We start from the raw sequence: 72,089 nt of genomic DNA, 5'->3' as shown, positions 1-72,089 counted from the left end.
AGCTACATTCTGTCACATTCAAAAAGCGTTTCTAAACTCTTAATTCATAATAAATATACAAGTTTTGTATTATTATTGCAAAACTAAAAGTTATTTGTATTTACTGTACTTAAACAAATGATTTAAAGAGTTATGTTTATTGAAAATCTAGTCTGAAACACTCGAGTCAAGTCGAGTCGGCCTTATGTCTCGTGACCTATATTTTTGGTCAGTGACCAAAAATATAGAGATTTATCTAGTCATCATATCTTGCCAATAGTCCAGTCAAATAGCTTAAAAAAAAAGTGGTCAACCCACAAGTAATTGCAACAGAATTAATTTTAATGTTTTTTAAATCTGAAATACCTCATCTACAACGTATTAAAAATATCAAGGCGTACTCGAGGGGGAAAATGCATAAAATTGTATGTATATGACCCATATGAGAAATATTAGCGTGTGTGTTTTATTAGAGGGTAGGGATACATTTTCCACCATAACTTTCTTATTAATTGATATATTTTCTTAAATTATCTATGATCTTAAAGATAACATAACAGACTGCTTTTTTTTTGTAAAATATAATTTTGTAAAAAAAAAAAATCTATGACGTCACAATATCGCCATAATTATCTCACCTTCGGCAAATCCAAAAAATTTCATATCTTTACATTAAAATGTTTGTTCTAAAACTATTTTTTGGAAAAATTATGAACTAAAAGTGATTTAAATTGTAATAATATGCATGAATAAATTATTTTAGAGCTATTGATGGCATGTTGTTTGTTATTCAGGTGATTTATATACATATTTGTGAGCTTTTAAATTCGAACATTGTGAACATATACTTTTTTAAATCATTGTCAACTGTGTTCTGTGTGTATCTGTTTTTGCGTTGTCCCTCTTTGTGCAATCTATAATATAATAATGCAAGGCCGTTTTAACAGTTTCTGACCGTTCTGATAGCTTCTTATACTTTGATTTCTACTAATGACCTCTTTTTTTGTACTTGATCGAAGCTGCACTTCGCAAGGATCTTTTTACGCTCAGGATTAGTCTACTACTTTATACACATCATGCTAAACATTGCATACAGATATGAATTCCATAAGTACAACGACATTGGAAGCCGCCATCTATGTCATTTAACGTAGAGGTGACTATATACACGATGGCCGTGCACATAGCCTCGGCTAATGAGAGCTGGCTATCTACACGGCGATTTTATTTTGGGGGAAATCCCGGCGTAAGACCATCACACCCCATCGAAACCTTCCTGCTTTGTTTGGGATCACTGTCAAGTTCATTATATATATATAGGTAAATTTTTTAAATCACTGTAATTTCACTCTATTCATTGCTACTTTTAGTGTATTTGATACATCACTGTGACTGTATTTTTGAGTTTATACACGGCTACTTTCAGTGTATTTTATACGTCACCGTCATTGTATTTTTGGGTTTATTCGCGGCTACTTTCAGTCTATTGTTATGTTACTGTCACTTTATTTTTGAATTTATTCATGGATACTTTACGTTAAGTCTATTTCCTTTACTATCCACAGTAGTCGACTTCACTCTCTGTTGAAATCGGAGAATTGGAACCACTCATACAGCGTCATTCTCCGCAACCGACAGTACATTCCATCCCGTGCATCTACAGCAAATTATCTCAAGCAGCTTTCCAGGCGCTGGGTGGCATAGTTGTTTTTGGTGTATACCGTGTTTCTCCATTTCTGTGGATCTAACTCAGCATCGTGATCATCTACACTAATCCAGTGTCGATATAGCAAAAATACTCGTTTTCTTGACGGGCTACAGCATTTGATTTGGAGGGCACGGTTTGAACTTGTACACAGATAACTTCTGAAATTGTTTTCTGCATCAGCTGTGTAAATCATACTTAACTGCAATGTCTGCTTATATCTTCTTTCAGAAAATATCCAACAAAAGTCTTGTAATTTGGTGGATAAAAATAGTTTTGAGGACTTCTCCTTTTTCAATACAAACTTCTTCGCTTGTTGACTACACGTTGTGGCCAGCAGTGACTATTGACGATACTGTTCTCTGTAGATCATTTCTTGTGCTGTACAGCTTTTTCTGGGGAGTTGTTGTAGTTGTCCAGGTAGTTTACCTCAGCTGCTGTAGGTTTATGCAGTCTTGGATGATATGTTCGGTCATCTGTTCTGCTTCTCCACAGGAGCACATGGAAGAAGGTACCAGCCGGAACCTCTTATGCATATGCTGGTTCAGCCTGTTCTGTCCAGTCCTTAGTCGGAAAATGATGACCTGTTCCTGACGGGACAGCAGCTAATAACCATTGATTTGTTTGGGAGGTCTATAGAGAGATTTAATATGGAATTTCATCTCTTCGTATGTCACCCAGTTATCCTCCTATTCTTTAGCTGCACTCAGTTTTGCTAGTCTGTCTGCATTTTCATTTCCTGGTATGCCACATTATGACTACATTTCAATACAAACAAGCTTTGATGTTTTATCACAAACTGTAAATGTGGATATTAGTAAGCAAGACATTGTTTGCCCAAGCATTATCTTCATTTTCTAGATATCCCACATTTTGGTTTATATTGTTAGTCTAAAAAGTATAGTTTGCTTGATTTAATAGCAGCATAGCGGTACAAGACGATAAGAAGGTTTGTATCTTCACTGATAAGTGACCAGCTGCATGTATGCACCAGCTGCTTTGGAAATCACCTTATCGGCATCACCGGCAGCATGCATTGTTGAACATTGGTTATCATGGGAGGAAAATCCAGACCAGAAGCGATCACGTCTTCGTAGAACATCATGACCAATCCTGAACATAAAGTATACTCCAAGGTTGTCTTTTTCCACATGTTGCATCTTGTGAGTAAGACGGAACTGACCGCTCTGCCTTCTTGAAAATAGTTCATCTTTGGTATCCTTTTCCTCATCTACCCTCACATCTTCTACCTGGGCGTGTGTTTCAATATCAACGTTTGAAATGTCAAATGTGTAATCAGCTATGGTTTCATCGTCACTACTTTGAGTACTACACTCATCAGCCAGTTCAGTATAGGGCAAGGTATTTTTAAATGTTCGAGAGACAAGCAAATCTTGTATGGCAGTATGAAGAACAAATTGTACTTTTACTGTCTTTCCTCAAAGTACACTATTGACAGTAATAAATGCATACATTTTCTGTATAATCTGCTGGAGACCCAAACCACTCATTATATGGCCAATGCAGCCAATAAAACTCATTTCTATATGCAAGCCTCCCAGTCACAAGGCATTAGAGCAGAGGGGACTTTTTGGAGGTTCATTACTGATGATAGTGTTTGCTTCCCAGAACAATGGCTGATCAAAGGTTACTATACTGATGTTGATCCCTATCGCCAGGAATGATTAGATACAAAGACCATTGTTGAGTAAATACAGGAAGGATCGCTAGCATTCATGTCGATCGTCGGTACGAACGTCACAGATGATTGTCCTGGGTGTAAACCATTCTGGCACATATGTGTACGTCCAGATCATCTTGGCATGTGTAACCTGGGTGGCCAACTCACCGAAGACAAGATATGATCTAATGTTGTAAGATGCTTCAGTTTATGAAATTTCATAGTTGACATGCTATTTGACGTTGGCGTGTACCCAGGCATTTCAGTTTTCTCCAAGTGTTATTAATTCGTTTTGAGACACAAGTCTTCGTCTTGTGGATCCGGGTGTAACACCTGTTATTATTCGAATTCTGTCGAAGGTGTGGTCTGCCACACATTGTACAGAGCTGCTAGGCACAAAACCAAGTATATCAGTTCCTTGGGAGACAGAAGCACTAGTTTCAAGGCTATTGAGTATATTGATAAAACATTTGGACACAAACTGATGGTGAAGTTGAATGACAAATCAAATCAGTATGGGTGCTAAATGTAAACAAGGACGAGATACCTATATTATTGCTTGACCAACAGACAATACTGACAGTTAAGGATCCTTTACATGGAATATTCTTTTCAGAAGCACACGTAAATGTTGTGTAGAGAAGATATTTACTATAATAAATAATAAATACCCTGTGCTATATCCAGTGTATAATCAAGCAAAACAAACTTTGAAGAATGTGAAGGCAAGGTTTAATATTATAATAAATTAAATTAAACGGTGAAAAGTGTAAGTTGTGGAATCAAATAAAAATTAAAATGGAACAAGCCGAGGTAAGTAGAATTATACGCAGAATAAAAATATTTCCAGAAATTAATATGAAAAAGAAACGAGTTAAAAAACAGAAGAAAAGTCAATGACCCAAAATTAACACTAACAATAAAAATGTAATAAACAAAACATGCGTCAAAGCCACAAAAGAAATTTGTCTGACAAAATATACACAAATATAAATAATATAGTTGCACACATTTGCAACATTATATTATTGACAGTATATATATATATATATATATATATATATGTATGTATGTATGTATGTATGTATGTATATGTATATGTATATGTATATATATATATATGTGTGTGTGTATGTATATATATATATAATCTTTTTATAGCAAATTTTATTGAGCTATTTATCTATTTCACATATCGATGGAAAAAAACATTCGTAATTTTGTCTCTAACGAATAAATTGTAAACAAATATACTCAATTTGCAATGGATCCATATGGGCTTCCATAGTTTAAAAAAAAAAATGTGAATGAGCAATTTTACAATATTTTTTAAACAGCAGAAGAAAATAGCGTTTTTCGTAATATTTTTATTAAATATTTGCTATCAGTACACAATTGTTGATGTCAGAATTGAATACTTCGATCGATTATTCAGAATTATCATAAATAGAAAGTTTTTAGAATGTAAACAAACCGCAGTGACACGCAAACGAATTTGAAAGCATGCTCCATGAAACTTTATTTTCTGATATAAAATAAACACATTTGGACTTTCACTTTGCACTGCATATCGGCCACCAGCTTAAATGACTCACTTTTCAACACAAATATTACAGATTCCCAATAAAATACAGTGATATTAAATACATGTACATACACAGCGTTTTATCGTCTTTCCAGCTGATATAATTATTTAATTTGTAATTCGGTTAAAACTATACCAATAACGATTTTCAAGAGAGCTCTGTCAATGACGTCGCGTAAAAAGTATGACGTCGCGGCTATTTTTACAGCTGATAGGGTCACATGATAATTTTGTCTTAACGCGGCGTCTGACGTCAATGGCTTCTTTTAGATGTGTTTTGAGGTATTTAAGACGTGGCTAATTATAGAGAAAGGTCGAATTTGTCACTCATAACGAAATGTGATATTTTAAATGTACTTTGAAAAACACTGAACTTCAAATGGATTTTGAATATATTTCTATACTTCGGCACATCGAGTTCACAGTTGTTAAATTGAACCTATTTCTATGTTTTCTTTGAAGTTTTAAGTCATTTCACCCTAGCGCATTTGAGCGCAAGGCGTCCTAACTGGGGTTGTCTCAGCAGTCATGGCGGCAGCCATTTTATCAATCCCATAATGCATCGCTTCAAGGTGGCACTGCCTAGTGTGTTACATGTGTTTTAGTTTTTAAAAATAAATATCAGGGCCTAAGTTGCTGAAATTGCATTTTGTTAAAACTGACCATGTGTCAAATATCGGAGGTGAATCTAGCCCAAATACATTATGGCTAGCGAGCTCTCACCCACAATTACATTGTTTTGGTTGTTTCTTGCATGGAAATTGTCTTCCTTTTTTAAAAGCTGCAATCTCGCCTCACATTAATTAGCATAACTTTATAGAAACACACCTACAGTTTTTATAAAGAATTGTGTGTGACAGTAACACAATTTTAATAGTTAAATAATTTTTTTTTTAGATATTTTAGGTAATATTCCGATCAGCACACAGTACCCTCCCCCACATGCTATATTGCATGTTCTTTTTTAATATATTTTCCAGGGAAACATGACCCCACCCCCACCCCCATCCCAACACACACACAAAAACCTTTGCTAGCCACAGTCTTGACCTCTACACAATTTCCTGCATAGGCGCCTGTTTTACAAAATATTTCGTTTCAATGCTTCAAATTAATTTTATATGTGCATTAAATTGTATTATAAACATGCTAAATTGCAAATTTTGCTGTAATAACAGCAAAAATAATTTATCCTAAAAATATCGACCTAGTAACTGTAACATTAGTATTTGTATAAACATGTTTATAATGTTGATCTTGCATGTCGATTTTTCAAGATAGGTAGGGCCTAGATGTCCAACATGTTAGATGAAGACAATGTTGTACACATGGTTGTAAGCATAACTGGCAGGCAAATCAAAATAAATAACCATAAATAAAACAAAAACAAATAGCCCAATCCACCACCACCCCCAAACCACCCCAGTAACAACACCAACCCACCCGAAAATTAAATACAAAATACCCCTCCCCATCGGCAAACACACACACACACACACACACACGCCCCCCCCCCCAAAAAAAAAAAAAAAAAACCCAAAACAAAACAAAACAAACAACAACAACAACAACAACAAAAACAAAAAAAACAAGAACAAAAACAAACATATAACCCAGACGAACACGCACATTTTCTATCTATATTTACAGTGGCATGCAATAATCACATTTGTATTATTATTATTATTATTATTATTATTATCAAGACCTCCCCCACCAAACCACCACCCCCCAAAAAGAAGACACGTCACCCACCCACTCCCAACAACATTTATTTTTCTTCGAAATATTTTCACTATCATTAATCACATTTGTATTATTATCATTTAAAAATATATATTTTTCAGCCTTTTATATTTTTTTTCCAAATGTATTTTTGGTTACTCAACTTAAATCAATACCCCCCCCCACCAAAAAAACAAAACAAAACCCACCACCCCCACCCCCAAAAGACCCGTCACCCCCTCCCCCCACCACCAACTTTATTTTTCTTCAAAATATTTTCACTATCATTAAATAGACTGTTTTAACCTATTGTATTACAATGGACTAGTCCCTGCCACTAGCTTTCGTCACGTGCTCATTGAATCGCCCATGTGCACTGCCTTTATTTTTTATGTAACATTGTTTCACTATTTATGCATAATAGAAGTTGGAAAAGAATGGGGTATCGTTGCATTGTCCTGATAGGTTAAAACAACAACGTCACTTTGTATTGCTTATTTTCCGATTTTACGTTTATAACGACGTTAGGGTTAATGGTTACATTGTAACATTATAATGGTATTAGTTACCATTTTCCAGTGGCTTCAAGAACACTATTACATATTCCAGAATAATATTTGGCGTGTTTCAGATCGATTTTAAAGTGAAATATACACATGGTGATTAGTAGTTGAGTTTAACCGGCAAGTTTAGAAAAGCGATTCAAATTTGGCAGACATATTTCACAGCACGACAAACTTCAAAGGGCTATAACTTTCTAACCACTAAATATTTTTTCGTCCGGTTTTCATTAATTTACATTTTTTGGTACATATTTTTGCTTGAAATAAAAAGTTTGACCACATATTTATTTCTTAATTTTTCGTTGTTCTACCTACTTAATTTATCACATTAAAGTTTTATATTCTCAACAAAAGCTTTCAGAAGATTAAGTTAGTAAAATTATCTTTTATAGCACTAAAAATGTCAACAATTTAATGTGAAGGACAATACTTTAGGGACAAAGTTTAGTCACAAAATTAAGCATGTTCCTCCACCGATATTTTTTTATATGTTGTTTCTAAACACTTTTTGAGTAATTTCTCGTAAAAATTGTTACTGTTGCAATTAGTTGTGGGTCAAACCTTAATTTAACTGGACTACAATGTATACAGTGATTACGGGATAAATGACGTTTCCGTTTTAAGAATGGTGGAAAAAATCCAATGCAAAATTGCTATTGATTGTTGTTTGTTTTTGGGGTTTTTTTTAACATTAATATGCACCTGAATATGCTTGAAGAAAATCTTGTGATTAAAACATTGTACCTTTTACGAAATATAGATTTCAAGTGAAATTACGGTGAGATATGCTATATTTATTGTGTACGAAGTCAAAACAAGGGTGCGAAAAGTGACAGACGTCGACATTTATTAATTTCAAGGTGTATATATTAAGCAATGTGGAATAATAGTAATAATTATTATTTTGATGTTTATAGAAGAAAGTATATCTAAATATATGAACGCAGTTAATTATATTGATATTACAATACGTAGCAGTTAGAAACCCAGACGTCAAAATGCACTAGACATGGCGTCTTAGCCCGAGTACTCTGACTGTAAGAGAGCTAGACGGACATTTGGACATAAACACGCTCTCATTACAGTCAGAGACCAACCTATGTCTTTTTTTGGCAATTCCTGACTACCAAACGGTAGGCAACGAGTCCCGCTCTAATACCACAACAATCCTATGTTTGACGTCAAATACCTTTACATCAATCATTTTCGAGTTAAGTGATACAAAAAAATCCACATATTAATCACTAATACACTTACTACAGAAAGAAACCCGACAGCACCCACATTCAGCTACGCTTCGTGACACTCCGTCGCAACAATTGCAAAGCTCGGCGATCTATTTCGAGACGTAGACCACGTGATCGCGCACTGGGCGATTCCGCCTTGTGCAGCAGTTACAGGGGCCGTCTCATATCAAGCGAAGTTACAACATGGAAGAGTTGGCTAATGCCGTTTTGGATGAATTTGGATTTCATTACGTCATTAAACCAAAACAATTACACATTATTGATTCCATTTTGAATTTGAAGGATACATTTGGGTGTTATCGACAGGATACGGCAAAAGTATGTGCTACGTACTGCCTCCTCTTATGAAAGATAAAGTAAGTAGTAATTTAATTTGATTATTTTATGTTTTATGAATTAGTCATTAGTACAGTAGTAGAGTGTGTGTGGGGTTTTTTTTTTTTTTTTTCCAACAATTACGTAACGCTCTTGAGGGGATGGGGTATCATAAGATGTATTCCGAGGCGTTAAGGGGAAGGATGGCAATGCTTGTTACTGCAAAATCAAAATTGAATCGGTGCATAGCTCATTCGATCTTTAAAACTTATCTTATAGTTGTTTTGCTATTCAGATCAAACTAAAAAATATTGAAATTTGTTTTGTTCAACGACACCACTAGAGCACATTGATTAATTAATCACTAGCTATTGGATGTCAAACATTTGGTAACTCTGATATGAGTATTGGAGAAGAAACCCGCTACATTAGCAATGGATCTTTTATATGTACTTTCCCACAGGCCACTGACCAGTTCTGGTGCATTAGTTGGAACGACAAAGAAATCAATTGGTTGAATGGATCCATCGAGGTTGTTCGATCCTGCGACGCGAACACTCAAACGACTGAGCTGAAACCCACTCCCTAAGAAATATGCGGAAATGACTCAAATGTGAAACTGTGGTGTAATATCTCATTAAAAAGCAAAAAGAAAAATAAAGAAGAAAAAGGCGGTAGGATACTAGTAAATTAAGTAATAAAAATAGTTCAAATTTTTTTTGGGTTGGTTGTAAGTATTCTGTTTGCTTAATAACTAATTTCATATGAACGATCGTTTTATCCAAGCAAATGTAAATCACATATATGTATGGTAGTTAATAATTATTGACAATGAATTAACCTACGTAGAACACAGCCCAATTGTTTTCAACAACTGAACAAAGACCGATTCTGTAACACAATACTCAATGATCAGTTGTAGACAGGAGTTCCGTCATAGTAGACAAGCTGACGCCTAGGGACCGATGGCGATGAGTTTCGCCGTATGCATGTATGGCCACAAATGACTGCCAGGTCCGATGTCGGGAATTAACCTGCTTATATCAGTTTGATGTTCAAGTACGCTACCACGATTTCTGATCAGGGCCACAAACTGTACTCAGAACGAGAGGGTGTGTGGGAGTTTTAAAAAAAGGTTTAGAACTTTTTTCAGCGTAGAATGTAGCCACAATTAATGAGATTACCCATCGATACGCATTGGCAGTTAACAGTACGACAATGATATTTGTCGCTGATTTACAAGTTCTTTTTTTGACTGACGATTTGTTTATGAAAATAATAACCGCTTGATATGAGACGGCCCCTGTAACTGCTGCACAAGGCGGAATCGCCCAGTGCGCGATCACGTGGTCTACGTCTCGAAATAGATCGCCGAGCTTTGCAATTGTTGCGACGGAGTGTCACGAAGCGTAGCTGAATGTGGGTGCTGTCGGGTTTCTTTCTGTAGTAAGTGTATTAGTGATTAATATGTGGATTTTTTTGTATCACTTAACTCGAAAATGATTGATGTAAAGGTATTTGACGTCAAACATAGGATTGTTGTGGTATTAGAGCGGGACTCGTTGCCTACCGTCTGGTAGTCAGGAATTGCCAAAAAAAGACATAGGTTGGTCTCTGACTGTAATGAGAGCGTGTTTATGTCCAAATGTCCGTCTAGCTCTCTTACAGTCAGAGTACTCGGGCTAATGGCGTCTGTGCAACATTCTCCAGACCCAGAACCAGACCAGGCTTCGGTGTGTTTTGGGCCTTAGTGTGACGACTACAAATATGAGGTATGACGTCATTATTTTCTGCGTATCAGTGACGTTTCAGACGCAATCACTGATTGTACACGTGTCATTTTGACATAATTATTATGTCGGTCTTGCTACAGGTAAGAAAAATAAAGATAGGTAATCACGAAAAGAAAAGTGCAGTTTTCTAAAATTTGGCGTAACTTATGATAAAGTGAGTAAGCTTAGGCTTTCATCATTCTCGTGGTGTTAATAATGTACGTATTTAGTCTGTTTTGATGGCTATTATGGCTTTCAAATTGTGATTTGCTGACAACTTCGAAGTGTGGTTACGCTTAGCATTAGGCTTAGCAAAATTCTATCAATTTAGGTTTGGGGTTTTCTTGTTTTATTTATTTATTTATTTATTTTGTGGAGAGGGTGCGGTTTTGTTTGGTGGTGGGGGTTTTGAGTTTTCCTGTCGTCTAGAACCTAAAAACTTATATTTTAAACAAGGAGTTTGACTATTAATTTTTGTAGATTGTATTTTCCTTATTAAGGTATTTTTTTATGTTATTATTATTTTTAATAATGAAATTCTAGAACAAAACAGGAGTTAAGGGTATTGACCCAAGGTATATGCAGTGTTTCTGCCAGAAAGAATATTTCGGGTATCATTGGCGTTATGGAATTGAATGCATAATAATAATAATAATAATAATAATAATAATACAATCTAATTAAAATTAGCTCCACTATTACATGTGAATCAAACACCAGCCAGTTGGAGGTCATGTCCACCAATCAAAACCTTACTTGCAGAATCCTGCCAGTGATTTAAAAATAATTTGAAAACATTCCGAATTATCCTGAGGGTACACGACATGTTTCGTGTGAATTACGAATGCCTTAAAACATGTTTTATTTTATAAAATAAATAATTTGTAATGTAAAACTGAAGACTGATTTAGTTTTTAGTTTTTTTATAAATAAATAAATAATTTTTAATGTAAAATTGAAGACTGATAACCCACCCCATACATATTGGTATGGTTCGCTGTACTGCAGCCACTAAAATAGACTCGCCCGATATTTTTAGAATTTGTATGCTCCCAAATAACGTTATAAAAGGCGAAATGTGATTGGTCAATATTTAAATTATTATTTACAGACGAAATGTTACCTGGACATTGGGGACTACGCAGTGTTGTTAGTTTTAAATCACTGGCAGGATTCTGCAAGTACGGTTTTGATTGGTGGACATGAGCTCCAACTGGCTGGTGTTAGATCCACATGTAATAGTGGAGCTAATTTTAATTAGATTGATAATAATAATAACAACAATAGCAATAATATTATTATTATAAATAATAATAATATTAATATTAATAATAAATAAAAAATGCAAAGTAGGGTATAGAATCAAACATGTTTTTAGTCAGTGAAGCATATTTGTAAAAAACCCAAAAACATTATTAAATAATAATAATAATAATAATAATAAAACTAAAAAAGCCTATAAATGTTTCCATAAAACATCAGGAATCTTTGAATATTATAAACCTGGTAAAACAACCCCCATACCAGAATGGTATGCAGTCTTAAATTGACATCTAATTAAGGAACATGCACTAATCGTTGTAAACACAAGACTTCGGAGTAGAAATAATATAATACTGCTCAACATAATTGGAAAATTGACTTCTGGAAAGTTGAAGTCAATTGTTTTGATCAAACATCTTAGTTTTGAATCTCCTTGATCGAGGTATGAAACTGATGCTTTTGTTTCCAATTCTGGTGGATAAATCAATGGAACGCAATCTGTTATTTTACTATTTTTTAATGGTACAATGTCATTAATGTAGCAGAAAGTGAAACTGAACTATTTACAAATTCCTATTCATATACTTAGAGAAACAAAGCGACAAGAAATGGGGTACATGCCAATGGGGATACCAATTTCTTGCCCATTTGTCTTATAGTTCTATATATTCTGTAAAAAAAATACAAAAAAATACAATGAATTGCATTAAACTACCATTTTATTACAAGTTTAACACCAAAACCAGAAAGACAAAGTCTCACTACACAGATCACTTTAGTTCCTAATTGTGACACTTGTTATGGTTCACATATTCACTTCTAGGAAATGGTGAAGAAGTAAAACAATATGTATATTTAATGGTAAGTCTTCTGGCTGTATTTTGACCATGTTATTTTGTAATATTGTGCATCGACCTTTTGGGACCTGGATGTATAGCGCAAGAGACAGCCGGAGTGAATCGGTTAATGAACCACCTGTTCGGACCGGTACTACAGCCAGATGCAGTCATATAGCACAAAACTGAGACGGAAATGTTCGCAATTTTGGAGTGAAAATAAATGCTTATATAATGTATGTTTGCAATGGTGTATGTTGTTAGTGTCAACGAGAACCCGTTATATTGGCAATCTTCGTTTGAAGTTGGGCAATTTAACATAGCTTTCAATGGCAGATGACATCTGTGTAGTGAGACCATAATGTAAAACATGAAATTACTGTTTATCCCAAAATATATACCATTAGCAAGCCAAAATGAAAATGTACTACTGTAGCATCCTTATAAAAGGTAATTCCATCGATGTGGATTTGATCCAAGCTTATGGGGGCCCTATTTGGGTAAATATTGGAAACGTCAATTTTATTTATTTTTATTATTTTTATTTTTATTTTTATTTTTTAGGGCTATGTGTGTCAAAATGTATATTCTAGTGTTCTTACATGTAATATATAAATTGATCTGGGTGTCTAACACTGAGTTTCTCATTGTAAAAGGTCAAAATTCAAGGTCACAAGGTCAATATCCAAATTCACCTTAATTTCTGTGATTTTGTGCATAATGATTTTTTTTTAACATACAGTCATAGTGACAAACAGTTTTGGTGGTATTGTGAATATATAACATAGTATTCTACTATAAAAGTAGAATTTGTATGTGCCATCAATAATGTGTGGATCTTCATGCTGAAATATACAGACGAAAAAAGCAGGATTTCAACACTTCATTATGAAACAATTGTTGCCCATAGCAACAATTGATGAAAACTAATATTTTTAATGAACTAACTAGATAATTAGCTTCTTTGTATGTACCGGCCTCGGTGGCGTCGTGGCAGGCCATCGGTCTACAGGCTGGTAGGTACTGGGTTCGGATCCCAGTCGAGGCATGGGATTTTTAATCGAGATATCGACTCCAAACCCTGAGTGAGTGCTCCGCAAGGCTCAATGGGTAGGTGTATACCACTTGCATCGACCAGTGATCCATAACTGGTTCAACAAAGGCCATGGTTTGTGCTATCCTGCCTGTGGGAAGCGCAAATAAAATATCCCTTGCTGCCTGTTGTAAAAAGAGTAGCCTATGTGGCGAAAGCGGGTTTCCTTTAAAAACAGTGTCAGAATGACCATATGTTTGACGTCCAATAGCCGATGATAAGAGAAAAAATCCATGTGCTCCAGCGGCGTCGTTAAATAAAACAAACTTTACTTTTCTTTGTATGTTCCCCATATCAGAACTACCAACAAGGTCATACATTACCATATAGTGGCTGTTTGTTTGATGGCCATCTATTGTGTGGATGACCAAGGAGTAACAATGTGATATGAAGTTTTATTGGATAGTATGGTGCATCTATCTTTCCAATGTATTGTTTAGAGTTCATAAGTTACACTGGTCTAGTATAGCTTTTCATGGTGTAAATGACCTAAATTATCAAATTGACTTCAAACCAAGTTTGACAAAATCTGTCACTAGACTTGTTATGGTTCACATATTCACTTCTAGGAAATGGTGAAGAAGTAAAACAATATACCGTATATGTTTAATGGTAAGCCTTCTGGCTGTATTTTGTCCATGTTATTTTGTAATATTGTGCATCGACCTTCCTTTTGGGACATGGATGTATAGCGCAAGAGACAGCCGGAGTGAATTGGTTAATGAACCACCTGTTCGGACCAGTACTACAGCCAGATGCGGTCATATAGCACAAAACTGAGAAGGAAATGTTCTCAATTTTGGAGTGAAAATAAATGCGTATATAATGTATGTTCGCAATGGTGTATGTTGTTAGTGCCAACGAGAACCCGTTATATTGGCAATCTTCGTTTGAAGTTGGACAATTTAACATGGGTTTCAATGGCAGATGACATCTGTGTAGTGAGACCTAAACGCAAAGCTTTAAACTACGTGACACCATTGTGTGTGCTTTGGCAAATCGTGATGACGTCATATTTAGTACCTACAAGGTGATTGGTTTGTTGACGTCAAATCGTCCAATAGTAGGGTACGTTAAACCATAGCCCGAGTACTCTGATTGTAAGAGAGCTAGACGGACATTTGGACATAAACACGCTCTCATTACAGTCGGAGACCAACCTATGTCTTTTTTTGGCAATTCCTGACTACCTAACGGTAGGCAACGAGTCCCGCTCTAATACCACAACAATCCTATGTTTGACGTCAAATACCTTTACATCAATAATTTTCGAGTTAAGTGATACAAAAAAATCCACATATTAATCACTAATACACTTACTACAGAAAGAAACCCGACAGCACCCACATTCAGCTACGTTTCGTGACACACCGTCGCAACAATTGCAAAGCTCGGCGATCTATTTCGAGACGTAGACCACGTGATCGCGCACTGGGCGATTCCGCCTTGTGCAGCAGTTACAGGGGCCGTCTCATATCAAGCGAAGTTACAACATGGAAGAGTTGGCTAATGCCGTTTTGGATGAATTTGGATTTCATTACGTCATTAAACCAAAACAATTACACATTATTGATTCCATTTTGAATTTGAAGGATACATTTGGGGTGTTATCGACAGGATACGGCAAAAGTATGTGCTACGTACTGCCTCCTCTTATGAGACGACCCCTGTAACTGCTGCACAAGGCGGAATCGCCCAGTCTCGAAATAGATCGCCGAGCTTTGCAATTGTTGCGACGGAGTGTCACGAAGCGTAGCTGAATGTGGGTGCTGTCGGGTTTCTTTCTGTAGTATGTGTATTAGTGATTAATATGTGGATTTTTTTGTATCACTTAACTCGAAAATGATTGATGTAAAGGTATTTGACGTCAAACATAGGATTGTTGTGGTATTAGAGCGGGACTCGTTGCCTACCGTTTGGTAGTCAGGAATTGCCAAAAAAAGACATAGGTTGGTCTCTGACTGTAATGAGAGCGTGTTTATGTCCAAATGTCCGTCTAGCTCTCTTACAGTCAGAGTACTGGGGCTAGTTAAACCAGTGCATGATAATTTCTCAGTGAGAAAATTTTCCCCGGAGACAATAAAAATCAAATTATCATGCATTGGTTTAACGTACACTACTATTTGACGATCACAAACCAATCACCTTGTCGGTACTAAATATGACGTCATCACCATTTGGCAAAGCACACACAATGACGTCACGAAGTTTAAAGCGTTTGTGTTTACGTCTTTTTGGTTTCAGTGTTAAACTTGTAATAAAATGCTAGTTTAATGCAATACATTATATATTTTGTTTTACAGAATATATAGAACTTTGGGTTTTGAAAATTGTATGTGAATCGTGAATAAAATACAAAGTTAAAGCAATACCCAGAACATTAAAGTAGTTTTCGTTGTTTCTGTATACATGGACATGTAGCCGATGTAGACTATATCGAAAATAAAGACTTAAAAAAAAAAAAAACCCAAATAGTTGGGTAATAAATAGAAAGAAAGAAAGGAAGAAATTTTTATTTAACGACACACTCAACACATTTTATTTACGGTTATATAACGTCAGACATATGGTTAAGGACCACACAGATTCTAAGAGGAAACCCGCTGTCGCCACTACATGGGCTACTCTTCCGATTAGCAGCAAGGGATCTTTTATTTGCGCTTCCCACAGGCAGGATAGCACAAACCATGGCCTTTGTTGAACCAGTTATGGATCACTGGTCGGTGCAAGTGGTTTACATCTACCCATTGAGCCTTGCGGAGCACTCACTCAGCGTTTGGAATCGGTATCTGGATTAAAAATCCCATGCCTCGACTGGGATCCGAACCCAGTACCTACCAGCCTGTAGACCGATGGCCTGCCACGACGCCACCGAGGCCGGTAGGGTAATAAATAGAATAACAAACTCGGTACCAGTTATTATCAAATTTATGTCCCTCGTTAAATAATTTTCTCTCGGGACATAAATCTGATAATAACAGGTAACTCGTTTATTATCCTCTATTTATTGCATATCTATTCAATCTTATTATAGTCATAAAGACATTTTGAAACCGTGTGATAAACTTATTTTTGTATCGCACATATGTGCGATCTGGACCGGAACTTTTTAAAGGGGAATTCCCTTTTTCTTTTTACTGCAGTTAGCGCCTTTTATTTACTGACGTCATATATGATTTACAAATGGCGTCACATCGTATTTGAAACATTACACAAGATTGCCGAAAAGTATGATTCTTAACGTAAATCCATGAAAGGAGTTTTGATCATAGATTTAACAATATGTTTTTATGACGTTAAATTAAAAAAGGATGGTGTCGAACATATGGTTAAGGACCACATAGATATTGAGAGAGGAAACCCGCTGTCGCCACTTCATGGGCTACTCTTTTTCGATTAGCAGCAAGGAATCTTTTATATGCACCATTCCACATACAGGATAACACATAACACTGCCCTTGATATACCAGTCGTGGTGCACTGGCTGGAGCGAGGAATAGCTCTGTGGGCACACCGACGGGGATCGATCCCAGACCGACCGCGCATCAAGCGAACGTTTTACCACTGGGCTACGTCTCGTCCCTCTTAAAGGGACACACCCTAGTTACGTTTATTTGTTAACCATTACGGCGTTGTTTTTCGCTATTAAACCCCATTTTTCACAAATAAAATTGCATTTTACTTACATTTTATTATTTAGAATACACATTTCCATTCACCTGAAGTGCTTTTTAGTAATCCTGATATTTGTAAAACCACGAAATGCATTTTTTGCATTTTTTCACAAAACGTGTTGTCGAGAAAAAACCGTTAAGCAAGCGAGGTCCAATCTATTTTTAATGTCACAGACGTTGGTATATCACGTGACCGTTATCATTTTGGTTCGGTTTGTTTTCTCGTGCACGGTTCGCGCAATCAACATCCGATTTGTTGTTGTTCATTTGTGAGATTTTTCTTCATTGTTCGTGAACATTTTCAGTAACAATAAAGTTCAGACAAGTAAGTGTCTCAATACAAAACGTTACAAACCCTTAAAACCAATAATTTTGCTAAGTCTTACGATATCTGGAGAGGGGATACAACCAGGACAGAACAGTTGGAATATGTCCAGGAGAGGTGAAAGGAACGCACCCCAAGTCTGTGAAATTTGTCGTGACGTAGGCATTGTTGTGCTTCTACCGGTGACATCAGAATACTAACTTTCAAAATTATTTCAAGCAATTGGGACATGGGGATTCCCATGGTATTTATCGATATAAAACCTGCTTTTTTACTCCATTTGATAAAAACGTGATCTAAGTGTGTTACAGGTTTGTAGATTAACCAAATTATAATTTATTTTCGCTGGATGGAACTAGGGTGTGCGGCTTTAAATTAAAAAACGTTTTTGTAAAAGAAAAGAAGATATGTAATAAATACAGAACTTCACATACGTTGTTTTCGCTTCCTATTCAATGCACTCGTTTAGTATGCGAAAGAACATGGTACATATTTTTGCGCAAAGTAAACTTGTGCAATAAATAGGAAGCGAAAACAACGTATGTGAAGTTCTGTATATTTATTATCCATATGGTTTAACATAATCGAGTTAATAATAATCATACGAAGCACACGTGTAATAAAAAGTGTAATGACGTAATTGTGGAAAGCGACGTCATAACATGACGTTGCTTCTCCAGTCCTAGATCAGACTCTGCATTTGAAATATGACATCATTTTGTCATCTCCTAGTTGTGGCTGAAACATTTTGAGTTGGGTCTTGTTGTTCATAAAGAAAACAACAATAATAATATGGATAATAAAGAAATTATTACACTCGCGTCGTGTGTGAGTCGTACTGATTTTACGAAACTCGTTTCAGGATTCAAGCATTACCCGCGCTCTTCCTCGGGCAATACAAAAATCCTGACACTCGTTTCGTAAAATCAGTACGACATACAAGCTCGTATAATAATATCTATTTATGTGTATGGCGTGTCATGATATTTAGTAACCCAATATGCCTACAGGAGAAAAAATTTGCGTTGTCGCTTAGTCGTGATAATTTTGTAACATTTTCGTATTGTCACGTCCATACATGTAGGCCTATTTCGTATTGTTTAGATAGCAACAGGGCAAAAACGCGACATGGCACAAATCAGCCACCATAGTCAGGACTGTTTAAAATGTTGCTTGTTAACTTGACCTATATATCTGGGCAGCATGACAAAATGTCCTGTAACGTCATGTCATGTTGATTTTTTTTTTTTGGGGGGGGGGTATGTTTTTCAATTACTGAAGGCTTTGAAATTTACAACGGAATGATTTATTATTAAAGCATTTGACAACATAACTTCAGATGCATTGATTTTCATTGTTCAACACAAAGCATTGTCTGGCGTGTTGCCACGGTGAAAACCCGCTGGAACGGGGAACTTTGTTATTATAATTAGATGTAGTATTCAAGCCCCGCCCACTGAATGTTTAGCTGTTGATGCCGAAAACAGTTTTTTCCTTCTGACGTCACGTCCGCCGTGTATGAACTGTCAATAACACCGCCATGGAGGACAGACGAAGTGCTGGTTGAGAATAAGTTTACACATATCGAAGACTAGATCAACACTAGTTGACATTCTTACAAAATGACTAGAAAGGTAGGTTTTAATCGATCGTTAGTAGTGGACATCACAGTATCAGCCGTACCGTTATTGAGCGAAATGGCTAAGTTACGAACAAAGGTGCGACTACCGAGTCCCGTAAACCCGCCGAAACTTAATCGGCTTTGAACGTATACACCGTAACGACCGCTTCGTTGTCAGTCGCCGATGTTTACGTACTGGGTGTTATCGCGACTGTTACTGCGACTGATGTTTAACAGAATCTTTTAAAATATATACGTCGTTTTTTCCGTAGCAGTAACAATGTGATGGTTTTAATTAATATTTAATGTGTAGTTTACGAGTTTCGTTATTTTTTACTTTGTAAATGTAATGGACCCTCGGCTGGTGAGGTTAGTTTTAAATTTAGTTATTTTATTATAGCGATGGATCCAGGAAAAAAATGGGGAGGGGGGTAAAAGGGCACCAGCAACTAGTCAAAGGGGTACTTGTAAACAAAGAGGAACTTGAATATATTTTTCAAGGGGGATGGTACACCCCTTCCATTTACCTGTGTATTATTAATGTTTAAATAACACTTTCATTGGCATGGTATATAAGTGAATGTTTAACAACACCCCAGCACAAAATGTAGGCGATTGGATAAGAACCTTTAACCCTTTCTGAATTACCACCTGGGATGGCTGTGCATGGGGTGGGGTTGGATGCGCATGGGGTGGGGTTGGATGCGCATGGGGTGGGGTTGGATGCACCCAACACTTAAACTACCATGAAGTCTGTACCAGACAGTTCTCCACCAGCTGGTCATTACTGTGCTGAAACGACTTGAGTGCTCAGGAGACACGTATACAAAGAAACACAAACAAACAAACAAAAAACTGTTGAATCCAAATTATTGATATCTAAAGCCTACCAGAATTAATAACATTGGGTGCGGAATGAAGGCAATTTGTTTCTGTGGTAAACAAAAGAAGAAGGTTTAAAGTATAATATGCATTGGCCATAAAACAGAAATTAATATTAATAGCACTGGTGGGGAGGATGTGGGAGCAGCGATGTTTTTTAAAATATATTTATATGTGTGTGGGGGGCCCTCACCCCCATTTTTGGCACCTTCCTATGCCCATGAATAGTATATGCATACACATGTATAATAAATTTACCCCCCCCCCCCCCCCCCCCCCCCCCCCCCCCCCCCCCACACACACACACACACACACACAAACCAACCCTAACAACAGTGTTCGAGATTAACGGTATCCCGATATCCCGGGGATACCAGAATTTAATTTTGATTACCAGACTTCAAGAACCCAGTATCCCACCAGGATGCCATATAATATTAAATTCTCAGGTGGGATACCAGATTTTGAAATGTTAGTATCCAACTGGGATACTGTTAATCTTGAACACTCATAAAGTAGACCCACTAGGCATCAAGTAATACTTATGGTATCACCCACCTCCCCAGTGTGATCAGTTCTGGGGAAGCTGTAATTTAAGATTAATTTCACAAGTCTCAGTACACATAACGAATACAAATGGTTAATACTGGAAAGTTGAAGAAACGTCTGGTAGGATATATATATACTCTTCAAAAGAAGAAACGCAAAACCACATTGTCGTAACATTTGGAGAATTGATTTAATTATTGAATGGTGAGTCCGATAATTACCAAATGTTGCAGGATTGTTCACAATTCACTCTAGTCCATTGTGAGTAAGTGATAGGACACACCACCAAGGTCAAGGTCATCTGGAGTCAATACCGGGTGTGGCCTCCGCGTGTGTTGACAACTGCCTGGCACCGCCTGCCCATTGAAGCAACCAGAGTACGGATGGCGTCCCGGGGGATGGTGGCCCACTCGGCCTGCAAGGCTGCTGCCAGCTCGGGCAGGGTCTGGGGCTGTGGTTGTCGCTGTCGGAGGCGTCGGTCCAACTCGTCCCATAGATGCTCAATTGGGTTCAAATCCGGTGATATCGATGGCCAAGGAAGGACATTAATGTTGTTGTTCTGTAGGGAAAGCCGTTGTGAGACGTGCTGTGTGAGGCCTGGCGTTGTCATGTTGGAACACTGCGTTGGCGTTGGCCATAACTGGAACGATGTGTGGCCGGAGGATCTGGTCAATGTAGCCCTGTGCATTCAGGTTGCCCTGCACGTGGACCAGGTCAGTTCTGCCCAGTGTGTGAGATGGCTGCCCACACCATGACACTATCCCCGCCGAATCTGTCCACTTCCTGCACGCAGTTTGCCGCATAACGTTCACCACGACGCCTATACACGCGACATCTTCCATCATGACGTCGGAGCAGAAATCGGGACTCGTCACTGAACCACACCTGTCTCCATCGCAGTTGAGGCCATTGTCGATGAATCTGGCACCACTGCAGTCGGAGTCGACGGTGTTGTGGTGTTAAGATGACACCTCGAACTGGACGTCTGGCACGAATTCCTACCTCACGTAGGCGTTCCGTATGGTCTGGTCGGATATCCTGCGCAAAACCTGGTATTGCTGCGGCTGTGGAGGTGGCAGTAGTCAATCGTTCCCCGGAAGGTGGCGTACCCGGATGTATCGGTCCTGCCCGGGGGTAGTGACCCGTGGTCGACCGGATCTAGGGAGGTCACGTGTTGATCCATGTTGCTGGTAACGGTCCCACAGTCTGGAGATGGTGCTTGGGGACACATGGAATGCCCTGGCAACGGCCGTTCTGGATTCGCCTGCGTCTAGTCGGCCGATGGCATTGTTTCTCTGCGGTTCACTGAGACGTGGCATGTCCTGGATTGTCAACTGTCGGCCAGATACAGAGGCCAGGCAAGCGAACACCCTGCACTTTTATACTGTCGGTGTTCATGTTGCACGTGCAGACAACGCACGTGCAGTGGTGACATGGTTTGCACGTGGCTGCGTTTTTGCGAATATTCACATTTTGGAACTTTATTGTACAGTAGCTGCATTTTATCGAATGTAACCGTGGGAATGTGTTTGGGACATGCAATGACCTTATATTCACAAAGCATGAACCGGTAGGAAACATAAAATCGGAGTTATAACCCATTTGTACCCTTTTGCGTTTCTTTTTTTGAAGAGTATATATATAAGCATCTGTGTGTTGGGACATGAGAATGTTTAGGACTTGGTGTTACTGTATATTGATATAGTCTATGCAGACTGATTGAAGAATATTTGTACAAACAAGTATATACTCCCAACCCCATTCCTTGGAAAGTTCCTAATTTAATAAAGAATTTTCACCTCTCTGTTTTTGTTGTTGATATGTGTTAGCAATGTTTTATGTCCTTCGTTGTTTACATCTCAGGGTTGAACATTAATGCTGGCTAATTTTTATATAATACAGTACTTAGGTTGTCATAATATACCATTCTTACGATATGATATGTATTACGATACATCGCCCACAATACCTGATTCGCTGTGTTTTCACTGTAAAAAAACCTAAAATCTGAAGCTTAAGAAAAATTATTTTAAAATACGAAATAAACATTTTAAAAGTGAATCACTGATTAAGCAGTTTCAATGCCACACCATGGACATACTGACATTGTAGAAATAAAATAAATACTCCTCCGTACAAATTTGTGTTGGCAAGTCGATACAAAATTAAAATAGGAATCAATACATGGTCAAAATATAAATTGATACACAAGCAATGGTATCGTGTATCGAATCATCAGCAGTAGTATTGTGACACGTACCTGAATGGGCCACCGAATCCAATATTAAACTTCAAACCATAAATAAACATATTTGGTGGAATTTACAAAGCCTGTTTTTCTTAAATAAACACAGGTGTTAAAGCATTATAAATGTAGGTAATTGCAGGTATGTGAGACCAAAACAGTACGTATGCTTCTGAGAATTATAAATGTGCATAACCCATTTACACAAATTCCACGTTACGTGTGTTACACACTTCAGACTCACTTTGGGTGAAAATGTGTGTAAATTAGAAATCTATGAAAGGGCTCCTGTTATAGCCTACTGATTAGTAATAATCCTACTTTAGTACTTCACAAAATAAAACAGGAAACATTGTCTAAATTTCAATCATATTTGTAATGGTTTAGATTTGCTTGTGTTACGTGTGTTACATTCGCATGACAGACATTTTTCTATCAGAATTTGGAAATTGCCAAAGTTGTGTGAGTTTACAAGTGATAATAAAATTTTGTATGTTGCTTTTAATCACCAAAATGTAAGTTAATATTTATCAGGAAAAAAAAAATCTTATTCCTCAGATATTTGTTTTCCAAATCATTAAAATGTAGTGTTACGCGTTTGATTTCAGAAACTGAACATTAGCTTGGGTGCTATCGCAAACAAATTTTATTTATTTTACTGCCTTTTGTGTTTAGTGACTGTTAGTAATGTTTTTAGCAGAAAAGTTAAGTATTCTTTTTTCAGGGGTGGATTTAGAGGGGGTTAGCACCACCCACCTTTTTTCAGTGGCAAATATCACTCAAGGAGTATTGCCTGTTTACTCTCACTCATACTTGTAGTACTAATATTCCAGTCGGTGCATCCTGAACCCCCTTTTACAGAATCGTACATCAGATGTGTCGAAATAAGAAGGCAACTGGTAAATTTCATTGGCTATTGCAGCCTTTGCATAAAATGTTATGTTTTATATGTTTAATAGTAATCTGATCATTATATATTAAAGATGAATTACATTGTTTAGGAAGACATATATATAAAGAAGATACATTTATAGAGGTGCTACCTATATTGAAAAATTAGTTACTGGTAGGATAGGGGTAGTGTTTCTGCTAGAAATACATTTTGGAGTATGGCACTATGGAGTTAAATGCAACCAGTCAACAAGGAATATGGGGGTGGGGGTGGGGGTGGGGGGGTTCTCCAGAAATAAAATGGGTTACATTTAGGGTTACAGGTAGTACTAAACCAAATAACTTCCGGCTGGGTCAAAGTTCGAGGTGCACCGAACTTTTGATAGAGAAGTGAACACCACAAGTCCTGTGATTGGTTATAAATGTGAGTGTGTTGGTTGTAAAAAATAATAGTTTCATCTGGGTAAAAAAAATGTTCAATTTTATTTCATCTAGTACCAATGTGTCAAGTAGCCTTGTGCTTGAAACATGTATGGGGTACATGTAAAAAAAAGTACTCGAATTTTGTGCGAAACTAGGGTAGTCATAGATGCTACCAGTTATCTCAGAAACGAGCAGCTTGACCCCCATTTTTTTCTGATTCACTTTAAGTGTAAGGGGTGGTAGTATTTATATCCGTGGCGTTTATGTTGGTTGATATGTTGCAGGTAGGAGTTTTAGTCACATATGTTACTATTGTTGTCTGGGATTTGATTTGGTAGTATACACCCTATAGGGTTAAGAAAAGCATACAGTAATGATAAGAGTATATATTTTGTCAAAAAGTTAACTTAAAATTATAAAATCTGCAAAAAAGTTTGGGTATGGCTCCATACCTGTTTTACCCTCTGGTAGAAACCCTGGCAGGGTGGGGGTGGCAGAAGTCACTTGTAAGAATTTAAAGGAAGAGATCAATATATCATATGGATGTTGAACTGCCACATTTTGATGAATCTGTGTCCCTTATGATAAAACACTTCACTGTAGTGATTGGTAATTACATATAGATGTTGCAGGGCTGGAAGATTCCTAAGAGGGGGGCTCTCACGTTAGTAGTCGATTCATCAATTACAAAAGGGTAAATGAAAGTGGCCAGTACCAGTAGATACATGTACCATTAATTAAGTTATTTTTTTGTATGCACATTTAATCATATTTCTTCAATTTATGTCAATAAACAATAATTTATTATGAATGGAATCATGGACCAGTAGCATAAGCTAACATTTAACGGAACATGGTGTTTCTGAGACGAGGGGCGGGACGTAGCCCAGTAGTAAAGTGCTCGCTTGATGTGGTCTGGGATCCATCCCTGTCGGTGATTGGGCTATTTCTCGTTCCAGCCAGTGCACCACTACTGGTATATCAAAGGCCGTGTTATGTACTACCCTGTCTGTGGGATGGTGCATATAAAAGATCCCTTGCTGCTAATCAGAAAGAGTAGCCCATGTAGTGGTGACGGCGGGTTTCCTCTCAAAATCTGTGTGGTCCGTAACCATATGTCTGACGCCATATAACCGTAAATAAAATGTGTTGAGTTAGTCATTAAATAAAACTTCTTTTTTCTTATGGTGATCTTAGCACTAAAATCGCTTCATGGAATGGGGCCCAGCTCACCATAATTTTGCTCATGGTGAAGACTGAAAAACATGTTTGCAACCAGTTTTGTTCGATTGTAACACCTCAGCTATACATGTACATGTAGCTGTGTTCTCACTGAGTGAAAATTAACAGGTGTGTGACCCCCTGCCCCCCCCCCCCTCCTCCCCCCCCCAAAAAAAAAAAAATCCACACAAAATTTGAAAGTTTGGTTACCATAATATTGTATATTACAGGCCTCTGAGAATTGAACATGTGCGTAACTCATTCATCAGTTACGTAAAAACAAATTCAGTTAACCCATTTCCTTTTTGCCTAACCCATTATGGTGTTCTTCAATGCACCAGTGAAGAATAGGTTGTGCAAAATTAGATCTGTACGAACAAAATTATAATTCTCGCAGTTTTCATGGGTCTGTATTAGCCGACCCATTGGAAAGGCTGACCCCTTATTTTGCCCCTCACTATTTGGTACTAGTTATGTATAAGCTGACTCAAGTTTTCAACTTTACCTAGACTCGTAAGATAATGTCGGTTGTGAATTTGTTTTAGTGAACTGATCAAAGTACGAATATTACATTATTATAAAGATTTCAAGATGTATAAAAAGAACACTATTTTTTAAGTGACCCACTAATATACGATAACACTGCTGTTTTTTATTGTTATTCTGTTTTAATCTTCAAATGAATCGGTTCACATTGATACCACTAGGTGATCAAATATTTTAAGTAGTTTAGTTATTATAAAGGTGATGTAAATATTATTTAGCACCGAAGATAGATAATTATTCTGATTAACACTACCACTTCCATTGTTTTTGACAGTGGTGATATCCCTAATAAACTTAAATTTGTAATCTTATGTTAGAAGTGCAGAATAAACAAGAAAGTTTGTTTTGTTTAATGACACCACTAGAGCACATTAATTTATTAATCATCGGCTTTTGTAATTTTGACATATAATCTTAGTTAGAGATGATACTTGCTACATTGTTCGAGGCTAGAATGAGAAATGAGAGCGCTATACCTCTGGGCTGTGTTCCGTCTCAATAAGTGGTTTACTTGCACCGACCAGTGATCCATAACTGGTTCAACAAAGGCCATGGTTTGTGCTATCCTGCCTGTGGAAAGCGCAAATAAAAGATCCCTTGCTGCTAATCGGAAAGAGTAGCCCATGTAGTGGCGACAGCAGGTTTCCTCTCAAAATCTATGTGGTCCTTAACCATATGTCTGACGCCATATAGCCGTAAATAAAATGTGTTGAGTGCGTCATTAAATAAAACATTTCTTTCTTTCTTTCAATAAGTAGTTTCTGCTGGAGATTGCTGATACGTCAAAAAGTTAAATATTATTTGTTTTCATTGCTCAGATAAAATAAAAGGTTTATCAAAGAGACGAATGCATACAGTATGGGAAATAATAGAGGCTGTTGAAAATACTGGTTAGATTATGTAATCGTAAGCTATTGAAAATTGAAATATGGCAGATGTTTATTCCCAAGTGATGTGTTTTCGTACATGTATACTGTTATTTTGTTTATTTTCTCAGATATTTTTTTGTTGACTGTAGGCCTATTGACCGACCCCTCTTTTCAGGATGGTATTTAAAAACGTGGAAAGCTGGCTATTTGAGAACCAGGTGAAAAGATACTTGTTTCTTTTGATGTAGTGTAAAAAATAAAGGGGTAGGCAGTGGGGAAATTGTGAAAGGGCGTGTGGGATAATGCAAAAGTTGGACTTCGTGCATTGGAGAGGACTTTGTGCATTGGAGAACAGTTGTTTTATCTAGAGGCTTGACTCTTTAATGAAGTGTGGGTGTGGGATTAAAGAATACAGGTGTGCAATTCCATTTTGGTATTTGAATACCATTGTACTGATTCAGGGATTGCTCAGAGAGTGCTATTAAAACTTCTTTTTGTCAATATGTGCAAGCTTTATTCAAGATTTTGAAAATTACAAGTTTTCTTTAATTTAACCTGACTATTGGATTGAGTTGGACAAAAATCCTATACTTTTACTCACATGTATTCACCACACGTTTCAGAGATTGCAACGCAAATTTAAAACATTAAACAGTAGTTGCTAATAAATTTTCAGTTGACTAGAAATATCTCTATAATCAAGATTTTAAAGACAAAATTTCCCCTTTTAATGAATTTTTAGAGCAATTAATGTTTAAAATTATGCAAAAATTTGTTTATGGATTTACTTAAATGTGCATTTGTGGCCGGATGTCCTTATTATTACAGCCATTAATTAACTATTCACAATTACTGTTTTATTGTCCACAATTGTTTTGTTTTTTTTGTTGTTGTGTTTTGGGGTTTTTTATTTTTGTTTTCAGTGGGGGTGGGATGTAGCCCAGTGGTAAAGTGTTCGCTTGATGTGCGGTCGGTCCAGGATCCCCGTTGGTGGACTCATTGGGCTATTTCTCGTTCCAGCCAGTGCTCCACAACTGGTGTAACAAAGGCCATGGTATGTACTATCCTGTCTGTGGGATGGTGCATATAAAAGATCCCTTGCTGCTAATTGAAAATAGCCCATGAAGTGGCGACAGCGGGTTTCCTCTCTCAGTATCTGTGTGGTCATTAACCATATGTCTGACGCCATATAACCGTAAATAAAAAGTGTTTAGTGCATCGTTAAGTAAAACATTTCCTTCCTGTTTTTTAGTGAACTACAATTTATATCTTAATATTTAGTATTTTCACTTGTTGGTGCAACAGTCATATTTATTATCAAATTGCCTGTCACAATCGGCTATCATTTCCTCAAAATTACCACAACGTTCCACAATTGTTGTCAAGCAAAAATACTTGCTAACACTCACTTCTTCAACTCAAAATTCTCAGGTATTTCTCACACAAAAACACAGGAGTAAAGTAGCTATTTTAGTCTTATTTCCTGTTGTCTTATTATTTCCAGCCATGTAAAACCAAGGAACATTTTGTTTCAGAAATAGCTATAAATATTGCTAATCAAGGTTATGAAACCCCAGTAGTCTACACGTAGTATATATCTTATAGTTAATTGAAATTAGTTTGTCTGAAGTTTTCAGTGATTGTGCAGAAATATATTTCACAAAATGTCAACATATAGAAGTCGAAGCTGTCTTTACTGTTATTCAACGTACATGATGTAAATAATAGAAACTTTAAACAATCATAACATTAACTGTACATAAACACACTGCATGGTATTTGTGCAGTCTACTATTTAAATGTACTTCATGCAGTAAAGCAATCATGCAAACGTCAAGAAAAACAACAACTAATAGTTAAAAGTAAAATATGGGAGGTTTTTTTGTGTGTGTTTCTAGGATACTTTACATGTGTTAAACTAATGGTACGATAGCAAGTGTATCATTGGGGTAAATACAATAAATATTTAGATATCAAGCTTGTATTCATACAGTTAACTTTTAGATCTACATGTAAGCTTGAACTTGATGTGACAGTGCCATCTATTTGATAATTAAATTTATGGTCCTTTTCATAGATTCATTGCATTGTGATGGTAAAGGCAATGAAAATATGCCACTTGCAGTTGTATGCATTGCAGGTTTATAGTATTTCCAATTTTATTTTAAAAAATTATATATTGGTGAGTGATTTAGTGATATTTTTAAGTTTAAAGGCAAATAATTTTTATTTTAGGCCGTTTTGTCACTGCATGTGCTTTTTAAAAAATTGTTTGGTTATTGTTCAGAGTGGATATATTTTGGGTGTAAAAATTTAATCCACAAAGGTTTACTAACACATCTGCATGGCCAAATAATCCAGTAAATCCAGTGATAATGTTCCTCTGTCTGTCTGTCCCACATATATACATTTAGTTTGTGGACTTGCTTGAAGATACTGTTTTGTATTGCTTGAAGATACTGTTATGTATAGATTTATCATGTACTGTTACAGATCAAGTTTTACTTTCTTGACGATGTAGTATCATGTATCCATTTTAGACAGTACCAGTATAATGACCTTTGAATTTAAGAGATCATTACAGATATTTGTTTTCTGGACATTGCTTTTACAATGCCTTAAGATGCATGTATACATGTATTGAAGTGTTATTTTGTGTATAGCTTTATCGTGTACTGTTACAGATAAAGTTTGACTTCATGGTAATTTACCCATTTTTCAAGTTATGGACCTTGAACTTAGGAGATAATTAAGAACATTTGTTGCACCCGGTAGCTTGTGTATGTGTTGCTTTAGCAGTACTCTCGGAATGCTTGTTTACATTCAAAGCTGTTCTGTGGGAAATATTGCACCTCTAATGTAATGCCATTATTTGCCCATTTTGGGTTAAAATTGTCCATGTGCAGATTAAAAATCTTAGTGTATGCCTGTGCATCATTTTATAAAAAAAACCCTGTAAAATTCAAGCAATAGTTTGAGAACTGGAATCTGACTTAATTTTTAACATGAGTTCATAAATAAAACTGGATTTTTGTTAAACACGCTCTGTCACGGATGGTTGACCTAATTATTGACCCAACAAAGTATTATATGACTCTATACATTTGATTTGTACCTAAAAGTACTTTATAACCACCATATCACACTTATTATTGATATTTTATAAAAAATAATTGAATTATGGGTACGGTCCATAATTCTGAGAAAAATAACGGCTATTTGGAGAGCAGAGGTGTGACATATTATTTTGAGTCATGTGACAGGCATTTCCTGAATAACCGCAGTGCTAAAACGATTTACCAAGCTCGTGTAACGAGAACACTTGACCGTCCTCTGCGACGTAGGGTAAATAGAAAAAAAAACCCAATGAAAATAAGTTATTAATAAAAACATGTACTGAATGATATTAAGCTTATACATTAATTTATTTTAGTAACAGAAGCATGTTAAACATCGACAATCCTGACTAGTTAGGCCTTTGTTAGGTAAATTTATCTTTAGTCTTTTTTTTTAATAGTTCCATCTATGGATGTTTATTACAGAGCATGTGAAAATAATTTTAAATTATTTAATTAAACATCAAGCAAAATACCACATTTGAAAAAATAAATTCAGTAACTTAGTGTGGTATGACCAGAAAGCTATTTATGTCTAGTTTCCAAAACTGTTTACAATTTGTAGATATATACAAAGTCATTCAAAAGTTAGCCTATTTTAGCAGATTGTATTTTAGACACATCAAAACTAACTTTTTGTCAAAATATATGTTTTTCAATGTACAAATACATGTATCATATATGTCAGGGTTGAAAATTAGCAGTCGTCAGGTCGCCCATGGCGACCTTTATTGGCTATGGGCGACTAAGAATTTTATAAAGGTAGTCTGTTGGGCAACCATTGATTTTAGAGTCTGGCGTGTATGGCACTACCATTTAAAAAAGAAACGTACTGAAACTGAATCTAATGACCAATGTGACAAAACACACCACGTCTCTGCTGGCGCAAACAACAGATCTGGCAGGAGACGATATTATAGAACATGTTCTATATTTTGACAGTGCCAGACTGACCAGACTAGTGTCAGCTTCTATAATTTTGGTCTGCATGGAGCTGTAAACAAATATAACTCAAAATGTATTGCAGACACTTTAATTGTAGTTTTTTTAAAGAAACATTTTTATTTATAATGGATTTCCTTTTTCAAAAATGTTATTTGGGTTGGTATGGGTTTAAAATAAATTAATAATATGTTTTTTAATATGAAATTACATGCTAATTCATCGTTTTCCTTTTGACGCAAATGGACTATATATATGGTTATTATTATACATGGTTGTTATTCAACAAAGAAATTTCTAGTTTTGATTTTCGCTGTGCAGTTAAATTGGAGGGCTAGTTGAATTTGAGAAGGGCCAGTAAGATTTTTCTTCAACTGGCCCTGCTGGCGATCATGATTTTTATGTTAATTTTCAACCCTGATATATATATGTACTTTGATATACTGTGTTCAAGATCCAAAACAATATAACAATGAACCATAAATTTATTTTTATTAAAAATTTAATTACTGAGTAAAGGATTTCAGATTTATATTACTGATTTATACATGTAGTTATCTTAGCTTCATTTGAGTTAACTGAATTATACTGGTTCCAATGCTGAATGTCTAGCACAGCAGATATAACCCACACAAAATGGAGTCATTTTATGTCCCGTCCCGAATTTTAAAGGCCCATTTGAGACAATTAAAACAGTTGCCTTCAATATTTTTATGCAGCAGTGCACCTGACACCTACAAAACCAACCCAAAACCCCTGCAGTTTTGCCCAGTGGTAAAGCACCTTCTTGATGCGAGGTCAGTTTGGGATCAATCCCAGTCGGATGGCCCATTGGGTTATTTCTCATTCCATCCAGTGCACCACGACTGGTATATCAAAGGCCGTGGTATGTGCTATCCTGTCTGTGGGATGGTTCATACAAAAGATCCCTTGGTACTAATGGAAAAACTAAGCAGGTTTCCTCTCTAAAACTATACGTCAAAATTAATAAATGTTTGATATATATTCAGTTTTATTTTCAATGGCATATGACAAGATCTTAATCAATATAAACAATTTTATGTATGAAAGTAGCTAAAATGTCCCTCCATGAATGCTAGTCAACACAAAACCAACTCAACCCGTACCAACTCGCCCCAGTGTTTGGTCAACTCACCCCAGTGTTTGGACAACTCGCTCCAAACTTTACTCAATTAATTGTGACAAAATCAAAAATGGACATCTACAACTTTGGTATAATTTAATTTATTAATATTAGTGAAACTCTGCTGTTACGGCCACTTATTAAATGGTTTTATATTGGGGAGATCCTAATATCGGATAATGAACTGTCAAGCCTGAGAGTTTGTCCCTTATTTCTTTAAAGGAATGATCAGGCAAGGCTTTTGGACTCCGACTGGTGTGCATATTCAACAGTATTTAATGCACATTATTGCTTAAAATATATTGGTATACTAATTAATAAAATGGTAACTAAACAGTGGGGGGCGAGTCGACCAACCAGTGGGGTGAGTTGACCTGCTCCCCCCTCCATTACTGTTTGATTTTTTAAGTAAACTGATTCAATGTAACAAATTACTTTCAAGAACTGTAACACTAAAAATAAAACATTAATCATTATTCTTCGAGTTAGTTCCTAAGAGCCATTTGTTACTCTGGATCAGCTTGTAACAAAACAGTTTTTTCACCTGAAAAATATTTAAACAGTAGAGGTTTATATAGTTCAGCAATGTTTTGGTTTTCACTCAACATTAAGTTTCGTATTTAGATCCGTTTCGCAAACAATAACTCCCAGATCAAACACTTTGACAAACTTGGGTTTGTAGTTGCATCTATGTTCATTACAGAGCATGTGAAAATAATTTTAAATTATTCAGTTAATGTGGACAAAACAATATACATGTACCATTGAACCAAAGATGTTAAATTACACTGTTACTGACTATTGACATAATTATAAATCCATTTGCACTCATGTGATAGGCAGTTTAAGAATAAATCAGTCTTGTGCAGCGATCCTACTTTTCCTACGTTTTCGTACTTTTTTTGTTTTAAAATGCCGCGACTTGCTGTTACAGTCTGCATATTGCTTGTGTTATAAAAGTCAACAGTTATATACTCTCAACATTAAATTTACACCCTGAAATTTCTTGCACTCAAATGTTACTTTTGTCAATATTAATTTAAGTAGTACTTATATATGTGCTTCAATACTCAGAAAGAAAGAAAGAAATGTTTTATTTAACGACACACTCAACACATTTTATTTACGGTTATATGGTTAAGGACCACACAGATTTTGAGAGGAAACCAGCTGTCACCACATAGGCTACTCTTTTACGACAGGCAGCAAGGGATCTTTTATTTGCGCTTCCCACAGGCAGGATAGCACAAACCATGGCCTTTGTTGAACCAGTTATGGATCACTGGTCGGTGCAAGTGGTTTACACCTACCCATTGAGCCTTGCAGAGCACTCACTCAGGGTTTGGAGTCTGTATCTGGATTAAAAACCCCATGTCTCGACTGGGATCCGAACCCAGTACCTACCAGCCTGTAGACCGATGGCTAACCACGACGCCACTGAGGCCGGTCAATACTCAGATGAAGCTGTCTGCTGAGTACTGTAGTTGTAGCACTACTACATTGCATCTGTGCATGGGTTTTGATTTTTTTTTCTTTCTTTCTGTTTTTGTCTTTATGTCACATTAACTTTTACCTTAGTTTGACACCCAATAGCCCAGGTATCTTTTGTGCTGGGGTTAAATATTCAATCATTATTATAATTATTGTCTCAAATCATTGTTAAAATTTAGTAATTTGCTGTAGTTTTTGACAAAATATGAACTTGAATTTCAGCGTCAAAATGTCCACATGATGTGACATCACTCCTTATAAGCAGTTGGTGTCAAATTTCACAATATTTTAGTTTCCATCTCATTTTACATTAAAAAAAAGGCCGAGACGAAATGTGGTGTTGTAAAACATTTTAACCCATGGAGAGGCTCTATAGTGAACAAAATCTTTTTCGCACGTACTGCAGGCAGTCATGATGTTAGATCATGATCGAGTGTTGCAATGCTAATTTGCTGCCATACAGTGATACCACTGCTTCCAGCTATTTCCATTATTAAATGATATTTTTATATTCAATTTGTGTCACTGTAATATCTAGTCTCAGAAAATTAGGGACTAGTAACAATTTTTAAACTCAGTATAATTTGTGAAATTGTCTGTTAGACATTTATGATAGCTTGATATACTCAGGTAGCAATTTTTCTAATGTTAATATATCAATTAATACATAAGATTCATATTAGTTTGGATAACAAAAATACATGTACAAACTGAGCAAAACTTTCCTTAATAATATCATTTTTTTATTTAGCACATTTGTTTACGGCCAGTATGAACAAGTATAATTTTACTACGTATTGTTCCATGCCTACTTTTTCCTTCTATTTTCCTACTGTTTTTTTCTACGCCCATCTATGATGGGTCGTATTATGGTATGGTGCTGTCCAGATGTGTGTCTGTATGTTCATCTGTTAACTTTTCCTTGTCTGAACCATATCTTGCATACAGGATCATCAAACTTCACATGTGGGTCATTCCAAGCAAAAACATCCAAATTTCAGAAATCTTCCCTGGTGACCATCTCCGATTTTGATAAAATTTCACCCATGTTTGCATCTATATAAATGATGGATGCATGCAAACTTTTAAGTCCAAATGGTAAGTAGTTTTGAAATTATGACTGGTCAAATGCAGGGCCTGTTGACCCATTTTTTGCACTCGCGACTGTCAAGTGATTTTGGACGATTTTTGGAAGCTAGTAACTTTTTTAATTATAAAGATATCAAGTTGCAATTTGTTATATAAGCTAATTCATACCTGGATAATTGTACTCATTTTGTACATACATGTATCTGTCTTAGTTTCTGACCTGGAGATCGACCCCTAAAGTTTAGTTTTTTTATCATTCGGAAATGATATTTTGGGGGACTATATATTTATCACAGATACAAGCTGTTATTTAATTTGAAGTATATACCTATAGATGTTTCTTTAGGAGAAAGATTATCTGAATCAAATGAAATATTAATGTGTAGTTGGGGTCCTAAGTTGAGAAGAAAAACTAAATTGTGAAAAATATACCTGCATACCAGGGGTGGTTTGACCATGTGGGCAATTACCCAGCCCATGCAGGAGCTTTTAACACGAGTAACTCATGTACCAAGTTTTGACCTTGTGGCTCAACTCCTTGATAGTTAAATGAACTTTCATTTATAACCCCCGTACAAGAGCTTGTGAAATTGTCCAGTGATTTCAGAGGGTTTTTGGATGCTAGTAACTTTTTTAATTATAAAGATATCAAGTTGTAATATGCTGTATTAGCTAATTCATACCTGGAGAATCTATAATTGTACTCATTTTGTACATATCTGTCACAGTGTCTGATCAGGAGACCCCTAAAGTTTAGTTTTTTATCATTTGGAAATGATATTTTTTATCATTTTGTGGGACTATTACTCCCTGATTATTTAACACAGATACAAACTCTATTTTATTTGAAGTATTAACCTATAGATGTTTCTTTATGAGAAAGCTTATGTGAATCAAACAAAATATTAATGTGTAGTCAGGATCCAAAGTTCAGAAGAAAAAATAAATTGTGGAAAATATACCTGCATACCAAGGGTTGGTTGACCACATGGGCAATTACCCAGCCCCATGAGCTTTAAACATGAGTAACTTATGTGCATTTGCTATAAATATATATATATATATATATATATATATATATATATATATATATATATATATATATATATATATATATATATATATATATATATACCAAGTGTTTACTTTGTGAGTCAACTCCTTAATAGTTAAATGAACTTACATTTAAAACCCCCATACAAGAGCTCATGAACGATGTAAACATTTATATTAAACTAATTAGTTTACAAAAACTGCACTTTTTAAATTTTTAAATCAAAATGTATCCAGAAAGATCTAAAAAAAATACTGGTATGTGGTAATTATCCCCTAGCGATGAGTTGTTGAGGTGATATAGTCTTAATGTACACACATACTTGTTTGTACATGTATACATGTATGTAACGCACAACACCACCACTACCAATTTCATTTCTCATCTAATTTTCATATTTCACCTATAGGAACTTTTAATATGACTGAGTAACTAATATGAATTTACTATATGCATATATATGTATACATGTATGTACCAAATTTTTACTTTTAATTTGTGACTGGACTCGCCGATATTTTATGTAGATGAACTGCTTAATGTCATGTTGAAGTTGTTACAAAACTGAAAGTATTATTTGATTAGCGTCTAGACACTGGGTTACGTATTTTCATTTGTAATATGTTGTTTTGTTTTATGAGCAAAAGGTTTTTCTCACTGAAAAAAGACACTATACCATCACTTTCATGATCTGATTCCGAACCTATGGCCAGTTGTAGCCTGGGAAGTATGATTGCATATATATATTTATAACCATGAATGGTGTGTAGGAAGTATTGTTGAACATTATAATGATCAAAATGATATGCATGTTGACAATATGAAGCATTCCTGTGCAGGACTTCTCTCCTGGCCTTCAACTTCAGCTTTACAGAAAAATCAGTATTGCGTGCAATTTCAAGACATTATTTGTTTAATTGGTGCCCCTCAAATACAGGATGATATTCAGATTAAAGGCATCAGAAACGCTGCAAATCCCCTTGCACTTTCGCAACAATACTATGAAGTTTCGTGATAGTCAGTTCCAACGCCTACTAGTACTTCGTTTTGCAACTGCTGTTTATAATAGATCGCAATTTTAGTACAGTAATGTTAACAATAGCTGATAAAGAGTACCTTATACATATTCAGAAATGAATTTTAAGTTATTTTAATTTAATTACAACTTAACATTTCATTGATTTTAGTGTGAAATGTTTTAAGGTTAACAAATCTACAGCCCTAAAAATGATGTCAATAGAGTAGTGACATTGTATGCAAAACGACTCATCCCAAGGGGATAATTACCAACATTTAAAAAAAGGTTTATTTACCTATCAAGGAGTTGAGCCACAATGTTTAAATTTGGTACATACATACCAAATATGTATTGGTTAATCATATTAAAAGCTTATGGTGCTAGATAATTGACCACATGGTCAAAGCACCCCTGGTATGCAGGTATATTGTTCACATTTAAAAAAAATGCTCAACTTTGGACCATAACTACACATTAATATTCATTTGATTCATATAAGCTTTCTCATAAAGAAACATCTATAGGTATATTCTTCAAATCAAATAAAAGTTTGTATCTGTGATAAATAATCAGGAAGTAATCGTCCCCCAAAATATAAAAAATATAATTTCCGAATGATAAAAAGACTAAACTTTAGTGGCCTCCTGATCAGAAACTATGACAGATATGTACAAAATGAGTACAATTATAGATTCTCCAGGTACGAATGAGCTAATACAGCAAACTGCAACTTGATATCTTTATAATTGAAAAAGTTACTAGCATCCAAAAAGTCTCCGAAATCACTTGACAGTCAAAACTTGGTACATACATAGCATATGCACATGAGTTGCTCGTGTTAAAAGCTCATGATGTTGGGTCATTGCCCACATGATCAAACCACCCGTGGTATGCAGGTATATTTTTCAAAAAAAAAAAATTCTTCTCAACTTTGGACCCCAACTACACATTAATACAACATTTGATTCATATAAGCTTTCTCATAAAAAAAACATCTATAGGTATATCCTTCAAATCAAATAACAGTTTGTATCTGTGGTAAATAATCAGGGAGTAATAGTCCCTCAAATTATAAAAAACTAAATTTTAGTTTGAACTAATATAGCAAATTGCAGCTTGATATCTTTATAATGAATTAAGGTATTAGCATTCAAAAGGTGCCTGAAACCACATGACACAGTCGCAAATGTCGAAACCACATGACACAGTCGCAAATGTCAAAAATGGGACAACAGACCCTGCATTTGATAAACCATAATTTCAAAACTAATTAGAATTTGGCCATAAAATTTTGCATGTGTGCATTATTTATATGGAAGTATAAATTGGTGAAATTTTTATAAAACTTTGAGTTGGTGACCCGGGAACCTCTGGTTGAGTTGGCACGGAATGACCCCAGTAGGAACAACTTGGGATGGCAGTGTGTCACATACTATTACTACGTCACTGTGACCTACTTTTCATAGTCTACTGCACATAACAATAAATCCTTGTTCGGACCATATCTTGCATACAAATGCATACAGGACCATTAAACCTGCTTTTAGGAACAACTTGGGATGGCTGTGTGTCACGTACTATTACTAGGTCACTTTGACTTATTTTTCACAGTCTACTGTAAATACTTGTACATAATATCTTGCATATAGATGCATACTGGACCATCAAACCTCACATGTAGGAGCAACTTGGGATGGTGGCCATGTGTGTTACATATAATTACTAGGTCTCTCTGATACAGATAAATAAAATAACTTGTCAATATTTTGAACATCATATGGTTTTCCATCAAACTCCTGACGGGCGTGTCATGTACCTCACCGGTACTCTATTCATAAGGATGTGCTGGACAGCCTAAATAAATATGTAATGTGACAAAATGTGTCCTTTTCAATATGTTCCATTGTTGCCGGGCTTTCTGCCGGAAAATAATTTTAAGGTATATGTAACAAAACAGATCATAAGTACCCCTACATTTTAAACAGCTGTTCTCTTACTATAATCTTTCTTAAAAAAAAAAAAAAAAAATATGGATCATTAAAACACCAAGACTTTAGGGTATGTAATTTTACCCTTGGTACCCTGGCAGAAACCCAGGTTACCATTAATTTATTTTTATTAAGAATATAACTGAGTGATGTAATGCAGATTTATCAAGGGGCGGGACGTAGCCCAGTGGTAAAGCGTTCACTTGATGTGCGGTCGGTCTAGGATCGATCCCCGTCGGCTATTTCTCGTTCCAGCCAGTGGTCCACAACTGGTGTAACAAAGGCCATGGTATGTACTATCCTGTCTGGGATGGTGCATATAATAGATCCCTTGCTGCTAATCGAAAAGAGTAGCCCATGAAGTGGCGACAGCGTGTGTCCTCTCTCAATTTCTGTGTGGTCCTTAATCATACAATGTATGTCTGATGCCATATAACCGTAAATAAAATGTGTTGAGTGCCTCGTTAAATAAAACATTTCTTTCAGATTTATCATGTTGTTTTATATACATGTATGTTAGCTTGATTTCTGTTATACTCATTCCAATATTGAATTCCTAGCACAGCAAACATATGATACTTAAAAGTTGTTATAACAAAAACTTAATTTAATATGAACAATTAATTTTATGTATAAAAGTAGCCAAAATGTCCCTCCTTTACCATTTTATTTTGCCATTTTGTGTTCAACTTTTAAGTCCTAGATTGATGAAACTAATAGTTGTTTCATCACAATATTTGTGAAAAGAATTACAAATTAATATAATTTAATTTTATTTTTAAATGAACATCTTATAGATAAAACTATCATTATTAGTGACACCAAATATGTTTATGGTACATACACATGTAGGCAAGACATTTAATTCCACAGCATTCTTGTTTTTCAAAGGATTGCCACATTTTCGTTTATTACCCAATAGCTTGTGCTTCATTCATTTTGGGTTGTAATGTTAAGAGGGTATATACTGTACAGTAATGTTTTGTAGGTACTTTAGAAAACGTTTTTTGGATGTTACATGTCTTAAACTAATGTAGACAAGTAAGTACATACATATTTGTAAAAACAAAAAACAAAAAACATCTCCCTTTTTAGGCAGCAATGGGTTAGATGGTGAACTATTGGGCCTATATTCAAGCATTAAAAGATGGATAAGTTCCATAAATGTTTTTTTACATATTCCTAAAAATTCAAACAAATACACCATATGACAAAATCGTTTTGCTTAAAATACGTTTTGAATGTTATTGTAGTACAGAAACCATAGTACAAGTATGTTAGGATTAGCAAAGATTACACAAATTTTCACTTAACTGAATAATTGGGTACATGTATGTAGTTTTAAAATTGTGTGAACCAATTTCAATTTGTACCTAAGCTTTTGAAGTACTGTGTCCTGCTTTGGCAGATGTCACATGTTATAATGCACATGTATCCAGTTATCATGTACCTGCTGGATATGTACGCATACTTTCCGTTGTTCAACAAGCACATGCTAGTATGGACTTGTATATTTGTTACACAATGTACTTGCATCAAAGCTCGAAACACCAAAAAATAAGGTGGCCCAAAAAATCATACATGTTGGCAAATTATGGTAAGAGAACCACGAGCAAGATGTTAATGTGGAATACAAATATTAATAGTGGCTCATAGGTTATAGCTCTAAAGAAGATTGCCCACATAATATTATTTGGGCGACTAACGCCATTATATTTTAATAATTAAGTCGCCCATATGAGATATTGGTCGCATTTGGCGACCTTGCCACAGACTGTTTCGAGGCCTGGTACTTGCATGTATATGGAGGGTGGGGTGGGTGTGGGACATAGCCAAGTGGTAAAGCACTCACTTGATGCATGGTTGGTCTATAGGATTTATCCCTGAAAGTGGGCCCAGTGGGCTATTTATTATTCCAGCGAGTACACCACGACTGGTACATGTATATCAGAGCCTGTAGTATATGTGCTATCCTGTTTATGGGATGGTGCATATCAGCTATACATGCATGTCAAAATACCAAATGTTTGACAGGCAATTGTCGAGGATTAGTAAATGAATGTGCTCTAGTGGTGTCATTAAACAAAACAAACTAACTTTTAACTTACATACATGTTTCTGTATCGAACAATAAAATACATTATTAAAAAGTGATTACAATTAAGTTTGACAGGAAACTAATTGATATACTTTATTAAATGATATTCATAATTCATATAATAAATTTGAATAATTTGCAGTCACTCCCAAATACCTTTATATTTGAATATGCATACAGTGTTCGAGATTAAAATTTTGGGGCAGTATCCCAGTTGGATACTAACATTTCAAAATCTGGTATTCCACCTGAGAATTTAGTATTATATGATATCCCGATGGGATACTGGGTTCTTGAAGTCGGGTATCCAAAATTAAATTCTGGTATCCCCGGGATATCGGGATACTGTTAATCTCGAACACTGTGCATATGAGGGGCATGACAATATATAGAATATATGTTGCAGGATTGATTGCCCTCATAGAGGGAGGGAACTTACAGTGTTCCACAAGTGGTGAATTAGAGGCTCTGGGTATGTCCTTTCCTGTCTGGGAAAGTTCATAATATAAAAGATCCATTGTTTCTTTAACAGTAGGAGTAGCCAATTTGGCAGTAGCTGGTTTCCTGTCTTTCTATCAAACAAATTTTGAAATAACTATGTTAGACACCCAAAACAATTAGCCAGATTGTCTATTAAACTTCAAAAATTGCAGAAATTGTCAGTTATTTTCTGAAAAAATGTCAATTATTACATAAATTATTTCGCCAAACTAAAATAAAAATATGCCAACTGCTTTTGCAATTGGTGAATTTGGCAAGTGCCAGAGCTAGCCCTGAAAATGTTCGCTGGGAAATACGATGTAACATATTTCTATATTTTTTCTTTTTCAGAGAGAATATAGTCCAGTTGGACGGCAAAAGAAATCCAAATCACAAGCTTCAGTTGCAAATACCAAACATAGAAGAAGAAACAGAATGGAGTTAGCTGCAAGCAGTGTGAATGAAAGTGGCAGTAAGAAATTAAAAACAAAGACATCCACACAAGGAATTCTTATTGCTGATGCAGCCAGATCTCAAGAACATGAACAGAGCTCTAAACGAATAATGACCACAAGAGGGAAAAAAACACTGGGTAAAATAGCTATGTCTACAGTAGTTGTGAAGGACAAAAACATTATCAAAGATTCTGAGGAACTTGTTTCCACGGTTCCTGAAGTGAAAATAGGAGATAACATGCATGTGAATAAACTTCACAGTAAAAGGAAAGCTAACAGTAGATCTACATCACTTGAAGCAGCGGTGATTGAAGCAAAAGAGGGGCTCAGCAACAAACCATTGAAAGCACCTTTACGTACCTTGAGTCAATCACACAAGATTCGTAAGCAATCAGCAAATAGAAAGGCTGCACACAGGATAGTGAAGAAAAAGCTTCTTGGAAGAAAGGAGTTAAAGTTCATCAGAAATCTTAAATCATACCGCGAGCAGCCTTCCATGGTGACCAGATTAAACCAGGTGAATGTACCAAAACCAAAACCAAGAAAGAGAACACTGAGTGGGGAATATGAGTTGTTAGATGAAAATCTTTTGAGAAAACAGTTAAAACATGATGAGAGTCTCTTAACTTCTAGAAGTGCATCACCCAGTTCTCGGTCTGTTGTCAGCCTGAAAAAGCAAAAACATAAAAGAATTTTAGCTAACATACCAAAACATACTGAAGAAATTACTGAATTGAAGAATATAGCTGTTACTAGTATGAACAGACAACGGCCCACAACTACTAAAGGAGGTGCAGTAACAAATGAGCATGCATCTGGGCACACATCAAGAATTAAAACTAAACCAAATCTTCTTAAGAAGTTACATAGAAGCGATTGTCCAAGACATCAAGAAAATTCCAAAAGTTCAGCACCTTCTCGACCTAGAAAAATCAAACCTATAATGAGAAAATTGCAAAAAATTAAAATGCAGTCAAATAAGCATGTTCTTGTAAGAAAGCAAAAAACTAAGAATACATTGAATAATGAGGAACCACCAGTTCTTTTTGCTGAACCCCAAAGTTCTGATAGCGTGGATACTTTGTCTGTCCGTGAAAGTGATGACTCAGTGGTAACAATCGTAGATAACACCACAGTAATTTCTTCTCCACCTCCAATCCTAGAAAAGGCCATAGACATGTTGACACCTCCCTTGAATGTTTCAACACCTTCCATGGATATTTCCGTACCAATAAGGAAGCGTGGACGACCCAAACTTAAAGTTCAGACCAGCGTGATGGAGATTGAGAAAACTAACGAATCACAAACTGGGTATCTTGAAGTACCAAAAAGAGACCAAGCCTCAGTGGCTTCCTCTTTATTGCCAGTTCAAGGAAAGGCAGTTACTCTTCCATCAGATGTTTTATTACCAATTAAGAAGAAACGTGGACGGCCGAAAGTTAAAGTTGCCACTGCAATGGAGTCTGAGAAAACATCACTGACTGATGATTCAAAAACCAATGTTTTAGAACCATCTTTGCAGTTGAAATCAGGTGGCTTCAGTATTACTACAAATAATTTATCGGAACCCATTACTGGAATGCCAAGAAAGAGAGGCCGTCCAAAACTAGATGTTGGTCTTAAACATTTGAAGCATGGCAATAAGTTTAAAATTAAAAGACGAGGAGGTACATATGATTTTCCAGGCAAGAAAAAACAGAAGCAGCCAGTTGGAAAAAAATCTGCCTTGTTTATGGCAGTTAACAATGTGAGGGCTGGAAAAAGGAAACCAAAATGCAAACGGGTGAAAGATGTTTTGAATTCTGTTAGTAGTGATTCTGATTTTGATTGTCAAACAATCTCACAACAGATGACCAATAACACATTGATAGAATCCATTGAAGATTTGTCACCCATACAAAATTTAGGCAAGCCTGTCATATCAGGGAGAAGTGATCATTCATTAGAAGATTCTGCCCATAATTCAACAGTAAATAACCCAGTTCTTGGTGAAGAAATAAAACCTAGTTCGATGAAGGATTCTGACAGTGAAAGTGACCTTGATGACCTTCCACTTATTTCCTTCATCAAGAAGAAACGTTCCAAATCATTTGCAGCTGCTCAATCAGTGGAATGCAGCATAACTTCCACTGATGTGTCCACTGTTTCAACGCTATCTCATGTTGATCCTATTCCCATTTGTGAAGACCATGTTTTGCCTAAACCAGCTTTAAATCCTGAAACCAAAAGTTGTAATTCTGAAACAATCTCTTTAGTTACATGTTTAGTGTCAAGTTCAGGAGATGCAGCCTTCCCTTTACCAGATAAAAGCCCATCAGCTGATGTTACCAGTGATTCAAAAGATGTTACTGAACTCTCGGGTAATTCAGACTCGAGTCAGGTTGTTTTGGATGTCAACATGGAACTTGCTGAAAGTACAGTCAGTTCTGATTCAAAACTTTTAGAATCTTTACCATTAACAAGCAGTGTTTCTTTGTTCAAAGAGATCAAACAAGCTATTTCTGATGAAACTCTTTCACAACAACCTGGTGTAAACAAGATCCAGCTTGCTTCAGTTGATGATTCTGAAGCAAAGTTACTGAGTAACTTTAAGGCATTGAGTACCACTGATTCATCTGATGGTATAAATAAATTGGAGGATGCAAATAACAATCCAGGTGATGTGCATACAGACTCACCTCTTGTAGTGTGTAATTCTGATGGCAAGGTAGATGTCCCAGTAGATGATGTTCAGTGTCCTTTTGCTGTTGATGGAAAACCAGATACAAATGAATCTGAAAATGGCAAAAATAAACAAACATCACTCCCCCAAGAAGCAAATGCAGATTTTGCAACCATTAAAGCATCAGATGGGTCTGTCGGTACCAATAATGATGCCAGTGGTACGTTAAACCACAAAAATGATGATGATGATGTGTTCGAGTCGGAAACAGTAATCTTAAAACCACAATCACAAGACTATTCTGAAAAGATTAATACAACATTCCAAACAGCTGAACAAACTACTGGGTTCGTTTCAAACAATGTTTGCAATGAAACGTCTGAGTCTGTTTCAACAGATGCTTGCATTGAGAAATCTGCCGAAGACTCAAAATCAAGTCACAAAGAGGAAGAAAACACAAGTGAAACTCCTATATTTTCATGTGACAATTCTTTTGTTGTGTCCGAGACAGTTAGTACAATTGACCACAATGATACTATTTCTGTTGATATGGATGCAGAGAGCACCAGGGATGTAGAAAAAGCTAGGATATCTACTGAAGCCACAGGTTTAAAAGTTACATTAACAAGAAACAAAGGCAACTATAAAATATCTGGACATTCACAGAGTACTGGAAGTGAAAGTGATGAATGTGTACCATTACTGGCACAGAAGAAGGTATTAAAACCTGGTCTGAGCAATATTGTTACAGATGAAGAACATGATGTAATCAAGAAGTCTCCAGACGCTAGTGCCACAACTAGCAATGTTGCATTTGAAGAGCAAAATTCATTTACTGGTGATCTTTCAGATTCTGATAACAGAAAGGTACCACCACTTACTATAAAAATTAAAGCTGGGGTGACCAAGCCTGTTCGACAGTTTGCCTTGAGACCCAAAGTAACAAGATCTCCTATTGAAATAATAGCTATGAAGCAGCGGAAAATTGAAGAAGAATATCAGCAATATGAAGCCTACAAACTGGCCAGAAGACATGAGAAGCAAATGAACAAACAAAAATTGTTGCATCAAGCAAAGGGATCTGCAGAAACTAAAGCTCCATCCCAGTCCCTTGTGCATTCATCAAAAATTGACAAGTTACTGGCACACTGTAAGCCATGTTATGTTACATTAGTGGATTTTGTTAAACAATTAAAATTAGGCAAACCTCTCACTGAAAATGACTCTACTAACACTAGTCTTGTAAGTCAGTTTGATGAGCAAAGAACAAAAGGTATTAAGCTAAAAATTAAAAACATCTCAAAGCAACCGAAAATCGTAGGTAAACGTGGCCGACCTCCAAAACTAAAACCTAAACAGGTAGTTTCTGCACCACCAGTTGTAAGCCAACTAGCATCGGATATCAGTGATGAAAATGAAAAACATATCAATGAGTTAAATGAGGATGGGTTTGCTGGAAGTTTTGTGGAGTTCTTGAAGAAGACAACTGATTCGAACAAATTGCTTAAACCATCAACAGTGCACAAGGATTCTTCACAGGTGATCACTCAACAGTCGTCACACACAATTCTGAAAGGGGATTCAAAGTATCCTCTGTCAGATAACAAAGATGTCATGATGGAAAGTAAAAATTTGGAAAACCATAATGTGTCTCCAACAAAGTATTGCTGTAAGACCTGTGATTTTACAACTTCTGTGAGACAAACAATGGAGATGCATGTTTACCGACATATTCCAGGCATTTCTTTCAAGTGTGGCTATTGTGAGAGTGATTTTGCATCCATGGCAAGTGCTTCTGCTCATGCTAAGAATGAGCATGTGGGTGAAGAATCAAAAATATTGAAAAGCAAAGAAGTAATAGAAGCAGATCATTATGTCATTGCTGAAAGTATGTCAAATCAAGAAAAAGATACAAGCCAGACAGCAGGTGGTCAGTCGACTGCAGATGAAACATCAGCTCCAGTTGTCATCAATGTTGTAGTTAAGGGAAATGTAGCGTTAACAGCACCTGGTTATTCTATTCCTTCTAAGCGCTTCATATGCACACACTGTAGATATTCTACAAACGTGAAAGATGACATTAGTCAACATGTGCATGACATTCATGGATCCGATCAGGTTTATATTTGCACACTCTGCAGTGACAGTTTCTATAGCTCTGAGCAGGAGGTAGTTGACCACTGTTCGTCAACCCATCCTTCAAGACCTTGTCCTTACAGACAACTGCCATCATATTATGACATGGAGCAGCTGAAAGAGGTGCAGAAAATGAAGCAGGATGACAGAGGAAACATCTTTGAACGCATGACCCATCTGTTTCAGGCTTCCCCCAGCGTTGACGAGAACCAGCCTGATGAAGTGGTACGAGAGCAGCACTATCATCGGGCTAGAGAATTCTTGTACATTCAGGAAGGGTGGATGAGCAAGACGAGTGCCGAGGCAGACAGCACAACTAGAGATATGGAGAACGTGATGGACACCGAGAACTTAATGGACACAGGCGTGCAAAAGGATGCTGATGTTGAAGAGGAGCATCATTTGTCGTTGGAACAACCGACTGTGCCTATTGCTGTACCAGGAACAGATGATGTAGAAAGGTAAGAATGCAATTAGACTAGTTTTAAAATTTAATTTTTTTAAAAATCTTATGAAATGGTCTGTTGCTAGTCATTTCATGATGTGATACATCATAATGTAATTTATTATACAGTCAAATCCACTTAATTGCATACCCCTGGTGCGTGTAATTTATGCTAATGACCAGTATAACTGATTGTTCGACAGAGCCCCATTTCAAGATTATAATCAACAGTAAACTTTACAGATGTGTTATGGACAGTCTATCTTACTCTAAGCTGTGCAGAACAAACACTGTCTGAATGATGAAACCTGTATACATTTCATTTGTTTATACATGTAATTTAAAATGATAGTAAATAAAATAACAGCATAAATGTTGTAAGATTAAATATTTATGTTTTTGCATTGTTACAAATCTGCAGTTTGAGTTTATTGGTGCTATTGCTAGCTACTAATATTCCTGTTGCAGTTTAATTGTTGCACATGGCATTCCACGGTTCACAGCTATTGTTCTGAGGGGTGTTGTGTAGTGAAACGGTGTTACTCTGCGAAGTGGCGGAAATTTCCATGTGCAAACGGAATAAACATAACTTAATATATTAGCAACTGTTAACTGTCAACCGATTTTAGTTACAGTGTACTAATGTTACAGTATTGTATTGTGCTTTGAACAAAATATAAAAAGCGTAGTGTTTATTTTGCTTATTTCATTCAATTAATTAGAAAATTAAAAATATTTAATCATGAAAAATAAATTAAATTATAACACAATGTAAGCCAGGCCTGTAGAAACCGGGGCAGATGCCTGTGACACCCTCCTCCCTCCGACAAATATACTTTTAAACACATTGCTATAAGCACTACGTGCAGTCTTGCATGAATGAGCACATTCTTAGTTTGTCAACAATGTAGGTCCCATGCTTTAGTAACCGCCTTTATTTTTCTTACATTATTGTGTGCACATTAGTTTTTAACCAACATAGAACATTCTGCTTTGTTCTATTTGTAATTACAATTGTTTCTGGTAAAATATTAAAGATTTGTGGAACATTTTATGATCTTGATTTTATTAGTTTTTGTATGCAATTAACCAATATCTTTCTTTATACAGCTATTCAATTATAATGTGCACTATAATTTGTATTGGTTTAATGCTAAAAGGTTCTGCATGTGCAGCCGAATACTATGCAAATAACTGATTTATGCTACAAACCAATATGTAATTAAGTGTATTCAACTGTATTATTAAATAAAAGACTGTGTTGTAAATCCTACAGATATGTGAATAAATGAATTAGCTGGAACTACATGTTCCATTCTGAAGTAAAACTGAATTTGGTTCGTCAATTTCTGACTTAGTACTGCAATAATTTTGTATTATGGTAATCGGCGATTTTTGGGAATGCACCATCATGGATTACTGCATTTATTTTTTTATTTTTAATGTTCCACCTTCAGTGAACATGGCATTAGCACCACATGTATGGCAAGCAGCAATATTGTCTGCGATTGAACCAGATATATATATACCAAATTTGGTATACATGTAAACAATTCTCTCATGGTCCCGACCAAGTCTTCCCTTTTTTTGGTGATGATTCAAAATCTAACGTGGTTGCTCTGATTGACTAAAAGATGTTTTTATTTGTTCTCACGTTCCACCATGTAGATCTCAGCCAAAACTGGAACAAATGATCCTCTGATGACTGTCCATCACCAGTTTACATAGATCGGGCTGTCTGTCCATCCATCCATCCATCAATCAATCTTTCTTTTGATGTCTATCCTCTCCCACAGCTTTGATTGAATTGTTTCAAAAATCGGTACAATAATCATCTGGGGCACCCTCCCCAAACTAATGTCGATTTTTTTATTAGACAGTTGTAAAACTTGGTATTATGATTGTCTGAGGGCTTTCTTCTCAAATTTAAATTTAAAAAAACCCAAACAAATTTAACATTGAACATTTAAGTATCTTCACCTAGAGTTTGGATTAGTTTATACACAGAATTGCCCGATGAGCCACATTTGAACAATCCAGATTAATACTATCCTGTACCGGGACTTTATAGAAAGTCATTCAAGTACACTTCAGGATTTGCCTAAAGAACTGCAGTTTTGTGTTAAAACATACTATTACTGTCAGTTAAATGATGCACTGGTGAGGACCATTCAGAAATCTTATCCAACTTTAGTTACTAAAGTATGAACTAAAAAATACCTGGATGTACTTCTAACTTGGGTTCGTACCCAAAATTCTTTCAATTCATCATATTAGAAGTTTGCCCAATACAAGCTAGCACAAGCACATCGATGTCGTTGAATATTTACACTACCCTGGTTAAACCGAAACTAACTATATGGAACGCATGAGGAATAATCTTAAAGTATGATGTATCTGCTTCCTCAATATATCAGGAAACATTTTTTTTTCAAAATCTTGATTGGCGATATTACTGGTTCACTGAAAATTGATTAGAAACTATTGTTTAATGTTTTTAAATTGTGTAGCGATCTCTGAAACTTGCATAGCGAATTGCGACGCAATACTGCACAAAATGTTCCCTTATCCAATTACTATATCTTTCTTGGTTTTCCACTATAAAATTCTGGAGTAACTTGTTGGATGATGCCCAGAAAGCATCAAATGAAAAAGGTAATTTCGTCTCACCATTGATATGAATGATTTGATGCTTTCTGTGCATGATCCAGCAAAAAAGTCGAACTATAGAAGTTATGCCGAAATTTCATTATAAAAAATCCTTATGCCGAAATTTCATTATAAAAAAATCCTTATAAAAACTCCTATCTCCAACACGGATATAGTGATTAGTGGAACTGTTTTCAGGAAATCTAATATAGAACTATATTGAACAACACCAATTCCATGGTATTACATCTTAACATAAATATTGAAGAAACAGATGTAATTCATTCTGTATAGTCCAGGGTCACTTGTCAACATATAATCTGACATGGGAATTTAATGAAGAAAGCAGGCAACATACAGCATTTTGAAGGTTAGACCATGGAGATTTAAAACATGTTTGGTGCCATTTATTCCTAGCAGGTTCACATGTCAAGGACAAAGGTCAAGAATTGTTCAATTCAGCTTCAGAGGTTTTACAACTGAATCAATCCAAGAAAAATGTGTATATATTGAGTGAAATTAATAATACATAATGTATTTGTCTACTCTTAACATGTGTACCTATATAAATTTGTTCCCGATAAATTCAAGGTCACATGTCTGGGTCAGAGGTCAAGAATTGTTAAATACAGCTTCAGGGGTTTGATAATGGAATCAGTCCAGGAAAAACATGTACATATTCAGTCAAATTAATCATACATAATGTATTTACTTCTATCCTAAAATATTTACATATATCCATTTTTCTGGCAACTTCAAGATCACATGTCAGGGTCAAAGGTCAAGAATGGTTAAACACTGCTTCATAGGTTTGATAACGAAATCAGTCCAAAAAAACCATTTACATATTGAGTGAAATTAATAATACACAATGTATTTATGTTTATACTAACATATTTACATATATTCGTTATTCCTGACAGTTCCAAGGTCAGATATCAGGGTCAAAGGTCAACAATTGTTAAATACAGCTTCATATATTTGATAACTGAATCAATCCAAGGGAAACATGTACATATTGACTGAACTTACATAGCTAGCTGAGGTACTCAGCAAATTCACCAATTGCACATTTTAAAATAAGTTGGTAAATTTTATTTTCATTTGGCGAAATTGATATTGTGTTAGAAAACCCCCCAGCGTTTCTGCTATTTTTTCATTGTTTGGTGAAGTTTTCTGCTCACCTACTGCTGACATTATAATGCATAATGTATTTACTTCTATCCTAACATGTACATATATCCATTCTCTTTCCTGACAACTCCAAGGTCATATTTCAAGAATTGTTAAATACAGCTTTAGAGGTTTGTTAACAGAATCAGTCCAAGAAATATGTACATATTGAGTGAACGTAATAATTCGCTTATTTACTTCTGTCCTAACATATTTACAGTCATACAAGTGGTTTGTAACGATTAGGTACCAATATATATATATATATATATATATATATATATATATATATATATATACACTGAAGGCCAAAAGAAACTTTACCATAGTTTTAAATCACTCTGGTATAAAAACAACAAAAGATAGTCGCATGAGGTAAAATATATTGACTAGATCAATGTCAACATTAACATAACTAAAAATGAGTGTCATTCAGCATCTGATAATGACGTCACATTTTCCGAAAGTGAGGTGGTGTACACAAATTGAGCTTTCAACTTCATGGACGACATGCAAAGCATACAGACAATCACTCAAGTCCAATAACAAGTCACATTAATAGCGTGTGTGACCACCCCTTGCCCCCAATACAAGCAATAATTCTCCAATGCATAGAAAAAATCAAGTCGTCTGATGAGGTCATGTGGGACGCGTTGCCATTCTTCTTGAAGGGCCTGGATCAGTTCCTGTTGGTTGGCTGGAGGGTGTGGTCGTTGTCGAACACGGCGATCCAAAACATCCCAGAGATGTTCTATGGGGCACATGTCTGGGGAGCGTGCAGGCCACGGCAATACGTTTACATTGTTGGCTCTAAGGAAGTTCTGTACGATTCTGGCTGTATGAGGTCTGGCGTTGTCTTGCTGAAAAATGACACCACGTGGCTGCCGTTGGAGAAATGGTATTGCAGTTGGACGAAGAATGTCATCCCTGTAACGTTGAGCTGTCAAGTTTCCGTGAACGATGACCAATGGTGTCCTTTCCTGTGCACAGATACCTCACCACACCATGACACTCCCTCCACCATATGGCATGACCTCCTGAATGCAAGAAGCCACCACTCGTTCTCCCCTACAGATGTACACACGCTGTCTTCCATCAACTCTGAACAAACAGAACTGGCTTTCATCAGTGAAAAGAACCCGCAGCCAATCACGTCGCTGCCAACGTCATACAGTCCTAACCCATGTCAATCTCAAACGACGATGTTGTGGTGTCAGTAAGTGTCCTCTATATGGTCTGTAAGCCCGTATTCCATGAATCCTGAGTCGCCTGGCCACTGTCTGTCTACTAACCCTGTGACCTAAGGCATTCATTGCTGATGACGTCACTGTCAGGAAGCGATTTCGTAGATGCAAGGTACGCAAGTACCGGTCATCACAGGGAGAAGACACCATGGGTCTGCCTGTTCTTGGCCTGTCTGATGTCTTCCCTGTTTGCCTGTAGCGTTGCATCAAGTTTGTAACAGTAACACGGGAACAACGGAAGGTTCTGGCGATGTGGGCATGAGTGGCTCCCAGGGCTCTCTCGCATTGTTCTTGTGTCAGTCGTGGCATTCCTATGGTGGTTTTTTATCTGTGTAGATGTCTGACATGCCGTCTAAACCGTTTTTATACCCTTATTGCACGTGCAATTGCTGTTGTTCATAGTGCACGAGTTTTTCACTTTTCTGTGTGTTCCACCCAAAACGTGCAGTGGGCGGGTATAATTTTCTGCATACATTATTGTTGTGTTTGGGCTATGTGTTTTGGATTGAGTTACTTTTTAAAAACAATTAATTTTTTCGTAAATTCCAATTTGAAAATGGTAAAGTTTCTTTTGGCCTTCAGTATATATCAAGTAACATCTTACTGGTTAAAAGTTCGAAGTGTCCTTAACTTTAATTGTACCAAGCTTTGGTGTCGGTCCCTTTGATTTTACCCGTGATGTAGCCCATAGTTAGACCATGGGCGTGTCTAACCAGACCTTCGTTTTTGAAAAACCCAGGAGTGCTAAAAATTGCACTCCTCAAAATACTTATGAGGGGGTGGAAATCACACTCCACAAACTGCAGAGGAGGGAAAAATCAAACACCTCAAAATTCTTAGAATTAGAGGCAAAAGAACGAGAAGAATTACACCCATGAACATGATTAAGTTTCAGGAGTAATGATTTCAAACTTAAATATCATAATGGATAATTTTTTGTGTCCTAATTTAATATCCTAATTTAACTAATATGATGGTTGTTTTCAAAGATGAAGAAATGGGGCATTGCAGTCTTACACAAAAAAAGGAAATACCATGAACACAACATTTATCGATTTGTTATGTATTATATGCATATCATTTGCATTAAAATTCTGAATCATAATGATCTGTTGACTATTTATGAATAAGGAATTGAAACTGATTTGTTTATGCTTATTCTGTTTTATTTAAAACAAGTACAATAATTTTTAGTTTTCAGTGCAGAATTTCTCCATGGACACAAATCTGTGAACTGAATGTAAAAGTGTAACAACCACATGGCACAGGGTTATCACAGTTATGATATCATAATATACATGTTAAATATACCTGCAAATTCTCTATTTTAAAAAATAATGTCATAACAGAGAAAAATCTTTTGTTTCTACCCAAATATATCTTACTACAGTTTTTATAAATATATATTTTTACAAACAGGATTAACTTTAATTATTGGTGTACTGTAGTTAACACGTCATTTATTATACTACTAACTCGAAACATAGCAATCCATAAAAAAAACGAAGAAAAAAACAACCCTAATGTAAATTTAATTTTAAAATATACATGCTTTACACTGGTAAATTTGAATTACTGAGTTGAAATTAAATCGGTGTATGTTTGTTTCAGGTGTCCGTCAACTGATTGCATATACTAGACTCTACCAAGTTCAATGATACAGTATTAACGAAAACAAAACCTGCTTTACTAAATTCATTTTTTGTTGGTGTACGCATTTACTGTATGGACATCATAGAATTATAGGACAACACACCTATTATTTTTTTCTGTACATAATCAAAACAACGACAGTGTAAAATAAATTTTGCGATCATTACCTACGTTGTACGAAATTAAACGAAACAAAACCGATGAGATCTTAATAATAAGTGAACTCCTAGCTGATTGGCTCATTGTAAAGATAACCAGCCAGTCATGTTTCAATTTATAAAAAGTATTTCTAGGAAGTTCATTGTGAACAGAATGGAAAGTTTTGTGGCATTGTGGATTGGATTCAATAAACAATTAAAATGGCGGAGTTGAAAAAAAAAAAAAAAAGGCAAGCGTGATTTGTTCAGATTGAGTTGACGGGGTTCACGGGCATGATAGCGCTCGCACCCGTCAAAAACGAAGGTCTGTCTGACCTAAATTTCAGCGATTGCTGAATGGCTGAAGAAAGTTATCCCTACAAGTCCCATGTTCACTAACATAAGTAATAAAGTTACAGTATAAATCTGTAAAAATTAAATAATTATTTTCTTTAAAACAAAAACCCAAGCAGACTAAAATTTTATATTATTAAATAGTTTTGCTTTATTTTCCATTACATTACTAATCAGCTGTAACATTTGAAAAGGGGTGCTTCCAGTATTGAGGGAGAGAGTTAGCAGCGTTAAAAAGGACACTTATATCAAAGGTTGCAGAGCAGGTGACCAGAGGACACTGCACACCACCCACTTTTCCCCGTTATTCTTTTCAGAAGACTTGAAATGACGTATTTTAACACCTGAAATTAAAAATATTTTCGGGGAAGCATGTACACACACAACCCCCGCCTACCCTGAAGGTTCGTGCCCACAAATATGTATTTTTATCAAGCCATGCGCCCCATCCCCGAACCCATTTTAAAATATACTCTGTGGGCCATATAACAGTCTTGAAAAGTACTCTCCACTCCACCCACCCCACCCCACCCCCACCCAAACTACTTGTTGCTTCATAACAAGACCTGACAGTGTGGGTGCCCTCCGCTATAAAATCATGGTCAAGCTGATGCAAAAATTCATCAACATACATATTATCTACATGATAATTATCAAGCTATGCAAGATATTAGGGCATACATTCCCCATTAAAAATTAATAAACGCCCTCGATCATTACATCCATCACTCGATAGCCGCAATAGCCGTGGTCTGTCTAGACGAATCTCTTGTAAAAGAATGATGTAACTATAACATGTATAACAGAGACCATTAAATACTGCCATGAGTGATATAGATGATACATTTCTCATGACTTAGGGTGACAGCCATTATGTGGAATTAGGATTGGCAAAGATACTTCCTGTTATATTAAAAATCAGCATCTTCACACACCCCTTTTTGTGATTTATTTGAGGTTTAGGGGTTGTATTAGTTATATTTGAGATTTTAATTTTGATTAACAGTCTAATTAAAATTAGCTTCACTGGTTAATTACTATTACCTGTGGATCTAACAGCACCCCGTAGGAGCTCCTGTCCAGTTGACCTTTCATTCGACCAATCAAAACCTTACTTGCAAAATCAAGCCAGTGATTGAAAAGAATTTGAAAACATTCGGGATTATGCCGAGGGTATACGAAATGATTCAGGTAATTACAAAGGATGCCAGAAACTATTTTCAATATAAAATTTTATATAAAATTTGTTTTAAGACCAAAACAAACAACTGTGATGGTATAGCCATAAAAATCTGTTTATACCAATATAGAATCCAGAGTTTATTACTGCACCACTCTGTTTTTTAATGTTGAAATAGACCAACATGTTCGCCTATTGCATAAGTAGTCTCACCCGATATATTTAGAATTTGTTTGCTCCTGAATAACGTAGTGTAATTGGTCAATATATTAATTGTTATTTATAGATGAAATGTCACCTGGACATGGGAGTCCACGCAATGCTGTTAGATCTACTGGTAGACGACCAGTAGAGCTAATTTTAATCAGATTGTTAATTCTGATTAAAAAGTTAAATGTGGTAGATGCGAGATTTGATTTGGTAGGTTACACCCAGATATATAACACATATATTCGCAAAACATTTGCTTTGTGCCATTCAATGTAGTTGAACTATACTAATTGCTTACTTGCAAATGTAGCTCATGTACCCAGCTGTTTAGTTCACAGCGACCATGACCTTAGCATTCATGTGTGTCCACAGATGAGCATTGGGTTTTAATAATGGTCAGTACTGATGAAAAAGAAGTTTTTGGCCTATATTTCATTAAATTGATATAATTAAATGTTCACTCCATCTATACCTTTTGCGGCAATCTGTTCAGTTGAAAGATTTTTTACTATTGTGTCTATATTGATGAACCATAAACAATTATACTATGGTCCCTGCCTTTCCCATCCCAAAGCAGATTCATACTAACAGTAATTGTGGTCAATTCTTAAATGAATATTATCAATGTGCATGGTAATTGGCTTGTTATGAATAAAATATCTCAAATAATTATGATGATAAATGTTGGCAACCTGGAAATTTTCATATTAACATTAATTTATTTTATATTAAAATAGGAAATGCTCTTATTAGGTTAGTGTTTGAATCTTCATTAACAAAATTCAGTTAAGATATACCACTGAAAGCATTCTAAAATTATATAAAAACAATTTGTATTGTTATTTTAGCATATCCTTAAGTAGACAAATTATTGTTTTGGGAAATATTAATTTTATACCAAAAAACCCCCACACTAATGATTCGCCAAAGAGAAAAAAAAAACATTACAAAGAGTATTACTGGGCTGTATGTAACACTTTCTTTCCTTCTGTTGTTAGTGTTTGTAACTATAAACTTGCTTTAGGTTGGTGTCACAGGATTGGTCGAATAAGTATAAAGTATTAGAAAAAAGATTCCAAGTCCTAAAATGTTTGCAGATGTATCTAAAGTGTTAGTTTCAGTTTCAGGGTGTCTTTTAAATTTAGTAGATGTAGATTGTGAAGAAGACTCTTAAATGTAGCACAACCCTCATACTGTAAATTGCATCATTTGCATTAAATGCCAGCCAGTGCTCCACAATATTTCCTTTCTTATTATTTCTGTGATACTTAACCTTTAGACTACTGGATTAATTTTTAACAAAAACCACGTTGAGTGGGTACAAGTTTATAATTTTTACTCACATATTATATTCACTTAAATGTTTTATAAATACATGAAATAAAGTTCATATATGAATCAGTAAGTATTATTTTCATGTCTTTTTTTTTGTAATTTTTATTATTTTAGATCGGCTAATGGTTATTAAAATTAGGCAAAAAAAATTCGAAAAAGTTGCATTTACTTACGGCCATTTGTGGCCAGCTGTCCAGTATTTATGTCCATTATTCCCGATAACAGTGGTTTTCTGACCAGAATTTTTTTTAAAACCCGAACTAAGATTCATATTGCAATATTTGGTAATTTTCGTTGTTGGTAAAACTATCAAATTTATTATCAAATTAGCTGTCACAATCAGCTATCGATCCCTGAAAATGACCGCGACGTGCCGCCATTGTTGTCAAGCGAAAATACTTGCCGAAAACCACTTTTTGAACTCAAAATTTCAAGGTATTTTCAGTTGAAAAAATCAAAACAAAAGCCACCATTTTGAAAAAAAAAAAATCTTTTTTCTTTAATTATATTTCCGTTTCCGGTGAGTGTCGTGTGCAAAACGGCGGGAAATATGAATTGGGGAATGCACTGTATACAGTGTACAGTATATCGACTGACGTGACGTCGGGCGAGATATCTCGCCTGCAGTAGTCAGAAGGTTAAGCATATACTGCTACAGGCTATTTCTGTAATAAAAATATTAATATTTGGATATGTTGCTCTTATGATCATTAACTATCAAACCTAGATGTATGCATATAACCAAACATGTAATATATAGTGCATTTTAGGAAATGACTTTAACATTACCTTGAACATGAATAAAATTAAATGTCACCATTGTAATTTATAATTCTATGGTTAAAGTCTTATTATTTAAAATATAATATATAGACCAGTCACAATCACAATTCCTCAAAATACGGTAAAACAGTATAAATTTATGCAAAATACAGCATTTTTTGATGCCATGACCTTGAACTTGAGATATGACCTTGAAAATATTTAGGAAAAAAATTCACCAAAGCTTTTCAGAATGCTACTGTAATAAGCTTTAAAATTATATATGTTGCCAACTTTCTTCATTAAATTCCCACGGAATTACAACTAACACTGGACTATATGCCTTCCATGTAGTTAATTGTGTTTCAGCCAGGTTAGTCTTGCTATCCAATGACAACTATGTCCTTATAGTATTGGGCAAACTTCTAATATGATGGACTGAAAGAACTTTCTTGGGAGTACAACCAAGTTCATTCCGGTCTATGGCTTTTGATTTTTTATTGTTACTAACCTTTGACCCCATATCCAGTCTTGAAGTTCAGCTAGCTAGCGTCATAGACGTTTCTCAGATATCCAATTGCTTTTTAACATTTGTAGATGATGATATTTTACCAAATGGAACATTATTCCATCAAGTTCTGAAGTTACTGAAAGTTCTGCCATTTTATAGAAAATCTAGTAATTTTTAGATTTCGGTCAAATGTTCAAATGCCGGCCATGGGGTTAATATGTTAAATTTGTCAAAGGTTATGATTTTAAAAATTACCTGAGATGTCTTCTTTTAGAAAAGCTAAATCATGTCTGTTTATTGTGAGCTTTTGTGTCTCCATTACAATTTGTTTTGGGGTTGTCAATATTTAAAGGCAACACCCTGATGACATCATAATTTAATGTTGGCCTCTGTTGCTCTTGAAAAGTATCTAGTCCAAAACGTCTTTATTGTATCTTGTAGGGGACTACTATCTTCATTTTGTTAGGTAAAATGCTATGATATATATATACTAATATTTTGCCAAATTATATCAATTACCCCTAATTTTCGGTTGCTTTTTCACCATGTTGATTTCTCAGTTATTGCCTGGGATCAGAATGTCCACCCTAATTTTTGTGATGGCACAGGTGGTTCCATTACCAAATTATGAAATATAGGGGATCTCTTATTCCTGCAAAAAGTACTCAGGACCAGGACTATTTATATAATATGTTTTAGAAATATTGAATTCAGCTATTTTCAAGAGTCTGAAATCATCTATACATTTTAAGTAAAACAAAATGTACTTTGAATTTATAATATAAACATTTTATTTTACTAATCTTTTTTCTTCTTTTCTTTTTTTATGTTAATGTGTTGTTGTTGTTTTTTAGTTTAAAAACTGTTGATACTGCCGAAGATCTGGTATATCAAGAACCGCAAAATGCTGACGATGACGAGTCAGGAATTTCAGAACTAAAAATTATTGAAGTTGTCAGTCTCCGTGATAAGCCAGACATCATTGATGAAAATATGTCAGAGTCTCATGTCGACACCACAGAACCTATATGCCAACATACAGAGCAAAGTGTTTCTGAGGATGTCGTCAAGGTAACAGAACCCACTTCCCATAGACGAGAGTTCAGTAAGAGGCACAAGGCACGGTCAAGCAGTTCAGTATCAAGTCGGTCTTCTAATTTGCCAGAGATTGATGTTGATGCAATTGTACAGAGAAATGAGAGGCTAACCTGCACATATAAGTGTCAGAAATGTAACATTCATTCTCCGTACCTGTCTGCAATGGTTGAACATCTCAAAAATCACCACACAGATATTGAGCTCTTTACATGTCCTTACTGTAAAGGTAGCAGAGGCAAACGTCCACAGTTTTCTTCAGAATTGAATGTTCACGAGCATGTAAAGATGGTCCATCCAACTAATTTTGCCAAAAATGAAGTTTCTTTGTCAGATGCAGCAAAGGAATTTGTTCAAGTCATTGCAATTCCATCAGGTGCAGAATGTAGCAAGGTTGGAAACACATTTGTCATTGAAAAGGACATTTACATGTGTTTAAGATGCCAGGCTCACATGCCATCTCTGGATTACACGTTTTCTCATCTTGAGAGAGAGCATACGGAAGTATTTGTGTACGTTTGTCCATACTGTAAAGTATTCAAGGACAAGACTGATGATGTTGTGTTTAAGCACATCTCAGTTGTCCACAATCAAAATGTTATTGATGAATCACTGCCTTTAGCAATTGAAGACAATCTCTTCCTTAGAGTTCCTTCAATTTCTAAAAGTGGATCTTACAGTGAGCGTGCTCTGGGATCTAAAAAGTCAAATCAAAAAGCTAATAAAGATAAGCCAACTTCAGCAACTTTTGAAAAGGAGTCTCAAGTCAAAAAAGTATCAACAGAAATATGTAGTGCTGCTGAAAATGAAGTAAATGAAAGTAGCAAACCTCTTCAACAAGAAGTCAATGTGAGTGCAGGATCGTCTTTTAGTCCAATTGCCAAGCAACCAAAGAGACATAACAAACACTTAAATACTGACCGTGTAAATCCAAGAAAGCAGGCTGATCCAACACATGCTCTGATGATGGATTGTGAAAATATAGATGATTCAGTAGATAGTGCTGATGATACTGATGGCATCTGTAATGAGGGTGTTCAGGTTATATCATCTGATTCAAGCATTTCAGTGTTCTCATCGTCTGTCACCACCGTTCAAGAATCCGTTTCCAGTAATGCAGGTCTGTTAAATTGTGTAGAAGGGAAAGGACCAGCGGATGCAATTTCTTCATCTCTATCCAGTTTGGATGCTACACCAGATCGGACACATGGAACACCATCACCTTCAAATACAATTAAAAATACCCATGTACCACTAAATAGAGTTTCCTCTATCAGTCAGTGTACACCTAGGCGTAAGTCATCAATTTATTCCATTGCCGATAGACTGCATAGGTTGCATGCTCAGAATAAAGCAGGTGAAAAGTCTGTTTCAAGTGGGGACTGTAATAATTCCAGCAGTCCAGCACCCATTCCACGTGCAGTGTTAAAGGTGCCCTCTGTGCCTGGTAGAAACACGGTATCTGTAGCCAATCCTCAAATATCTATATCACAACCTTTGTCTACTAGTGGAAGTGTCACATCCTCTGCTTTGTCATCATTAAGTGGAGTGCAGAGGAATAAATCTCTTTTATTCAGTAATTGTCCACTCGACTTGTCTGGTAATCCTGTTACTCAGACTACAACTTCTGCGATTCAACAGTCAACTACAACTGTGGCATCACAGCCTCCAGTAAGTAGCGATGAGGAACTAAGACCTGAATCATTTCAGATATTTAATTTAAAACCAAAACGAAAGACTGATTCTCCTCAAATTCTCCCAGCAAGAACCATTCCACAGCAAACAGTGTCTCCCCAAGCCCACGTACCAGCTGCCACTCTTTTATCCAGTGCTCAGTCCGTTCCTTCACTACAAACTATCCACCACGCCTATCCATTAGCTCATCTGACACCCATGCCTTTTCAGCAGCTGCCACTTCGGTTTGGGCTTGGTATACAAAATTTCATTGCAACAGGTCAGCCAACACTTATTACACTACGCCCGCCTCTAATGGGACCAACAGTAGTACAAGATCCAATGAACTACCAAAGGATGCCTGTCACTCAGCAGGCGCTTCAGGTGCAGCAGCATCAAACTGTTAGAGTACCCAAGTCTCACACTACCAACTCGTTGCAGTCATCTAGTGGACATGGAACATTGGGTGTAGATGCAAAAAGTACCCAGCTTAACGCTAAGCATCAAAGACCGCCCAGTAATACTGCAACTGTGTCTCAACAACCAAAGTGTCAATCTCCAGGATTTGCTACCAATACAGTACGCCAACAACTTTTACAACAAGCAGATTTTTATTGTCCTTACTGTAGTGAGTTCAGGCCTCTCCGAGAGTATGAGGTATTGCCGCACATCCAGAGGAGTCATCCAAGAAAAGAAGTGTTGTATCTCAGGCGTGATAAGATATAGTATCCTGTCTGTTCATGGCATCAAGCTTAATGTATTTATCATAATAAGGCAGACATAGTTGAGCCATCCTTTATGAAATAATTCATAGTACTTGGCACTATACAACAATATTCCTATTTACTATGTTGTTGCAAAAATATGAATACATTCATGCAAATCCGTTGTATACATTGAAATTGTTTGTAATTTGCTAAGTATTTTTAAAGATAGATTGTGTGGCACAACGGAACACTTGGCGGCAACAGTCTTATTTTAAGCGATATTTGTGACCACGAGTTTTGCCTGAAGCGATATGGTGTATTTTAGTATGTATGTAATTTTACACTAGTTTTGAGATCTAGCTGTGTCTGATCTTGTAGGATTGCATTATGCACGAATCTGAATGTAAGCATGTCTTCTGTATTTGGTATTTTAACCCTAATTTGTAAGCTGAAGAAGTATTATACATAATATGCAATATTATTTTATGATGACGTTCAAATGTAATTGAAGGATATTTGAAAATAGGTTTCATTGTTACATTGTTTGTAAATAATTTTGTGGCGGGATGGATTGGATTCATTTTTAAATTACTTATCTTAGTTGCCTTTACTGGCATAAAGCATGTTGACCACTCATTATGATGCAATTATAATTCGAATTTCCCCCCACTTTTGTTTGATTATTCTTCTTTTTTTCTTTGTGTTTCTTCGTTGTGGGGTGTTTATAGTCTAGTAGACGAAATAAGCTCTATATAGCCATTTTGTTTTGTGACTTTAACAGTGGTTAATACCGTTATCTTAAGCTGTATATTACATGCTCAAAAATAATAACTAATTTGGTACCCGAGTGCACAAGCGATAGTCAGGTTTGTGTTTGCATTTGTCAACAAATAAATACGTTATGAGAGTTACTGTGTATTTTGCTTGTGCTCAATCAATAGTTCAAAACAAAAGCGTATACATCCTTACCATGTGGTTTACATGCTTTGGGCCATACAATCGTTTAACGGCACATCTTTAACTTAAGTTTTTAGTTTTCGTGTAAAATGTCAGGGATAGACTAATGATGGCTAGTACACACATTACCAGGAACCCAACAGTAGACTCATATAGGTAGTTGAATTAATTGAGAAATATTTGTTCATGCTTGTAGTTGTAGCTTCTTGTTAGAAATGTTACTCTATCCACATCAATGTGCGCCTTTCGAGGCCCCTTTGTTTTCAGAAGCTGTTGAGGCATGAACTAGCGTGCACTATTAAGTGACAGTCCTACTGATGTAGTTGGAGCGCATGTCGTGGTTAAGAACAACTGTAAACAAAAAAAAACTGACAGTGATACAGGAGTGCATCCCCTTACGATTTCCAACGCTTCTTTTGAATCTTGTGTAGATATACGGTATTGAATATGCTAATGTGAGTGGTATGTATTTTACAGCTTCTTTTACACATTTAAAATTTTATACTGTTTTTGGTGTGTTAACTTGTGAGTAGATTAACGCATATTATTGTAAAATGTCTTGGGGGTGGTAGGGATGGAAAGAACTTCTTTTTGAGAGTGAAATACCTTCAATCACAAGTGGCGACCTGTCGATTATTGGAGTACACAAACGATGAACAAAATGAGTGGTTGTCTATAACGTATAAATTATTTTTAATGCATTCTAGTGAAAGGAACATAAACAGTAAATGTGCATGATAATGTGTGAAGCTGGGATAGGCTAAAGTCTCTCAAAATAATTTATCCATGTCATCTCGGTAAATACCCAGTAGATACAGAATGTGTAATTATTCAATATTGGGATAAAACGTAGGCGCCTTTTTGGCTGCAATACAATTCAGGTGGTGCTTAATTAATTTCCAGGAATATATCTTTTACTATAAACGGAGCCGCCAGAAGAATGTGTGTACATATGTGTATTTAGATCCATTTATTAACTGTACAAGTATGGTGGACTTAAAATATCGATTGTATGCTAGTCTTTTGTGCTAGTCTTTTGTGTATTTCGAGCATTGTGTTTGTCGAGCATTAGTGTATTCTCATTTACTCGAAAACCGTACTACGTATAAGTATAATGCGCATGCTCAGTGATGTCATACGAACTTATTACCAACAGTAATGTTTTCGTTTTTCACTTTAATAATAAAATATATAAAACATTTTCCACATAATCAGTGTTCTTTTATTTAAATAAACATTCCAATGGGTAGTACGAATCTGCTATTCCACTCTCGAATACCGTATTATATCGAAGCGAAATACATGCTTTTTGATTAAATTAATCAGACCTGACTTTGCAGCCTCAACTGGGATGCATGGTTTATTAATTTGCAGTCTTCTTTATCGATTACAAGTTTTTATTTTTCACGTATATTAGGTATGCATTGGAGTGGTATTCTATATTGTACTGATGGACACATAGACTTCAAACATGACGTTAAAGCATTGGCCATACAGCGTGATTATTTTATTGTAGAGAAAACATTCCCAAAGTGAAAAAAAACAAAACATAAAATATGTTTTGTTTTGTCATTAATTCCAGTTACATTTCACGTTAAAAAAAAAAGCAGAAGAAAAAGTGTTTTTAAAACAAAATGTTCTATGTTTTTTTAGGTGCTTTGTGTATGTACATTGGCCAGTATATAAATGAGACCACAATAGTAATAATGTCGTCTGCTAATGGTGCAAAGTCCATGAACAGAGGACGCTGTCCACTATGGGTATTGCTGTTTTATTTATGTTTACCAATATTTTCACATTTTGCACATAAGATAAATAAAAAAAATTAAATTATTATTTCCAAGCGAGGGTGGTTTTGGGGGTCCCCCACCCCTAACATCAGTTCAAAATAAAATTATTGACCAAAAATACTTTAAATCTTTGCTGTAGACTAAGGGATATAGACCTGAGGCCTACAAATACGTATTACCAACATTTTAAGACGTTCCACGTGTAGTATCCCCTGAAATTTAGTTTTGAGATACAACAAGTAGTATAAGTACGGGATGACGCCTTTCCCCGTTTGATGATTGACGAGACAGTCTCAATGTACGTTATCGGTGGTTTATGAACTGAAAAGGAATATTTTATTCATATTCATGAATTTTTGTTTTGTATTAATTGAACTACTAGTACGATCGTCGGTTAAAGGCACTATTCTGAGTTTGTAGCGGTTATAAAGCCCACCACACATGCGAGTCAGCAGCTGAGCAAAACGTTACTCAGCTGTTGGCTCCCAGCAATTTCACTGTCGTCTAGACGTCAGTCTTACGCAGTTTTCGTATTCCCATTGGTCAGTTTGTTAATTTAGCTCACATATCCCACACACGGTGATATGTGTGTGGGATGTCAAGCATTTGGTCAGTTTGTCATATAAGAGAAGAAACCCGCTAGTTCTCATTAGTAGCAAGGGATTATTTATATGCACCATCCCATATTTAACATAGCACATACCCACAGCACTCTAGTTGTGGTGCACTGGCTATAACGAGAAATGGTTCAATGGTTCCACCGACCGCACATCAGGCGAGCGCCTTATAACTGGATCCAGCCGCTCGTGTTAGTGTACAAAGGCAAATGCGTAAACAAGATATATCCGCGTATTGGGAGCCATACGAAAGTACACATCGTTTCTTGGGTTCATCATTGTATCGGTTGAAACACATTTACGGAATATTTTTTTATAGTTTCGTTACACATTTTATTAATATAGTGTATTTGTATAGTATGTAATATATATTTATTACCCATATCGTTAAAAATATATTGGTACATATCAAAGTCCCACGATTACGTCATACGACTCGCAAACTACGTCCTTGCCAAAACGTTAACAAACGAGCTTAGTGATATAAATTGAAATATATTGATGGGTAATAAATAAAATATTAAACTCGCATGATGTTTATGTTGGTCATGATCTAACCTTGACCCAGCTCTAGTGATGTATTCAACCAGTTTTAAAAATCACAACCAGTAAGATTAAGTAAGTAACTTGTATTACATTCCAGTTAAATGTTAGATATATTAACAAAAAAACACCAAAAAAACCCCAACTCTATTGTTATTATTAATTGTGTGATTATTTACTGAAATGCAATCAAAAATGGTACGTTCTATTATTTCCAAAACATTGTTTGGGGGTTCAGTTTTTTGCAAAGTAGTTGTCAGTTTGAAAAGGTTTCCGTAACGTTGAGTCGGCCAACGCTCGCTCCCACCATTGTTTCTGTGTGCTAACAGCTGTGAGTAATTTAATTTACATTAGATAATTCATTGGAGCGAGGTCAATAACGCCATGCTAGCACGAAATGGTACATTAGTTGAAGTGTGTCGAGAGCTAGTATCGACCCTACATTCCGCCCCCACACATTACACCACAAAAAAATATACTTGTGAAATTCTGGGTTTAAAGGTGGGGGAAAAAACCCTGAAAGATTACTTGTTGCTATTCATGAGCGGTCTTTGGCGGCAAAATAGTTTTTTCTGTCACTCTAATCCAACTATCACCTAACAGCTGTCTGTTAAAAACATGTATATCGTGATTTTACTGAAGATGTTTCGGTCATATATACACACACACACACACACATTGTTGTATGTTCACAATTACAATTATTACTGTTATATTACTATATTAAGGTTTTGGCAGACCGTGAAAATTCTGAGATTCACGAAGTATACGTAGATGTGTGTTATACGTCAGGACCAAGAATGTATAGAATTTCGCAATCTGCGTCGCGTTTTGGCCATGTACACAGATGATATTTGAATATTCCCACTGATGTTTGTTGCACATATAATCGACTTTTTTGTGTTTGCATGTAAGAGTTACACGATTATTTTTCTTTTTGGTAGTTCTGTTTGATTAATAGGATTGTTAATAGTCTTAATTTTGATGACAACTAAATATTCGTAGATGGCATATTTATATGTTTATGCAAGAGTATGTATTTTGTTGCAATCTGTGAGATAATGTTATGCTCATAAGCTCATTTGTCAATGCTTTTGTTCCTTTACAATGTGCTCTAGTGGTGTCATTAAACAAACTAAACTTTGTTCCTTTACAAAATATGTACAGTGTTCATTAGCATTTACATGTATATATGAATATTGATTTTTGCAAACTGGGCTTTGAATTAGATAAATAGTCAACGCTAACGATAGTCCATCCCATCCTATTAAAAAAATGGAGGGTTATATATATAATTTCAGTTTAGTTTGACGTAAAAAAAGAAGAAAAAAAAGTAAAAGTGTTCTGGAAATAACAACGAAAAAACCCAACCAATTTTGTGTGCAATTTAGAAAACAGTCAGAAATAAATAACGTGTAGTAAATTCCATAGTATGAAAAAAAGGCATTTCCCGTGGGATGGACTATAGATGTAATGTTGGACATTTCACAATTTGACAACAGCTATACATTTATTTAGTACGATAAATGTAAAATGCACTGATTAGAATAATTACAAACAGCGTGTGCTTCAGCTTTGTTCACTTGCCTATCGGAACTTTTTTTTTTAAAGCGATGTTGCCTGCGTTGATTAAAAATAATCAGTCGGAAATCGACTTTTAAACTGCAACTGGCGACCCAGCAGAGTTCCCATTTTGAGGAACGACAAATTTGATGTGTAAAATTGTTTCCTGCCCACATGTCTGTAGTTAGTTGCTGTTTTCAAGCAGATCATCGTGACTAGTGTCTGCATGGTCAGACTTGAAGGTTCCGTTCATTGGTGATGAAGCAGGGTGATGTTAATCACAATCGCATGCAATTATGGCTTTGGGTGAAAATATTGTTTACAATTTTTTTAAAGGTTCATTTGTGTGACACAAAGGCTAAAATATTTGTGTTTGAAATAGTAAATCGGGCATGCCGTTTAATATATATATATATAACAACCGAAGCAATTATGGAGACAAATCTAAGAAAATACAATGTCTAACACCAAAAGAACCCCTCAAAAATAATTTCTACCATGTTTATGCTTTTAAAGCTTCGATTTTTAAATGACATACGGCTAAACATGTAACATATTTGAAACATTTCATGTCTGGGGTAGGCTATTTCTCGTTCCAGCCAGTGCACCACGACTGGTATATCAAAAGTCGTGGTATGTGCTATGCTATCTGTGGGATGGTGCATATAAAAGATCCCTGCTTACTAATGGGAAAATGTAGCAGGTTTCCTGTCTAAGACAATATGTCAGAATTACTAAATGTTTGCCATCCAATAGCCGATGATTAATAACTCAATGCGCACCTAGTGGTGTCGTTAAACAAAACAAACTTTGTTGAGGTGGTCGGGGAAATCTAGTTTTTAAAATAGAAAATTTGACAGTGTGACTTCAAGACGTTTGCTAGACCAAACTGGTTCCCTAAATAGTACAGATCATTTTTTTTAACAAGGAACCACAATTTTGGTTCGGGATCCCCACAAACATCACACTGAATATGTTAAATAGTGTTAAATTGTTAAGCTAAACTTCTTGTGCCCTTTTGATGGTTTTATAGTTAAATTGTATGCTATGCTTTAGTTAGTCAGTAGTATGTAAATAGGACCCATTGAAAACTTGTAGTCTTAATTCACATGTACCAGTAAGACTACAATTAGGTCGGATGGGTAAAATATGCATATGTGACAAATTCACTCGGTGCATTAAAACATAAAACTATGGTGCATTTTTACTTAATTTTATCCTATTCCGATCTTCAAACATAAATCAAAGGCTTGAAACAAAAATATCGTTGAATGTTTTTTAAAAAGCGTAATGTGGACCAGAATTATTTGATGTTAGATTCCTGACCTTTCACAGATGGACTGTTTATTTAACGTACCAGAAACACTGGAATATCATTCACAATGAATGTTACCTACTTGCCATTTATCTTGCAGATTTATATTAACTAAAAATTTGTTAAATATATTAACACATTTGCGAACTTACTGGGGGGTGGGGATAAAATAGCGATGGATGAGTTTGTTTTATACAAAATGCACCATATTAGAAAGTTGAAAATATACAAGAATCGATTTGATCACTTCTGGCAAATATGAATAACGCATGTCAGGAGGTTAACAATCGGCATTGTGTATCATTTTTATTTATTTTGTACTTAAGTAATATTAAATACATTTTATGTATAGTACTGTAAATGTGAGGGTTACAACTGATTACATTCTTTTCTTTTTATTTTTTGGACAAAATAATTTCAATTAAACAGATATTTTGTTGATAATGTGTTTTATCATCCATTAAAGACTTGTGGAAGATATCGCTGGCACAATAATTTGCGATACCTCCTGTGATCTAGGAGATATCGTTTCTTATGATCTTAATTGGTCAAATTTTAATAACATGATTTTGTTACGTAACTATGTTTCAGCGCTAAACGTATTATTAGTGACATCACACCACTCGTTTTGCTAGTTAACAAGTCTACCAAATATAGTGACATACAACCCACATTACTGACATTACTGCAAATGAAAAGAATGATAATGGATGATAAAATGAATATCCCCCGCGTCTCGTGATATCATAATTTATCAACACTCGTTGATAAAAATTATCGGCAAGCCTCGGATTTCATACTTTTATCAACTCGTGCTGATAAATTATAATATCACAAGACACTCGGGGAGTATCCTTTATTTATATATTATGCTAATGAAATTAGTGGCATTTGCTATTATCCCATAATACAATGTCGAATATGTTTCGTCAACTCTGGACGTGTTACACTTACCATGAAGCAGAAATGTTGTCTTGGGGGAAAAACATTAATTTCTTCGTACAACAAAAATGGCATGAAACTCTCACTATTGATTTTTTAAATTGGTTTTCATAGACGTAATGATGCATTTTTCAGGACATGTTTTACGATCTGTAGAATTCAACATGTCCATTAATTGTGTTTAGAAGCAGTTTCCATAAAAACACTAGCACTCCAAAATACACTGTATTGGGTCTTTAATTCCAGCTATCAATCGCCCAACCCCCACCTCACCATCTGCTTATTCCTGGTATAACTCTAAATAAGATTGACGCTAAAAAGTTTACTAACACGGGCTGGAGAATGGGAGACGCTGTATATATTTTATTACATCAGTGTATGTTTTGTGGTGGGGGTTTTTTGTTCTAGAATTGCATGTATGTTGATATTGTGTATTTCAATTTGTCGTTATTTACAGTAGTTTAATGTAGTTTTGACGCGATTTGTAAATTGAAACGCTAGCTAGAGTGTTTTGTTTTTAATTTGTTTTCTAAACTGGTCTGTTCTGTCCTGGTGTAGACTACATAATATTCCATGTACCTTGTGTTGATGTTGTAAATGACTTGTATATATGTATAAATCACATGTGTTAAAAATAAATATAAAGCACTTGCTACAATCATAAACATTTGTTTCGTTGTTTGTTAATGGTATAATATCATGCCAACCATATCAACTCATGGACGTAGCAACAATTAGTTGACGAACGATAGTGTAATGATAATATGGTTTTGTGCGATTCTTCATGGCGTTGAAATGTGTCTTGCATATCAACTCATGGACGTAGCAACAATTAGTTGACGAACGATAGTGTAATGATAATATGGTTTTGTGCGATTCTTCATGGCGTTGAAATGTGTCTTGCATATCTTGGCGAGGTGTGCGTGCTTGCGTGTGTTTATGTTTGTGAAAAAGAATCGCATCTGAATGATAAAACGGTAACACGTTATTAGGAACGTATCTCTGCACAATGCAGAGTCGAGTGGGTATTTTGGCAAAATGGATGATTCCACGAATTTATCTAGTGCCTCATCTATAGGAAAGCCACTCCCGAGGAGATCCTTAACTAGAGATTTCATCCCTCTAATAAAGTAAGGATATCGCGGCGGGTGACCTATTGGATGGCTTAACATATATCCTGAGAACAAATAACCATTTCTTTTGTCTTGGAAAGTACTAAAGTCATATAGCACATGCAATCGATATTTTGGGCATTGAATTATAGCTATGCAGAGAAAAACCGGAAAAGTAATTTATTTCATGTTTACCTACTGCTGTGTATAATGATAGCAAAATAGTTACGATAGCGAGCCATGCATGCATATATAAGAATACATATAATATATATACACACACACACACACACAAATGTACAAGTGTATATATAGAAGTTAATACCAGTGTTTTTCGGTAACGTCATTTATCGTATACTAGCTAGCATATCCAGTGTAATCAAAGTATGTGGTTTGCAAATTAGATGTAAATTAATCGAGATCACGGCACTACGTTTATTGGCATTTAAGCAAACGTACTACTGTGACACTCAATAATTGACGTATGTATTCATAGTCATCAAGCAAAAACATTTCAATAGCAATTCTACACTGTAAGCTGTCCAGCGTTCAAACAAACAAAACAAAAAACTCGTTAAGCACTAGTTTTATGTAAGGATATCCAAACTGATGTAATTCACGTTTGACGTCATTTCCTTTCAAAAAGACGCCGGGTCACATATTCTTACGTCATTTGAATATTGCGCAATAGCTGACTGAAATTAAAGATGTGTAGACACTTATTTAAAAAAAAAAAAATTGTATTAAGCTTCACATTATTTCACGTGTGTTTTGGTATCGTCAGTATCATATATTATGAATAAAAATAATGTATTCCTAATATATGATATTGACGATACCGAAAAACACTGGTAATAACACACACACACACACACACACGCACACACGCACACACACACACACACACACACATATATATATATATATATATATATATATATATATATATATATATTACTCAGTGTCAGCATTGAAGGGTCACTCATATTGTTATTACTTCACATTATATACTAATTATAAAAGAAAGAATGTATGGCCTTCGTGGATTAGGCCCAGAGTGACATTTCCTAAGTAGCATTTGGATTTCAATATGAATAATGGTACTTCCGGTTAGAGGCCACAACAAAATGGTAAAAGTGATGCAAACACATGTACCTTCTATCAGCACAACGCACCCTTGTCTGAAATTATGTATGTTGTGCGTGCAATGCGTTCTCAACATGGGTATAAAAGTGTGCATGATTGCCATCCACAGAGTAATATTTAATTATGCCTTTAGAAGGTCGCATGACCATTAAATTAAATATCACAATTATTACACACACGCACACTGCAATTAATCTCTTGTGTCCCTTTCGGCTAACCACCTACGATTAAATTTTGACAGAAGTTAACATACATGTATATATATCTGTGTGGTTTACAATAAACGGTTTAC

General features: G+C 35.7%; 1 protein-coding gene across 1 annotated transcript; it reads left to right on the top strand.

Annotated features, from left to right (window-relative positions):
- The first annotated feature begins 19,073 nt into the window (after positions 1 to 19,073).
- Positions 19,074 to 63,970, top strand: LOC121367522. The gene is made up of 3 exons (XM_041491747.1): positions 19,074 to 19,397; positions 41,782 to 47,144; positions 59,191 to 63,970. The coding sequence occupies exons 1-3, from the start codon at positions 19,386 to 19,388 to the stop codon at positions 61,829 to 61,831; spliced, it is 8,016 nt and encodes a 2,671-aa protein (XP_041347681.1). The 5' UTR covers positions 19,074 to 19,385; the 3' UTR covers positions 61,832 to 63,970.
- The last annotated feature ends 8,119 nt before the right edge of the window (positions 63,971 to 72,089 follow it).

The sequence above is a fragment of the Gigantopelta aegis genome, chromosome 3, assembly GCF_016097555.1.
Source record: "Gigantopelta aegis isolate Gae_Host chromosome 3, Gae_host_genome, whole genome shotgun sequence".
NCBI classification, from domain to species: Eukaryota; Metazoa; Mollusca; class Gastropoda; order Neomphalida; family Peltospiridae; genus Gigantopelta; species Gigantopelta aegis.
Note: the sequence above shows the minus strand (reverse complement) of the source record. Positions and strands in the feature narration are given on the sequence as shown.

Excerpts from the sequence above, each read along its gene's own strand:
- LOC121367522 (XM_041491747.1), top strand. Across the intron at positions 47,145-59,190 it reads GGAACAGATGATGTAGAAAG|TTTAAAAACTGTTGATACTG; the intron begins GTAAGAATGCAA and ends GTTGTTTTTTAG.